The sequence below is a fragment of the Felis catus genome, unplaced genomic scaffold, assembly GCF_018350175.1.
Source record: "Felis catus isolate Fca126 unplaced genomic scaffold, F.catus_Fca126_mat1.0 Un_scaffold_52, whole genome shotgun sequence".
Classification (NCBI taxonomy): Eukaryota; Metazoa; Chordata; class Mammalia; order Carnivora; family Felidae; genus Felis; species Felis catus.
The window spans coordinates 7590-79678 of NW_025408539.1; the positions used below are offsets into that span (position 1 = coordinate 7590).

Genomic DNA, 72089 nt, shown 5'->3' on the forward strand with positions numbered 1-72089 from the left:
TGTTCCAGGTTCTATGCCAGGTGATCCTGCACCGCTTCAGGACCCCAGGCACGTGGGGTTGTCATACTTTGGTATTGGGTACCCATGGGGAGAGAGCCTTAGCTAGGGTTAGGGTTCGATCCAGGGACATTGCCAGTGTTGACGAGACCAGTCTCGTGACCTTCCTGGAGGGCTGAAGTGAGGGCCCATGTGACGGTGCGCTTCAAGTGTAGGGTTAGAGTTCGAGATAGGGTTTGGGTTCGCCTGAGGGTTCTGGTTAGAGTTTCTGTTAGGTTTAGGTGTCAGGAGCCTCCAGACACTGAACCCAAGGTAGTGCAGATGTTTCCCCAAAGGGCTGAGTGGAAGACACAAGGGAGGGTGCCGGTCATGATTAGCCTTTGGATTCTAGGCCACACATATATATGGGCCACCCTTCGGGTAGGCCTCAGTAAACCTCTCTTGCAGCTGCAGTCACCCTTAGAAAATGACATACTGATGTTCCACCTTCCATGCCGAGTATTTCTGCACCGATTCTTGAACCTTGAGCAGGCTGTTGTCAGACTTTGGAATTGGGTCCCCATGGTGAGAGATTCTTAGCTAGGGTTAGGATTCGGTCCAGGGAAATAGACCCAGCTCAAGCGACTCCAGTTTTGGGATCTCCCTCAAGGGCTGAAATGAGGGCACATGGGAGGGTGCGTGTCAAGTGTATGGTTAGTGTTAGAGAATGGGTTAAGTGTAGGGTGAGTGTTACGATTAGGGTTATGTTTAGGGTTAGTTTTAGGTCCCAGGAGGCTCCAGGCACTGACACCACAGCAGAGCCTTTGTCTCCCCAAGGGCTTAGTGGGGGACACAAGGGAGGGTGCTGGTCAGGATTAGTCTTTGGGTTTCAAGGCCAGATGAATGTATGAGCCATCCTTCGGGTAGGCCTCAGGAATCCTCTTGTGCAGATGCAGTCGCGCTTTGGAAACGACTTGGTGATGTTACACGCTCCATACCGAGTATTTCTGCACCGATTCTCGAACCTGTCTGCGTGGTATTGTCAGACTTTGGAATTGGGACCCCATGGGAAGAGAGGCTTAGCTAGGTTTAGGATTGGGTCCAGGGAAGTTGCCAGGGCTGAAGTGACACCAGTGTTGTTAATTCCATGGAAGATGAAGTGAGGGAAAATGTGTGGCTGTGAGTCCGCTATAGAGTTAGTGTGCTAGATAGGGTTAGGTGTAGGGTGAGGGTTATGGTTTGGGTCATGGATAGGGTTTGGGTTAGGTCACAGGAGACTCCAGGCACTGAACACACAGTAGACCAGTTGTCTCCCTGAAGGGTTGAGCACACTACACAAAGGAGGGTGCCGGTCAGCATTAGGCTTTGGGTTCCAAGGCCAGAAAAATGTTTTGGCCACCCTACACGTAGGTCTCAGGAATCCTCTCATGCAGCTGCAGTCGCGCTTTGCAAATGACATGGTGAATTTCCATGTTCCATGCCGAGTATTTTTGCACTGATTGTCGATATCATGTGTGTGCTCTTGTCAGACTTGAAATTTATTCCACATGGGGAGAGAGCCTTAGCTAGGGTTAGGGTTCGGTCCTGGGAAGTCACCAGGGCTGAAGCGACTCCAGTTTCATGATCTTCCTAGAGGGCTGATTGAGGGCCCATGCGAAGTTTCAGGTGAAGTACAGGGTTAGGGTTAGAGATAGGGTTAAGTGTAGATTGAGGGATATGGTTTGGGTTACGGTTTCGGTTAGGGTTAGGTCCCAGGAGGCTCCAAGCACTGATTCCACAAGAGTGCCGTTGTCTCCCTGAGGGGCCAAGTGGTGTCCCCAGGGAGGGTGTCAGTCAGGATAAGTCTTTGGGTTCCAATTCCAGACAAATGTATGGGAGACACTTCCAATATGCCTCAGGAATCCTCTCGTGCAGCTGCAGTCGTGCTTTGGAAATGACGTAGTGATGTTCTACATTCCGTGCAGAGTATTTCTACACTGATCTCGAAACCGTGTGTTTGCTGTTGTCAGTCTTTGGAATTGGTTACCCAGGGGGTTAGCGCCTTAACCACGATTAGGGTTAGGTCCAGGGAAGTCGGCAGGGCCGAAGCGACTCCAGGTTCGTGATCTCCCTCACGGGCTGAATTGAGGGCCCAGCATTGATGCGGGTCAAGTGTAGGGTTAGAATTCAAGATAGGATTAGGTTTCAGTTGAAGGTTCTGGTTAGGATTACGTTTAGGGTTAGGGTTAGAATTAGGTCCCAGGAGGCTCCAGGCACTGAAAGCACAGCAGTGCAGTTGTCTCCCCGTTGGGCTGAGTGTACAAGGGAGGGTGCTAGTCAGCATTAGTCTTTTGGTTCCAAGGCCTGACAACTCTATGGGTCACTGGTGTAGTAGGCCTCAGGAATCCTATCAAACAGCTGCAGCCAGGCCTTAGAAATCACATGGGGACCTTCCAGGTTCTATCCCGAGTTATCCTGCACTGCTTCTGGAGCCCAGGCATGTGGTGTTGTCAGACTTTGGTATTGGTTCCACATGGGGAGAGAGCCTTAGCTAGGGTTAAGTTTCTGTCCCTGGACGTCGCCAGGTCCGAAGCGACTCCAGTCTCATGATGTCCCTCCAGGGATGAAGTGAGAGCCCATGCGATGGTGATGGTCAAGTGGAGGCTTAGTGGTTGAGATAGGATTAGGTTTCACTTGAAGGTTCTGGTTAGGCTTAGGTTTAGGGTAGTGTTAGGACCCAGGATGCTCCAGGCGCTGAACCCACAGCAGTGCACTTGTCTTCCCAAAGGAATAAGGTGAGGGCACATGGTAGGGTGCTGGTCAGGATTATCTTGGGCTTCCAATACCACACAACTCTTTGGGCCACTGGTCAGTGAGGTCTCTGGAAACCTCTCGGGATGCCGCAGCCAGGTCTTTTAAAGGGCATGGTGTTGTTCCAGGTTCTATGCCGAGTGATCCTGCACCGCTTCTGGACCCCAGGTGCGTGGTGTTGTCACACTTGGTTTTGGGTCCCCATGGGGAGAGAGCCTTAGCTAGGGTTACCTAGGGTTAGGGTTCGGTCCAGGGACATTGCCATGGCTGAAGCGACTCCAGTCTCGTGATCTCCCTTGAGGGCTGAAGTGAGGGCCCATGCGACGGTGCGGGTCAAGTGTAGGGTTAGGGTTACAGATAGGGTTAGGTGAAGGGTGACGGTTATGTTTAAGGTTATGTTTAGGGTTAGGGTTAGGTCCCAGGAGTCTCTAGACACCCCACAGAAGAGCAATGTCTCCCCAAAGGTCTGAGTGGAGTACACAAGGGAAGGTGCCGGTCAGGATTAGTTTTTGGGTTCCAAGGCCAGACAAATATATGGGCCACCCTTCGGTTAGGCCTAAGAAGTCCTCTAGTGCAGCTGCCATAGCTCTTTGGAAATGACGCTGTGATGTTACATGTTCCATGGCGGGTATTTCTCCACCGATTCTTGAATCCATGTGCATGCTGTTGTCAGACTTTGGAATTGGGTCCCCATGGGAAGAAAGCCTTACTTAGGGTTAGGGTTCAGTCCAGGGACATTGCCAGGGCCAAAGTGACACCAGTGTTGTGAATCCATGGAGGGTGACGTGAGGGCACATTCTTGGCTCTGGGTCTGTTTTAGAGTTATTGTGATAGATAGGGTCAGGTGTAGGGTGAGGGTTAGGGTTAGGGTTATGTCCCAGGAGGCTCCAGGTACTGAACCCACAGCAGAGGAGTTGTCTCCCTGAAGGTTTCAGTGGAGTACACAAGGGAGGGTGTCGGTCAGGATTAGTCTTTTGGTTCCATGGCCAGTCAAATGTGTGGGCCACCCTTCTGGTGGGGCTCAGGAATCCCCTCGTACAGCTGTCTCCCCGAAGTTGTCTCCCCAAACGGCTGAGTGGAATACACAAGGGAGGTTTCCAGTAAGGATTTGTCTTTGGGTACAAAGTCCAGACAAGTGTATGGAATGCTCTTTGTGTAGTACTCATAAATCCTCTGTTGTAGCTGCAGTCGTGCTTTGGATATGACATGATGATGTTCCATGTTGTGTTGAGTATTTCTGCACCGATTCTGGAACCCATGTATGTGCTGTTATCAGACTTTGGAATTGGGTCTCCATGGGGAGAGAGCCTTAGCTAGGGTTAGGGTTCGGTACAGGGACATCGCCAGGGCTGAAGCGATACCATTCTCGTGAATTCCATGGAGGGCTGAAATGTGGGCACATGGGCGGGTGTGGGTCTGGTTTAGCGTTAGTGTGAGAGTTCGTGTTAGGTTTAGGTGTAGCGTTAGGGTTACGTTTCTGTTTATGGTTGAGATTAGTTCCCAGGAGGTTCTAGACCCTGAACCTACAGCAGTGCAGTTGTCTCCCCGAAGGGCTGACTGGAGTGCAGAAGGAAGGGTACCGGTCAGCATTAGTCTTTGCGTTCCACGGCCCCACATCTATATCCCCACTCTTTGATAGGCCTCAGGAATCCTCCTGTGCATCTGAAGCCCTGTTTTGGAAATGACATGGTGATGTTCCACGCTTCACACACAATTATCCTGCACCGCTTCTCAACCAATTGTGCCTGCTCTTGTCAGACTGTGGAAATTCGGTCTCCATATGCAGAAAGCCTTAGCTACAGTTAGGGTTTTGGCCAGGGAAATCTCCAGGGCTGAAGTGACACCGGTCCTGTGATCTCCCTGAATCGATGATATGAGGGCACATGCATGGTGTGAGTCAGGTGTAGGGTGAGTGTTAAAGATGAGGTGAGGTTTAGGTTCACGTGTATACTGTGGGTCACTGTTAAGATTAGGGCTTGGTCACAGGAGGCTCCTGGCACTATACCCCCAGTAGGGCCATTGTCACCCTACAAGGCTGAGTGGAGGGGTCTAAGGAGGGTCCCAGTCAGGCTGAGTTTTGGGTGCCAGTGCCACTCCTCGGTTAGACCTCAAGAAGTCCCCTGTGGAACTCCTTCTGGTCTTTGGAAATGACATGATGATGTTCCAGGTTCCATGCCACGTAATCTTCCTCCGCTTCTGGGCCCCATGTCCGTCATGTCCTCAGACTTAGGAATTGGGTCCCCATTAGGAGAAAGCTTTTGCCAAGGTTAAGGTTCGTTCCATGGATGTTGCCAGGGCCAAAGCGACACCAGTGCCATGATCACCCTGAGGGCTGAATGAGGGTCCATGCGCGGGTGTGGGTCATGTGTAGGGTTAGGTTTAGAGTTGGGGTGAGGTTTAGTTTGAGCGGTATGTGAGTGTCACAGTTAAGGTTAGGGTTAGGTCCCAGGAAGCTCCAAGCGCTGAACCTCCGCAGTGTAGTGGTCTCCCCAGAGGATTGTGTGTGGGCCTCATCAGAACGGGCTGTTCAGGCTTAGTCTTTGTGTTCCAGGACCAGCCTCATGTGTGTGCCATCTTCAGTTGGTCCTCATCAACCCCCTTGTGCTGCTCCATGCGGGCATTGGAAACGTCATGATGATGCTCAATGTTCCATGTCAAGTATTTCTGTACCGGTTTGGGCCATTTGTTTGTGGTGTTCTCAGAGATAGGAATTGGGTCCCCATCTAGAAACATCCTTAACTAGGGTTAATGTTCTGACCAGGGACTTCACCAGTGTGGATGTGACACCATTCCTTTGTGTCGTGTGCGTTGGGTTAGGGTTTGGGATTGGGTTTGGTGTTAGGGGTTAGGGTTATGGTTAGGGTTGGTGTTAGGGGTTAGTGTTAGGGGTTAGCGTTAGGTTTATGCATTAGGATTATGTTTAGGGTTATGGTTAGTGTTTAATGTTATGGTTAAGGGTTAGGGTTTGGAGTTAGAGTTAGGTTTGGCATTAGGTTTGGGCTTGGGTTAGGCTTAGGTTTAGGGTTATGGTTTGGGTTTGAGAGTTAGGGTAATGGTTAGATGGTGGGGTTAGGGTAAGTTGATAGCATTAGTGTTAGGGTTTGCGTTAGGTTTAGGGATAAGGTGAGGTCTAGGTCTAGGGCTTGGGTTCGGGTTATGGGTGTGGATATTTGATTAGTGGTTAGCGTTAGGGTTAGTGTTAGAGTTTTATGGTTAGGGTTAGGGTTAGTTTTAGGTTTTATAGTTTTAGGGTTATCGGGTAAAGTTAGAGTATTAGGGTTAGGGTTTTAGGGTTAGAGTTATAGGGTTAGGGTTAGAGGTTTAGGCACAAGGTTACAGTAAGTTTAGGGTTTGTTAACTTTCTCAGTTCGGTAGGGTTAGGTTTGGGTTTAGGCGTAGGGGTAGCGACAGGGTTTAGTGTCAGGGTTATGTTTAGGGTGAGCTGTTATGTTTAGGTGTTGGGATTTGGGATAATGTTAGGGTTAGGTCTAGGGCAAGAAGTAAGCAATGTTTGCACTCCCACTTGGAGCGGGGAGATGTTTATGTGTGGACACCGTCCTGCATCTTGGAGGGAGTGTGTTCATTTTTTTCGCCCCTGTCTCTCTGCACTGGAGTTTGTTTTTGCCTTGCCCCATTCTTGCTTGTCTCTGGAATTTTTCACACCGCAACCCTGCCTCTCTCGGTATGATAGGATTTCATTTATTGCCTCAACCGTTTTTGATGCATTGGGTGCGTAGTTTAATCTCTATATCATTTTTTTAAATTTTAATTATTTTCTTCATTCTGTCCTTTGTGAGTTTTGTTTGTTGTCTTTTTTCTATTTTTTATTTTATAAAATTATTGAGTTTACTTCAGTGCTCTTTTTTTTTTTTTTTTCCTGAGGCAGACTTGTATTGTTATAAACTTCCCTGTTAGAACCAGTTTTCCTGCTTTACAGAAGTTTGGATTGTTGTGTTTTCATTTTCATTTGTTTCCATGTTTTTTTGGATTTTCTCTTTGATTTGTTGGTTGAGCCATTGATTGTTTAGTCGCATGTTATTTAACTTCCATTGTTTTGTGCCTTTTCCAGATCTTTTTTCTTGTTGTAGACTTCTAGTTTCATAGCATTGTGGTCTGAAAAGACACATGGTATGGTGTCGATCGGTTTGATTTTGTTTTGGCTTATTTTATGACCTAATATTTTATCGAGTGTGGGGAATTTTCTATGTGCACGTGAAACGAATGTGTATTGTGCTGTTTTAGGATGGAATGTCTAAAATATATCGGCTAAGTCCATCTGGTCTCCCCTATCATTCAAAGTCTCTACTTCCCTGTGGATTTTCTGATGGAAATATCTCTCCATTGATGTCATTGGGGTGTTAAAGTGCCCTACTATTATTGGATGACTATGAATTCTTTAGTTTTGATCTGCTTTGTGTATTTGGGTGCTCTTAGGTTGAGCGCATATATGTTTACAATTGTTCTATCTTTTTGTTGCATTGTATCTTTTATTATTATAGTGTCCTTCTTTGTCTCTTGTTACAGTTTTATTTTTAAATCTATTTTGTCTGATAAAGGTACTGCTACTGCAGATTTCTTTTGAAACCTTAGTACTCTAATTTCTCTCTTGTAGGTAGAAGATAGATGGGTCCTATATATTTACTCATTCTATCACCCAGTGCCTTTTATTATGAATACAGAGAGCACAGGCATGGGAGGGCGGGGTGGGGGGAATGAGGGAAGAGAGAGATAGAGAGAGAGAGGGAGAGAGAGAATGAGAATGAGAATGAATCCTCACCAAGTTCCATGCTCAGTGCAGAGCCCAGTTGGGACTCAATCCCATGACCCTGCGATCATAGCCTGAACCGAAATCAAGAGTCGAAATCTCAAGCGATTGAGCCATCCAGTTGCCCCTATCTGTCACCCAGTGCCTTTGATTTGAGCATTTATTCTGTTTCTATTCAAAGTAATTGATAGACATGTACTTGTCCTATTATTACTTGATATTGGTTATTTCTGATTTTTTCTGATCCTTTGTTCTCTTTCTCTTTTTTTGATTTGCTGGGTTTCTTCACAGTTTCACAGTTGAAATTGTTTGTCTTTATACTCTGCATATGTACTAGTAGTGTTTGATTTGTGGGTATTATTAGGTTTGCACCTAACCACTTCTGCACATAGGAGTCTATATTAAGTTGATAGTTGTTTAAGTTTGAACCAGTTGTTTACTCCTCTCCTCCCCGTGTTGTAGCTATGTAGTGTTCCTATTTCGAAACCATTCATATTGTGAATACCTTGACTGATGTTTTACAGATATACTCATTTTCATTGCTTTTGCGTTTCACACTTTAATATTGTCACTTTAGGTGTTTCTTTCCCACTTAAAGAGTCCCCTTTAACATTTCTTGCAGGGGTGGTTTGTTGATTGTGAACTCGCTTAGTATTTATTTGGGAACCTCTTGATCTTCCTTCCATCTGAATGATAGTTTGCTAGATAGACTCTCTTTGGCTGCAGATGTTTTCCATTCGGCACCTTTACCAAACTGTGCTGCTCACTTAAGGTTTCAAAGTTTCTTCTGAAATACATCCAGTGATAACTTTATGGGGTTTCCCTTGTAGGTAACTGTCAACTTTTGTTTTCTTGCTGTGAAAAGTTTTCTTTATCACGACATTTTGGGTTTTAATTACTATACGACTTGCTTCTGTTGAATATAATGGGGGTTCTTTGTGCCTCCTGCTCTGGATCTGTTTCCTTCCGCACATTAGCGAAGTTTTCATTTATTGTGTCTTCAAATAAATTTTCTGGTTCTATTTCTCAGAATTCTCAGAATGAGAAATAGGACAGGAAAGACCTATTGAAGCTTCTCTGATGAGTCACTGGATTTGCATGCGTGGAGGATAGATTTGAGACTCAAATGAACAACCTACCTTTAACTTCTAAGAACTAGAAGAAAAAAACAATCTATGCCCAATGTTCTCAAAAGGGAGAAATTAATCCATATGAGAGTGGGAACCAATGAAACAGACCATGAAATCAATAGAAAACATGAAGAAGACCAAGAGTGGGTTTTCAGAAGAGTGAAACAAAATTGTCAGCGCTATACATAGACTATGCTAAGACATAAAGAGGACCAAATTCAAAAGAATTATAAATAAAAGAGAAGATACTATGCCTTATACCAAAGAAACATAAAGCAGACAAAGTGGCAACTATGGCCAAATTAGAGTACAGAAAACTACCTACCTAGAAGAAATGGATAGGTTCTTAGAAACACACAACCTACCAAGATTGTATCAGGAAGATATAGAAGGTTTGCACAGACCCATTAAAGGAAGACTGTATCAATACAAAAAGATAACCAATGTAAGTAAATTGAATCAGTAATCGAAGTTCTGCCAAGGAAGAAAACCCCAGGACCAGGTGGATTCATTGGTGAATTTAACCAAACGTTTGTAGAAGAACTAACAGCAGTCCTCTCACTGATTCAAAAGGAATGAACACCACCAAACTCATTTCATGAGACTGGAATTACCCTGGTAAGAAGCCAGAAAGGATACTACCTGAACAGAAATCTATAGGCCAGTATCCTCGTGATGAATATAGATGAATAATTCCCAGTAACATGCAGGCAAACCAAATTCAGGATCACATGAAAAGAATCATTGACCGTGATGAAGGGTTTTTTTCCTGTAAAGGCAGGATGTTTCAGAAATGCAAATCAATAAATGTGATCCCTCACAAAATTGAATGAAATAAAAATCAACCAGAAACCAGACTCTTAACTATAAATAGCAAATGGAGGGTTACTATAAGTGAGGTGGGCAGGGGCATGGGTTAAATGGGTGATGGGCTATGGAGGGCGCTAGCAGTGAGGATCACTGGGTGTTGTATGTAAGTGATGGATGACTACATTCTATACCTGAAATTAACATACACTGTATGTTAACCAATTGGAATTTAAATAAAAACTTGAAAAAATAAATACTAAAGAAATGCATACATAAATTTAAACTAAACTAAATAATTTTATTTTTTTTCAATATATGAAGATTATTGTCAAATTGGTTTCCATACAACATCCAGTGCTCATCCCAAAATGTGCCCTCCTCAATACCCATCACCCACCCTCCCCTCCCTCCCACCCCCCATCAAACCTCAGTTTGTTCTCAGTTTTTAAGAGTCTCTTATGCTTTGGCTCTCTTCCAGTCTAACCTCTTTTTTTTTTCCTTCCCCTCCCCCATGGGTTTCTGTTAAGTTTCTCAGGATCTACATAAGTGTGAAACCATATGGTATCTGTCTTTCTCTGTATGGCTTATTTCACTTAGCATCACACTCTCCAGTTCCATCCCTGTTGCTACAAAGGGCCATATTTCATTCTTTCTCATTGCCACGTAGTACTCCATTGTGTATATAAACCACAATTTCTTTATCCATTCATCAGTTGATGGACATTTAGGTTCTTTCCATAATTTGGCTATTGTTGAGAGTGCTGCTAAACATTGGGGTACAAGTGACCCTATGCATCAGTACTCCTATATCCCTTGGGTAAATTCCTAGAAGTGCTATTGCTGGGTCATAGGGTAGGTCTATTTTTAATTTTTTGAGGAGCCTCCACACTGTTTTCCAGAGTGCTTGCACCAATTTGCATTCCCACCAGCAGTCCAAGAGGGTTCCCGTTTCTCCACATTCTCACCAGCATCTATAGTCTCCTGATTTGTTCATTTTGGCCACTCTGACTGGCGTGAGGTGATATCTGAATGTGGTTTTGATTTGTATTTCCCTGATGAGGAGCGACGTTGAGCATCTTTTCATGTGCCTGTTGGCCATCTGGATGTATTCTTTAGAGAAGTGTCTATTCATGGTTTCTGACCATTTCTTCACTGGATTACTTGTTTTTCGGGTGTGGAGTTTGGAGAGCTCTTTATAGATTTTGGATACTAGCCCTTTGTCCGATATGTCATTTGCAAATATCTTTTCCCGTTCCGTTGGTTGCCTTTTAGTTTTGTTGGTTGTTTCCTTTGCTGTGCAGAAGCTTTTTATCTTCATAAGGTCCCAGTAGTTCATTTTTGCTTTTAATTCCCTTGCCTTTGGGGAAGTGTCAAGTAAGAAATTGCTACGGCTGAGGTCAGAGAGGTCTTTTCCTGCTTTCTCCTCTAGGGTTTGGATGGTTTCCTGTCTCACATTCAGATCCTTTATCCATTTTGAGTTTATTTTTGTGAATGGTGTGAGAAAGTGGTCTAATTTCAATCTTCTGCATGTTGCTGTCCAGTTCTCCCAGCATCATTTGTTAAAGAGACTGTCTTTTTTCCATTGGATAATCTTTCCTGCTTTGTTAAAGATTAGTTTGCCATATGTTTACAATAGCATCAAAAACAATAAAATTTATTGGAATAAATTTAGCCAAGGAGGTGAAAGATCTCTACAGAAAACTACAAAACCTGTGTGCAGAAATGGAAGAAATTCAATTTGCATGGAAGAAACAGAACACACAAGTCAGTGAAAAGCCACCCCATGTCCATCTGAAGGAGGAATTAATACAGATACAATGTCCATACTACTCAAAGCCCTCTAGAGATTCAGTGCTATCTCTATCAAGACTCTGATGCAATTTTTATGCAATTAGAAACACATACCCTCAAATGTATTTGGAACCACAAAAAGACCCAAAGTAGCCAATGCAAGAAAGGACAAAATAGGAGGCATCACACTTCTTGATTTCAAGTTTCATTCTAAGACAAAGAAGTCACTGTTATGTCACTGGCATAAGCACACACACACAAGAAAATGGAACGGAAACTGAGAGCCCAATCTAAACCCATGCATGCACAGTCAACTCGTATTTGCCAAGGGAGTCAAAAATACACAGTGGAGAAGAATAGTCTCTTGAATAACTGGTGCTGGGAAAATTGGATATTCACATGTATAAGAATAAAGGTTAGCACCGTATGTTACACCACTCCCTAAAGACTGAAAGGAAGAAACATAGAGAGATGTGGTTATAGAGAAACAGTGACAAAGAGGAAGTACAAAGAGGAAGGTAGACACCTGCTCGAGGTATGTGGATGGTGTTAGATGCGTCAGGGGAGAGGGGATGTATGAGGTGGCTCTGAGTGCTGGGGCAGAAAGGGCTTGTATCATGGGCACCAGAGTTCCATGACCCCAAGACTCCAACATCCCTGGTCCAAGCTCTGCAGAAGCCATTGGAATTGGACAGATGGGTATCCCTCATTTCTTCTGGAATTGTGAGGCTCAGCCTCATGTTCTGTCATGGAGAGGGATGTCTTGAGGGAGATTGTGCTGCTCTTTGGCAGGTATACTCCAAGTCTGCCCTGTGGGGAGGTGTCCTGGGGCCATCTCTCTCACTGCCCCAGGCCCTGTTGGATTTCCCCCCTCCCCCACCAGCTGGTCTTCCTCAAGTTCTGAACCCAGGCATCAGGCATCATGTTGTCCCCAGGTCCTTATGTCTGTACCTGGCAGAGGTGGACTGCTGATATTGATTTAAAAAACTTGACAATAAGGTCCATATCCTCCCTCTGGGACTAGCGGTGTGCATCCCAATCGTGGGTTGCTATCCTCCTGTCCACAACTAATCTGAGGATTCCAGAAGGTAGGTGAACACTCTAAAACACTCTAGTCTTCTCTTACATCAAATTCAAAGACATTTTCTTGTCCCAACTTTCTTTCAATGCTGAAGAGATGGCAATTAGTAATTGAAGGCATAATGGTCCTATAGGATATTTACCTATATGACTGGTGGACATTATGTCATCCATCCTTGTCCCTAAAGAACATTTCATTGGAAATATTAGCCAAGGATACATACTGTAAATTCACAACTGATGTGTAGCTCCCTGTAAGTTGCATTCTGACCTTGTCACATATGTGTCATCAAAGATATTATTAGTGACTTTTCAGATAAGCTCTCCACATCAAGATGGTGATGTTAGAGAATCTGGTATAAATGGAATTTCACATATTCCAAATTAGGAATTATTTTTCATTTTTAATGGTTCTTTTTTCTTTTTTTTTTTTGAGAGAGCCCGAGCTGGGGAGGGGGGAGAGAGTGGGAGATACCGAATCTGAGGCAGGCTCGAGGCTCTGAGCTCTCAGGACAGAGCCTGACGCGGGGCTCAAACTCATGGACTCCAAGATCACAACTTGCATCAAAGTCCGACACTTAACCGACTAAGCCCCCCAAGGGCCCCAGGAATGATAGTTTATTGGCAAAGAAGGAGAAATTAAAAATAGTGTAAAGGATGTCTATTTTTAATTGAAATATTGTTCACACATTTGTTGTATGAGTTTTAGGCATACATTGTAGTCATTCCATATGTCTATGAATTATATTGTACTTAAGCACAAGTGTAGCTATCCTGTGAAAGCATGCAACAGTATTATTACAGGATTGACTCCATTCCATTGGCTGTCCCTTGTATCCCTAGGACTGATTCATTCCATAGCTGTCGCCGGTATCTCTCTCAAAGGTGTTCATTCTTTATCTAACCAAAGTATTTTGGTGGTAAACACAATTATCACTTGCTCAGCAAGTGTAAATTGGCGGTCTATTTTTCTGTGAACATTGCTTAAACCATTACAAATGATGTCATTACGTTAATAAAGTCGGTTTCATTCTTCACTCACAAGAAAGGAGAAGGAAAAGATTTCTTTGTGTCCCAGGCCCTGTCATTAAAACCTTTCCCACTGTGGAGAACAGGTTTAGTTGCCCAGGCACCTTCAGTGTCTCAGCTGAGCGACCAGGGCCTTCCACATTGCAAAAATTCCCATGATGGCCAACAGAGAGAGCTCGAGCACCACAGACCCGGAGAGGAGAGTTCCTCTGCCCAGGCAGTGATGGCCAGCAGAAGGCGCACCATCGGCTTTTCTGACCCAGGGCACCTGAGAGCAGGGAGGGCTTTGATTGCTCCCAGAGTACTCAGGGCCTCTGCCGCTGCCTCAGTACAGAGAGCAGAGCTGCATTTCCAGCAGGTTGTGCCGCCCGCCCCAGGGGAGATCTTGGGAGCTTTGTAGCAACTTGGCATCTCCTGAGTCGCCAGAGAGAATTTGTCTTATTGTACTGAGTGCTGAGGAGTGGGCGCTGGGTGGCTTCCCTGGGCAAGGTGGTTGCTGAGATGCACAGGCCCTTGCATTTTCTGGGCTGTTCCCGTGTTTCATTCCTCCCCTTCCTGGACAGTATTTGAACAAGACATATTTTACTAAAGGTCTTGTGGATTGCGGAGTCCCACGACATCACCTCATCGATGCAGTCGATGGTTTCTTCCAGATTCAGGCTTGTTTCCGGGAAGAAACCCTGACAGAAATTCAGAAGAACAGGAGCTGCATTCCATTAGGACATGAATACATGAAATACTCGTCTTGGGAACTCCTAGAAGAATGAGCTGGGACCCACTTTCGAGTCCTGCTAGAACCAGTGACCGAGGTAAGGGCACAAACTGTCCCCCACATCGTACATGCCTTTTAAAAAGTTTCATGGTTATTTTTCCAACCTAATTAAGTGATTGCAAACTACAGAAAACCTGGTAGATACCTGTCATTAACGTACATTATCTTTAATTTAAATTGCAGTGAGTAAAGATACAGTGTAGTATTAGTTTCAGGTGTAAAATATAGAGCAACCCTTCCACACGTCATCCGGTGCTTATCCCAGGTGCACTTCTTAATCCCCAGCAGCTGTTTCACCCATTCCCCACCTTGCTCTGGAAGCCCTCAGTTTGTTTCCCAGTTAGAGTCTGTTTGTCACTGTCTTCCCCCCCCCCCGCTTTGTTTTGTTTTATTTCCATGTGTTAGTGAAATCATCTGGTATTTGTCTTTGTCTGAAGGGTTATTTCACCCAGGATAACATTCTCTCGCTCCATCAAGCTCATGGCAAATGACAAGATTTCATGTTTTTACGGCCTAATAATATTACATTCCATAGACCACATCTCAATTTATTCATCAGTTGATGGATGCTTGGATAGTTTCTATAATTTGGCTGTTTTAGAAAATGCTGCTGTAAACATCATGGTGCATGTATCCCTGTTAAGATTTTGTATTCTTTGTAGAAATGCCTTGTAGTGAAATTGCTGGATCGTAAGTTACTTCCATTTCCAATTTTTTTTTTTGAGAAATCTCCATAATGTTTTCCAGACTGGCTGCACCAGTTTGCATTCCTACCCACAGTGCAAGAGGGTTATTCTTTCCCCACATCCTTGGCAACACCTGCTGTTTCATCCTTCATTGATTTTGGTCATTGTGACAGATGTGATGTGTTATCTCATTGTACTTTTGAATTGTATTTCCCTGAAGATCAGTATTGTTGAGTATTTTTTCATGTGTCTCTTGGCCAGGTATATGTCTTCCTTCGGGAAATGTCCATTTGTGTCTTCTGCCCATTTTTAATCAGATTTCTCATTGTTTGGGTGCTGTATAACTATATATTTTGGGCACTAACCCTTTATCTGATGTCGTTTGCAAATATCATTCTGTAGGTGTTTTAGTTTTGTTGATTATTTCCTAGGTGACGGAAGGTTTTAATTTTTATGAAGTCTCATTATTTTTGCTTGTGTTTCCCTTACCTCTAGAGATATATCTACAAAGACATTTGCACAGGCAATGTCAAGTAAGATACTACTCGTGTTATCCTCTGGGATTTTTATGGTTTCAGGTTTCACATATAGGTCTTTATCCGTGTTGGATTTATTTTTGTGTATGTTGTAAGAAAGTGGTCCATTGTAGTTTTTGTTTTGTTTTGCAGGATGCTGTCCAGTTTTTCCAAAACCATATGTTGAGCCTTTTTTTTTAAGTTTATTTACTTGTTTTTGAGAGAGAGCATGCAGAAGAGGGGCAGAGAGAAATGGAGACAGAGAATCCCACGCATGCTCTGCACTGCCCTGAGATCATAACCTGAGCTGAATTAACAATCACATGCTTTGTTGACTGAGCCACCCCTGTGTCCCAAGACTATCTTTTTTTCCATTGGATGTTCTTTCCTGCTTTGTTGAGAATTAATTGACCATATAGGTGTGAGTTCATTTCTGCGTTTCTCTTCTATTGATCTATGCCTCTGTGTTTTGTTGTTGTTGTTTTGTCAGTACCATACTGTTCTGATCAGTACAGCTTTGTATTATAACCTAAAGTCTGGAATTGTGATGTCTCCAGCTTTGCTTTTCTTCTACAAGTTTGTTTTGGCTGTTTGGGGACTTTTGTTATTCCATACAAATTTTGAGATCATTTGTTCTTGTTCTGTCACAAATGTTTTTGTTAGTGTGATAGGGATTTCATTATATGTGTAGATTCTTTTGAGGCGTGTAGACATTTTAACAGTATTTTGTGCTTCCCATCCATGAACATGAAATGTATTCCATTTCTTTGTGTCCTCTTCCATTTCTTTCATCAGTGTTTCATAGACTTTAGAGTACAGGTCTTTCAATTCTTTGGTTAGGTTTATTCCTGGTTTCTTGTGGTATTTGTGAGCCTGTCAATGGGATTGATCCCTTACTTTCTCTCTGTGTTAATTCATGATTTGTGTTAGAAATTCAATACATCTATGTTCCTTGATTTCTGTATATTATGACTCGTGGAATTCATATATCAATTCTAGCAATTTTTAAGGGAATCTTTCATACTTTTTATAGAACACATCATGTCAGTTCCAAATAGCAAAAGTGCTACTTCTTCCTTACCGATTTGGATGCCTCTTATTTCTTTTTGTTGTCTGAGTGCTGTGGTTAGGGTTTCCCGTACTATGTGGAATAACAGTGGTGAGAGGGGTCATCCCTGTTTTGTCCCTGACCTTGGAGGAAAATTTTTCAATTTTTCCCCATTGAGGATGAGATGAGCTGTGGGTTTTTCCTAGATGACCTTTATTACGTGCAGCAAGGTTGACTCTCAATGTGCTTTGCTGAGGGGTTTTATCATGAATGGATGTGACATTTTGTCAAATAGTTTTCCTGCATCTGTTGAAAGCATCGTATTGTTCTTATCCTTTCTCTTATTACTGTGGCACATCATGTTGATTGATCTGTGAATGTGGAACCACCCTTGCAGCCCAGAAATATATCCCACTTGATTATGGCAAATGATTCTATTAATGTATTGTTGACTTTAATTTGAAGGTATTTTAATAAGAATTTCTGCATACATAGTCATCAGGCTATTTGGCTGCAGTTTTATTTAAAAATTTTTTAACATTTTTTAAATGTTTATTTCTTTCCTTTGAGTACATAAAAGTGAGGGAGGGGCTCAGAGATAGGGAGAGAGAGAATCCTGGCCATGCCCCACACTGTCATGGCAGGATCCAACATGGGACTCGAACCCACGTACCTCAAGATAATGTCCTAATCCGAAATTAAGAGTTGGACAGTAAACAGCCCGAGCCACACAGGCGCCCCGCCAGTTTTCGGTTTTAGTGGAGGCTTTATCTGGTTTTGGTATCAGGGTAATGATGGCCTCATAAGATGAATTTATAAGTTTTCCTTCTTTTTTATTTTTCGTAATAATTTGAGGAGAATACATATTACCTCTTTCTTAAATGGATGGTAGAATTCATTAGTTAAACCATCTGGCCCAGAACTCTTGTGTTGGGGGGAGATTTTTTTTATTACTGATTTGATTTCTTTCTGTTTTCAGATTTTAGGTATCTTCCTGTTTCAGTTTGGTAGTTTGTGTGTTTCTAGGAATTTGTCCATTTTTCTCAGAGTGTCCAATTTGTTGCATATAGTTGTTCATAATATTAACTTCTAACTGTATTTTTGTGGTGTGGACTGTTATTTCTCCTTTCTTATTTGTGATTTTATTTATTGGAGTCCTTTCTCTCTTCTTACTGAAAAGTCTGCCTAGAAGATTTCATGTTGATTACTGTTTTCAAAGAACCAGCCCCTGGTTTCATTGATTTTGTCTAGTGTCTTTTTGGTTTGAATATCCCTTATTTCTGTCTGAATCTCTATTACTTCCTTTCTTCTGCTGTTCTTCTTCTGATATGTGACCTAGAATATGATCAATTCTGGAGAATGTCCCATGTGCACTTGAAAAGAATATGTACTCTGCCATTTTAGTATGGAGTGTTCTAAATATATCTGTTAAACCCGTCTGGTCCAGTGTGTCATTCAAAGCCATTGTTTCCTTGTTGATTTTCTGTTTACAGCTTCTGTCCATTGATGTGAGTGATGTGTTAAAGTCCTCTACTATCGTTATATTATAAAAAATGAGTTCCTTTATGGTTGTTGTTAAATATTTTATATACTTGGTGATCGCATGTTGGGTGCATCAAAATTTACAATCATTGGATCTTCTTGTTTCATTGTCCCCTTTAGTATGAGATAGCGTCCATCTTCATCTCTTGTTTTAGCTTTATTTATTTATTTATTTATTTATTTATTTATGTATGTATTTATTTATTTATTTATTTATTTATTTATTTATTTATTTATTTTAATTTAAGTCATAGTTGACATACAGTGCATTCTTGGATTTGGGAGTAGAATTTGGTGATTCATCCCTTACATACAATACCCAGTGCTCATCACAACAAGTGCTCTCCTTAATACTCATCCCACATCTAGCCCAGCGCTGACCCATTTCCCTCCATCAACCTTCGTTTTTTTTTCTCTAACATTAAGAGAGTCATGTGGTTTGTTACCACTCTTCTCGTTTCCTGCCCCCTTCCCATGTTTTCATCTGTTTTGTTTCTTCAATTCCACATGAGTGAAATCCTATATTTGTCTTTCTCTGATTGGCGTATTTCACTTAGCATAATACATTCTAGCTCCATCCACATCATTGCAAATGGCAAGATTTCATTCTTCTTGAAGTTGAGTTATATTTCTTTGTATATACATATGTTTGTATATATGAACGTACACATATGTACATATGTATATATGCGTATACATACATACACACCACAACTTCTTTATACCTTCATCAGTTGATGGATACTTGGGCTTTCTCTATAATTTGGCTACTGTTGATAATGCTGCTATAAATACTGGGTTCATGAAATGTCACTATTAGGTATTTACCCAAAGGGTACCAAAATAGTCTCGGTTTTAAAGGTTATTTTGCCTGATATAAGTATTGCTACTGGCTTTCTTTTGACATTATTGGCATAATAAATGTTTCTTCATTCCCTCACTTTAAATCTGAAGGTGACTTAAGTCCAAATAAAGCTTTGTAGGCAGCATCTAGATAGGTGTTGTTTTTGTTTGTTTGTTTGTTTGTTTGTTTTGTCCATTCTGACGCCCTATCCAATGTCTTATGATTGGAGCATTTAGTCCATGTACATTTAGAGTGATTATTAATAGGTATATATTTAGTGCCATTCTACTAGTTGTTTTGCCATTCTTTCTTGATGTTTTCTCTGATCCTTTCTTATCTGTAACACTTTTAGTCCTAGATTTCCTCTCAAAGAGCCCAATTTAAATATTCTTTTCTTTTGACTGGTAGTACATTTCTTTACTTCTTTTTAATATTTCTTTTTTTTAAATTTAAGCCCAAGTTAGTTACTTTATAGTGGAATACAGTTTCAGCAGTAGAATTTAGTGATCCATCAAGTACAAAATATACCCAATACTCATCCCAAGTGCGCCCGTAATGCCCATCACCCATTTAGCCCATACCCCTATTCAGTAACCCTCCTGGAACCCTGAGTTTCTTCTCAGTATTTCAGAGTCTCTTATCGTTCGACTCCCTCTCTGTTTGTATCTTATTTTTGCTTTCCTTTCACTACGTTCATCAGTTGTATTAAATTCGACAGATGAGAGAAATCATATGATGTGTGTCTTTCTCTGACATATTTTGCTTAGCATAATCAAGTCTGGTTCCATCCATGTTGTTTCAAATAGCAAGATTTCATTCTTTTTGACCGCGGAGTAATATTCCATTGTATGAATATACCACATCTTCTTTATCCATTCATCTGTCAATGGTCATTTGGGCTCTTTGCATAATTTAGTTATTGTTGATCATGTTGCTATAAACATTGCAGTGCATGTGCCACTTCGACTCAGTGTTAGTGTATCCTTTGGATAAATACGTAGTAGTGCAATTGCTGGGTCCTAGTGTAGTTCTATTTTTAGTTTTTCTGACAAATCTCCATACTATTTCCAGAGTGTCTACACCACTTTGCATGCCCACCAGCATTTCAAAAGCGTTCCCTTTCTCTGCATCCTTGCCAACATCTGTCTTTTTCGGAGATGTTAATTTTAGCCATTCTGACAGGTGTGAGGGGATATCTCATTGTGGTTTCGATTTGTATTTCAGTGATGACAAGTGAGATTGAGCATCTTTTCATGTGTGACCAATCTGGATGTCATCTTTCTTAAAGTGTCTGTTCACGTCTTTTGCCCATTTCTTCACCGGATTATTTGGTTTTTGGGTGTTGAGTGTGATAATTGTTTATAGATTTTGGATACTAAGCCTTTATCTGATATGTCACCTGCAAATATCTTCTCCCATTTCGTTCAGTGGCCTTTCAGTTTTGCTGATTGTGTCCTCTGCTGTGCAGAAGCTTTTTATCTTGAGGTCCCAATAGTTCTTTTTGGTTTTTATTGCCCTTGCTTTGGGGACATGGCAAGCAAGAAGTTGTTGTGGCCAGGATCAAGGAGGTAGATTGCTTGTTTTCTCCTCTAGGATTTTGATGGTCCCTTTCTTACATTTATATCTTTCATCCATTTTGAGGTGTGTGTGTGTGTATGTGTGTGTGGTTTAAGAACACAGTCCAGGTCCAAACTTCTCACTGTCCAGTTTTCCCGGTACCATTTGCTGAAGAGACTTTTGTTTTTCCATTGGGTATTCTTTCCAGTGTTATCAAAGATTACTCGGCCATATGTTTGAGGGTCCATTTATGGGTTCCCCATTCCGTTCCATTGATGTCTGTGTCCGTTTTTGTGCCCGTACCATACTGTCTTGATGATTGCGGTTTTCTAATACACCATAAAGTCCAGATTTTAATGTCTCCAGCTTTGTTTTCTTTTTCAACATGACTTTGGCGATTTGGGGTCTTTTCTGGCTCCCTACAAATTTGAGGGTTGTTTGTTCTAGTTCTGTGAGGAATGCTGGTGTGATTTTGATAGGGATTGCATTGAATGTGTCGATTGCTTTGGGTAGTATTGACATTTTAATAATATTTGTTCTTCTCATCCATGAGCATGGAATGTTTTTCCGTTTCTTTGTGTTTCTTCCATTTCTTTCATAGATGTTGTATGGTTTGTTCCTTTATTTTTTTTATCTTTGTTTACTTTTGAGAGAGAGAGGGAGAGAAAGAGAGAGCACATGAGCAGGGGAGGGGTAGAAAGAGAAAGAGAGGGAGACACAGACTCTGAAACAGGCTCCAGGCTCCGAGCTGTCAGCACAGTGCCCATCACGGGACTCAGACCCACAAATGCGGGATCATGTCCTGAACTGAAGTCGGCACTTAACTGACTGAGCCACCCAGGTGCCCCTCTATTGTTTTAAGTGTAATGATCTTTTACCTCTTTGGTTATGTTTATCCCTGGGTATTTGATGGTTTTCAGTGCAGTTGTAAAGTACATCAATCCTTGATTTCTCTCTGCTGACTCATTATTGGTGTATAGAAATGCAGTCAACTTCTGTATATTGATTTTATATCCTGAGACTTTCCTGAATTCCAGTATCAGTCCTAACAGTTTTTCCATGGAGTCTTTTGGATTTCCTTGGAAAGCATCATGTCTGCGAAGAGGGAAAGTTTGACCCTCCTTGCCAATTTGGACGCCTTGTATTTCTTTTTGTTGTCTGCTTGCTGAGGTTAGGACTTCCAACAGTTTGTGCAATAACAGTGGTGAAAGTGGACATCCCAGTCGTGTTCCTGACCTTAGGGGGAAAGCTCTCAGTTTTTCCTCATTGAAGAAGGTATTAGTTGTGGGACTTTCGTATCTGGACATACTGATATTCAGACAAGATCTTTCTATCCTTCCTTTCATGTGTGCTTTTTTTTCATCAAGAAAGGATGCTGCATTGTGTCAAATGCTCTTTCTGCATCTATTGAGAGGATCATATGGTTGTTATCCTTTCTTTTCTCAATGTGATGTATCACATCAGTTGATTTGCAGATATTGAATTGGTGGTGCATCCCAGAAATAAATCCAATTCATTGTGGTGAATAATTATTTGTATGTATTGTTGGATCCGGTTCGCTACTTTGTGTTGAGAATTTTTGCATCCAGGTTCATCAGGGAAATTGGTCTGTAGTTTCCTTTCTGGTGGGGTCTTTGTCCAGTTTGGACTCAAGGCCAAGCTGGCCTCATAGAATGAGTTTGGAAGTGTTCCTTCCATGTCTCTAGCCATGACCTTATCTTGTTCTTTCATTTGGGATGCATTCTTCTTGTCTTGGCATTTTGGCTGAGTATTTGCCTTCTCTGTGTTACAAAAGCTCATTATGTTAGCTGCCTGTGAGATGAATGGCTTTATGAAATGGAGGTCATCTAGTGTCCAGGGCCTGACACATCAGGGAGTGTCTGTGGTGTGTGTTGCGTACATTGTTTTGTGTTCTGGCTGCACTTTCCTTCAGGCCAGTTGTATGGACAATGTATGGTCTTTGGCCAGAATGTGCTGAGTTTTATCTAGGTCAGCTCCGATCTGCTTCTTAAATGAGACTTGAAATGACTGCCACTCGAAGTGAAGCTCTGCAGAACTGTCTGGTCAAGAGAGGTGGTGTGGTCATGAGCTTCCGCTGGTCTTCTGGGGAAGGGGACACCTCCATTGGGACTTAGGCAAGCCTGATTGACCTAGAAGTCCAGTCTCACCAGAGCACAGGAATGTGGGGTTGGTGTAAGCATCTTAGGTAGCCAGTGTGGGGATGACATTGTTTCCAGCAGATGGCTCTGTGTTTATGCTGTGGGGAAGAGGAGGAAAATGGTCCCACACACCTCCTCTGTCCTACCTCCTTTGTCCCCTTGTTGTGAACACTGCCTCTCAGGGATGCTCTCCATGATGAGTGTATAATTGCCCCACTGTTTGCACCAGGCGATGTACAGGTCACTGTTTCCATACCATCTGCCTGTAAGTAGTTTGCTGCCTTCTCTCAAGGATTAGACCAGTGCCCTCAGGGCTGTATCCCAGCCAAGCCTGCTAACCTTTGAAACTCCACATTCTCGGGGTCTGGATCGCTTGGTTAAGTGTCCAAGTCTTGATCCTGGCTCAGATCATGACCTCGTGGTCATGGGCTTCTCTCTCTCCCTCTATTCCTGCCCCTCCCTTGCATGTGCTCTCTTTCTCTCTCCCTCTCTCAAAATAAATAAACTTAAAACAAATTTAGTGGCATGGAATACCTTATTTAGGCGAGATTTCCTCCTTGAGGGAATGGCAGGGGTCTATCAGGTAAATTTCCAGCAATGACTAGGAATTTCATTGCTGACTGGTTAAAGGTTACATTCCTACAGGAATGAATTTAGGGTTAGTGACATGAGGCCTTAATGTAAGTAACTCCATGATGGTCCTGTGAGTTTTCTTTACATTCCAAACCCATATTTTTGCACATCTTTTTTTTTTATTAAAAATATAACCCTAAGTATGCTGGCCCGATGATCATATCCTGTAAATCTGTGACCATCTCCTAATCATAGATGGAGATCAACTCTGTGGCTCTAAGATTTTTGTGACTCTAAATTATATTGATGTATGTTACTAAGGTCTTTGTGAGTCTAGGTTACTGCTGGCCCCCTGAAATCTTTGACCGAGGGACACCCAGCCAGGTTTCTGAGCCATCACTTAGGCACAGAAGCACCCTTTCCAAGTCACCTCTTCCTAAAGCGTGTCTTTCCCTCTGGTACTTCTGGGTCTTACCCTTTTGCAGATCACATGCTGTGATGGACATCCCCTCATGAAAACCTGTCAAGGTGGACGAGAGAAACCTGCTTGCCTGTGACTGCCACTTTATGGTCACATCTTTTCCTTCTGAAACCCCTTGAACACCCTATCATTCTTCCAGCCTTTGAACATCTCTTCGATTTGAAAATATTTCATTCTCTTGTATTCATGCTAAAAAATATGTGTGAAAATATTAAAGCAAGGGTTCTTTACAATAAGTGAGCCAGTCACAATGATCCATCTGGCCGTGTGTACGTATGTTTTCTTTTTTGGACACTGTTCAGGCATGATGTGAAGTACATCCTGTAAAATCTGAGTATCATTCATTATCTAGGATAACCGCCTTTATGGAAAGCCATTTAATGACATGTTCATTCCAGATCCGAAAAACACTTAATTTACATACCACATAATACAGTGGTGTCTACATATGTTATTACCTTAAAATATGGAAAGTGGATGTTTCTATGAAGTGTATATCATACATTGAGTTTTCTGTACCATGAATGCTATTATTTAAATTACACAATAGTAAGAACAAAAAGAATAGGTACATGGCCATCACTAGTAACTAAGACTAGAACTAGTCATATAATATTAGGTGTTGAAAACATAAAACCATGATTACTAATAATCTTTTCAATCGTGGTGGGTTTCTAGTTACCAGAAAAATTGGGAAGATATTATTGAGTCTCCACATACATCAGAGTGTTTTCTGACTATTGATGTCCTCTAAGTTGATACATGATCACAATCAATATCCCAAAGAGATATGGTACTATTAACTAACTTTGTATTTGTATTCAGAATGCTTCGGTTTTAAACTCTTCTGTCCCAGACTCATCCCAGCTGGCACATGACAGTCATCCTGTCTCCTTCGGCTTCACTTGGCCATGGCGATTTTTAGATTTTTCCATATTTTTCATAATCTGCAAAGTTTTGAGGGTACGTTTGTAGAATGTATTTTGTAGAATGATCCTTGGTTGGGATATGTCTAACGTTTGTTCAAATGCTTAGGCTGACTACTGTGTTTTGGAGCAGAAGATCCAGAGGCATAGTTCCATCCATAATTATCACTTCACATAAAGTTTGTTTACTCTGAAGATTTGGGTCTTTTGTGGTTCTGTACAAATTTTAGGACCGTTCTAGTTCTATGAAAAATGTTGTTGCTATTTTGATGGCGATGGCATTAGTTGTGTCAGTTGCTGTGGGAAGTATAGACATTTCCATGAAATTTGTACGTCCGATCCATGAGTATGGAATATCCTTCCATTTTTTTGTGTCATCTTGTATTTCTTTCATCACTGTTTTATAATTTTCAGAGTATAGGTCGCTCACCAGCTTGGATAGATTTATTCATAGATACCTTATTATTTGGTGTACAACTGTAAATGGGACTGTTTTCTTAATTTCTCTCTCTACTGCTTCGTTATTGTCTAGAAATGCAACAGATTTCTGTACAATGATTTTGTATCCGGTGACATTGCTGTATTCATTTATCACTTCTAGCAGTTATTGGGTGGACTCTTTAGGGTTTTCCATATATATAGTGTCATGTAATCTGCAAAGTGTGAAAGATTCACTTCTTCCAGATTTGGATTAGTTTTTCTTTTCTTTTCTTTTCTTTTCTTTTCTTTTCTTTTCTTTTCTTTTCTTTTCTTTTCTCTTTTCTTTTTTTCTTTTCTTTTCTTTTACTTTAATTTACTTTATGTTGTTTTGTTTCGTTTTGTTTTGTTTGATTTATCTGCTGGCTATACCTTGGACTTCCAATGCTATGTTTATTAAAAGTGGTAAGAGTAAACATCCTTGTGTTTTCCCTGACCTTATAGGAAAAGCTCTCAGATTTTCTCCATTAAGGTTGATTATAGCTGCAGGGTTTTCATAGAAAACATTTATTGCATTGATGTATGTTCCCTGTAAACCTACTTTAGGGGGTTATAATCATGAATGGATGTTGTAGTATGTCAAATGCTTTTTCTTCATGTATTGAAATGACCGTATGGTTCTTTTCTTTTAAAGTTTATTAATTTTGAGAGAGACAGAGTGTGAGCAGGGAAGGGGCAGAAAGAGAGTGGGAGACACAGAGTTCGATGGAGGCTCTTGGCTCTGAGCTTTCAGCACAGAGTCCGATGTGGGACTTGAACTCACGAAGCATGGGGTCATGACCTGAGCTGATGTCGGACTGCTAAAGGATTGAGCCACCCAGGTGCCCCGATCATATGGTTCTTGTCCTTTCTCCTGTTGATATATTGTATCACATTGATTGATTTGCAAATACTGAACCACCCTTGCAACTTGGGAATAAATCCCACTTAATTGTGGGATATATTTATAGTTGTTATATCTCCTTTTGGACTGTACCCTTTACTGTTATATAACGTCCTCCTCTGTCTCTTGTTATGTACTTTAAGCGTATTTTTTCTGATACAAGTATTGTTACTCTAGTTTTTTTTTTTTCATCTGTTCTTACACCCTATGTCTCTAGATTGGAGCGTTCATTCCATTTACCTTCAAAGAAATGATTGCTATGTATGTATGTATGTATGTATGTATGTATGTATGTATGTATTGCCATTATATTACCTGTTTTCTTGTGGTTTCTAATGATTTTCTCCGATCCTTTCTTGTCTGTCTTTCATGTTTTGCTTATTTTCTTTAGTGAAGTATTTTAATTTATTTATCTTTATTCTTAGCATATTTGTGACTGGTTTCTGATATATGGTTACTGCTGGGTTATGTATATAACCTCTTCTGCGTTTAGCAGTTTGTATTAAGCTGATGGTCATTTACCTTGGAACCCATTATTTTCTCCTCCCTAGGTTTTTGGTAGATGTTATTATATTTCAAATCCATATCTCTGAGTTCCTTAACTATTTTTTACAAAAATATTCATGTTTTACTTGATTTGTGTCTTCTACCTCCATACTGTCACTGTTGGTCTCCCCTTTCCACTCAAAGAGTCCCTCTTCATATTTCTTGCAGGACTGGTTTAGTGGTACAAACACCTTTAGTTTTTGTTTGGGAAAGTCTGTGTCTCCTTCCATTCTGAATGATAGACTTGTTGGATAGAGTATTCTTGGCTGCTAATTTTTCCATTCAGCACTTTGAATATGTGATGTCACTTGCTTCTCGCTTGCCAAGTATCTGTTCAGAAATCTGGTAGCTAGCCTTATGGGTCTTCCCTTCTAAGTGAAGGTCTCTTTGTGTTGCTGCATTTAAGAGTTTTTCTTTATTGTCACTGTAATTTGCAAGTTTGCTTACAATATGTCTGGATGTTGGCCTGATTTTCTTCATTTCGATGTGAATTCTCTAGCCTCCCGGATGTGGACGTTTGTTTCCTCCCCCAATTAGGGCATTTTTCAGCTATTGTTTCCACAAATAAATTTTCTGCCCCCTTTTCTCTTTCTTCTGCGACTCCTACAATATCAATATTGTTATCTTTGCTGTAGTCACTGAGTTCCCTTAGTCTCATCTCACGTTGCAGAATTCTGTTCTCTCTCTTTGGTTCAATGTGATTCATTTCCATTACTCAGTCTTCGAGGTCGCTGGTTTGCTCCTCTGCTTCTTCCATCCCTTTGTTAGTTCCAGCAAGCGTGTCTCTCCTTTATTGTGTCCTCAATGTCTACTGTACTATTTCTTATCTCTAGTCAGGGGTCTCACTCTTCTACTCATTTCACAACTCTAATGAGTATCCTTACGATCATTGCTTTCAAATCTGTATCAGGTATGTTACCTACATCTCTTTGGCTTAGATCTCTGGCTGTGACTTTCACTAGGTCTTTCATTGTGGAAAAACATCTCTGTGTGTCCATTTTGTCTGTCTCTCTGTCTCTGTTTCTCTGTGTTAAAAAAGTCAGCTGTACCTTCTGCTCTTGAAACTAATAACGTTATGAAGAAGAGGTCCTGGAGAACTCAGCAGTGCACGTCTCCGTTTATAGGACCTGGACCTTCAGGAGGCTATCGTATGGGTACTGTTCACAGCCTGCTGTTGTGTCTGGGTTACTTTTCCTTTTAGTGCAGGTGTCTGCACTGATTGCATGCTGTTGTGGGCTGTGCTTCGTCTCATTGGTTTTAGTGGGACCCAGGCAGGCCAGCTGTGGGGTGGTATGCCCGCTGGATAACTTGGGCACAGGGCAGGAGTGTTAGCAAAATTTCACAGGGCTACAAGTCCTATGCCAGATTTCCCGATGTCCTTTGTTGGCTGGGGGCTGTGGACCAGCGGTGGAAGCTAGGGGCTTGAGGATATGCACAGAGCATGTCTGTGCCTGGGGACATGTGGCTTAGTGAGACAGATGAGGGTGCCTGGATATGTACAGCTGGGTGAGGTGCAGATGTGCACAGCATGTTGTGGCAGCTATGCATGCAGCTTGTCAGACAGGGTGCCCTTGTGGTTTGAAAAATGTTTGGCCTGAGACCAGCAGGCTTGGTTTGGTGAGTCCCCTAGTGAACCCTTGGGACTGGCACACTGCTAATGGGTTAGTTAGCAAGTGTCTGTGCAGCCTCACCCTCTTGTGGGTGCTTCTATGCTTATTCTGGGAGGCTGGGGGAGAAGAATGGTGCCTGTGAGCTCCCTCGTTGTTGGAGAAGTCCTCCAACACACTCCGGAATCAGCATGAATACATCTGTCTCCTGTTCCCTCAGCATTGTGCAACATGCCATGTTTACATTGCCTCTCTACACACGCAGGGATCTGGCTATCACTAATCCTCCTGGATCTCCCAGTGCTGGGTCATTTGACCTCCAAAGCTCCTGTATATGAACACAAAGGCATTCAGCCCCTCTAAGTTCTAATGCCCAATGTTATGGAGATTAGTCTTCCCTGTATGACCTCCCTGGTGTGGGGCTCACTTTTTCTGCCCCTTCTGCAGGCAGACAGCCTCCACCTTTCTGACATTCCTAACCTTTCTGATGCAGCTTCTCTCTACTTCGGTGTGGAGTTTGTTCTGCCAGTCTTTGGATTGCTCTTTGGTTCATGGACTTGGATGTGGATGTTATGCAGTTGAAAACATGGGACAGGGTGAGCTCAGGGTCCTCTTACTTTGCTATTATTAATTTTTTAAATGTCTTATTAGTTTGGATTTTTGAGACATGGGAAGACAGACTCATATCACACATGTACTTCAGGATTGGAAAGGAACTTTCCCACATTTGCTTCTATTATTTTATGTTTTGAAACTCTCTTTAATGAGGTATAATTACATATAACAAACCTCAAGTTAAAGGGTATACTTTGATGAGATTGAGGGTACAGGACCATGGGTACAGCACCATGAAATCATATGGTTTCTCCCTAAACCTTCCATCATGATCCCTTTGTGTCTAATGCTAATGTTGCTTTTGAAGTAAGGACTACTTTTTTTTTCCCCACGTTTTCACATATTGCGCAAGTGTCTGAAAACTGGCATTGAGGTATCTCCTTTTCCGATAGTCTATATTCCCATAAGTTTTGCAATCGGTTTACCTTTGGACTTTTGCTTCTATTGTATCTCTCTGTATGTTCACATACTCTCGTTGCAATACTTTAATGATGAGGTCTTCATCATCGCTTTAATTTTCACTAAATGGTATGAGCTGCAGTTCCACTTATGACAGAATGCACAGGCTTCCTATGATATGTATTCAAGAGCAAGGCAGATATCCTGAGCACTTGAGCTGAGAATGTCACCCTGTCTTTTTGCCGGCCCTCTTCCCTTCCCTGCGAGACAAGAATCTCCTTTTGTTCACACAGAAATGTGGGTGAAGTCAGTAGAAAACATTGCCTTCTCTCCTCTTCCCTTTATCTCTCAAAATCCTTGCCACTATCTTCTGCCTTTCCCTTTCTCTGGCTCAATCTCCCAGGCCCACGGTTCCACTCCAGCCATGATCAGGGTGTCCTCCAGCTGCTGGCCTCTGCCCTGTCCATCCCTCAGTGAGAAATCTGGAGTAGGATTATGCATTTCACAGGACTGATCAAGAAATATGTGATCCTCAGAGACCTCCTGCACAAGGTTGCTGTCCGTGGAGACATGGCATCCTGAGGGAGGATCTGACTCCATGTGTGGCCTCCTCACTCATCTCCCACAGTCACTGCTGGTCCCTGATCCTTACCCACCATTAGAAATCAGCCATATGCTAGGGTCAGGTACCTGTCTATCTGACCCCAAGCACCAGGAGTCAGTGAATGTTTCTAAAATAAATGAGCAGAAGCACCCCATGCATCTAGATATAGGAAGTTACCATCACCCCAGAAAACTCTCTCGGGCTCCTCTGCAAAAAGGGCGATCTTGCTACTATCCTACATCACTGCAATTTCTGCTAGTTTGTTACCTGTGTGTATAGGAACCACACTGTGTATAGTCGATGGGGGGTGAGAGTAGGTCCTCCTAGAAGCAAACACTGAAACAGAGACAGAACAGTGAAAGTACTATTAAGGGATACTAAGAAAAACAAAGTGGAGAGCGCAGGGTTAGCAGAGAAAGCATGCAGGCAGATCTGACACATTTTTAAGATATATAATCACCATACTCTGTCACCTCACACAGTCCTCTTCAAATTTCAAAATAGTTGTCGTATAAGGCAGTGAGATTTACGAGATTTGGGGTTATTTCCCTATGGTCTTATGTTTTCCTACATGCATTCCCTCTTCGGTACTTAATCTGTGGCCTCAGATGAACACTTTAGTGTGGATGCATCTGCGAGTCTATATGTAATGGAATATGATTGTCTTCAGATCTCAGATGTAGAACTCTGATATACACATTCTCGTAATTATCTTTTTCTTTCTTTGTCTGGCAGGGCCTGAATCTTAATACAATAAGTGTGCCGTTGTCTTCTTTAAAGTGGCGATCCCCAATCCCTGGGCTGAGGCGTTAACCGTCTTAGTTTAATGAACTTCTGTGACCATCTTTTTTTGATGATCATTTGTTGGAGATATCTTAATTGAAACTGGGAGAAGGGTGAGTGGATATTTCCCAGACATTGTGCAGATGCATTCTGTATTCAATGTCTTCTTTTCATTATGTCCTTAGAAACAAATATTACCCCTCTTGCACAGATAACCCATCTCGGGCTCTGTGTAGGTCCCACTGAGAATTGGTATTCTGGCTGAGATAGCAGGAACACAGGGAAACCCTTGGGATATTGTGAGAGAAGTTTAAGGAGATAGATGCAAAGTCGTAGTCAGGTTATGTCAGAGATCCAGCAGGGGTGGCATCTGGGCATCCCTGAATTGTAGGTTTACCCAGGCTAAAGGCCAATGCAGGCACTCAGCTGATCTAGATCCTGTCTTCACTTTTAGTCTCACTGAAGGATATGAACTTATGCAGACAAGCATTTCCTTAAGACCAAGTTAAATTTTCTATATATCCAGGGCATTTTTTTCACCCATAAATATCCAGAACCTTCAGACAACGCAGGGAGACAACAACCTTTTTAGATGATCACCTGGGTGCACTTTGACAAATATGACATTTTGGAGAGGAACCTTGCATTGTGCACTGAGAGTGATCCCACATAGTAGCTCCGTGTGGAACTCATGCTCCCTGCTCAGGCTGTGGTCAGGAATTGGCTGCAACTGCATCTCACTGAACCCAGTCCCCTCCCCTCTGCACTTCCTCAAACTCTGCTTACTGTCCTCTAATTTCTCAAATTTCTATTCCTGTGTGATTCAAGTTTCCCCCACTCCTCCACTGGTGCTTTCAACATGGTGACCACAAGGTCTATGTCATTTAATGCATGTGCCCCATTTCACACAGGACACCTAAGTCACCTACACTTAGGGGTGCATCTCATCCTTCACAGAACTCAAAACATTGTGTCTGTAAAATATGCACCAGTACGCCCGATACATCTGTCTTTGTGTAAAAATCTTCTTTCCTGTTGACAGGAGAAACCTAAAGCTGACCTCATTACGGGGAAATGATACAGTCCGTTGAACATATGTCCTGAGAAACTTGAGATATGTTACAAAGTCCTCAGGCAGTTTTGCAGTTGAATTGCCAAGCCCTAACATCCCTCTCTACATTTTTCCCACAAAGTGTTTCACGAAGTAGATGAATATGCTTTAGAAATCCCTAACCACTTCAGTTTATCTACCCAAATAGAGGAGGTGGAGGATGGGGGGGGTGGTTCATAGCCCATGACTGGTGATGAAGGACTGTCCATGGGGTTAGGGTTAGGGGTTAGGGTTAGCGGTTCGGGGTTAGGGTTAGGGTTAGATTAGATGGTTAGATTTAAAGGGTTAGGATTATGGTGAAGGTTAGATTTAGGGTTTAGGGGCTAGGGTTGGGGTGTAGCTTAGGGTTAGGGTAGGGCTTAGGTGTTAGTGTTAGTATCAGCATTAGCTTCAGGGTTAGGGTCACGGTCAGGGTAGTGTCAGGGTCAGGGGATAGGGATTAGGATTTAGGTTTTATTGTTTAGAGTTTAGGTTTTAGGTTTTGGGGTAGGGGTTAGGTTTTCGTGGTTACATGCTAGTGGTTAGGTTTTAGGGTTATGGTCAGGGTCAGTGTTTGGTTAGGGTTAGTGTTTAGTATTTATGGTTTGGGGATTAGGGTTAGAGGTTAGTGTTCAGGTCTAGAGTTTAAGTTTATGGTTACAGTTAGGATTTGGTTTCAGATTTGGGGTTTAGGGTTCAGCGTTTCGGTTTAGTGTTTGTATTGTTGCGGATGGTGTTAATGTATATTAGTGCCATGGTTTGGGTTAGGGATAGGATTTAGGGCTAGGATTAAGGTTTGGGTTTGGGTTAGGGGTAGGGTTAGTAGTTAGGATTAGGCCCTAGGACATTGCAGGGGCTGAACCCACGGCATTGCAATTGTCTCCCCAAAGGGCTGAGGTGAGATTCCAAGGTCGGTTGCCTGTCACGATTAGTCTTTTGGTTCCAATCTAGACAACTGTATGGGAGAGTGGTCTGGTAGGCCTCAGGAATATTCTCGGGCAGCTGCAGCCACGTTTTGGAAATGACATGGGTATGTTCCAGGTTCTAAGCCGAGTGATCCTGCACCACTTCTGGACCCCAGGGCGTGGTGTTGTCAGACTTTGTTATTGGGTCCGCATGGGTAGAGAGCCTTAAGTAGGGTTATGGTTTGTTACAGGGACGTCGCCAGGGCATAAGCGACTCTAGTTTCATGATCTCCCTCTAGGACTGAATTGAGGACCCATGCGATGGTGCTTTTCAACTGTAGGTTTAGGGTTGAGATAGTGTTAGGATTCGGTTGAGGGTTCTGTTTAGGTTTAGGCATAGGTTTAGGGTTACGTTCCAGGAGACACTAGGCGCTGAAACAGAGCAGTGCAGTTGTTTCCCCGAAAGTCTAATTTGAAGGAACAATGGATGGTGCCGATTAGGATTAGTCTTTGAGTTCCAAGGCTAGACAACTGTATGGGCCACTAGTCGGGTAGGCCTCTGGAAATCTCTCTGGATCTTCAACCGGTCCTTCAAAAGAACATAGTATATTACATGTCCTATGCGGAGTTATGCTGCACCGCTTTTGTTCCCCAGGCATGTGGTGTTGTCATACGTTGTTATTGGGTCTAATATCGAGAGAGCCTTATCTAAGGTTAGGGTTCTGTCCAGTGACATTTCCAGCTCCAAGCGAAACCAGTCTCGTCATCTCCCTCGAGGTCTGAAGTGAGGGCCAATATGACGATACGGAGCAATTGTAGGGTTTGGGTTCGAGTTAGGCTCGGTTTCAGTTGAGGTTTCTGATGAGGGTTAGAAGTAGGGTTCGGATTTTGTTCCCAGGAGGTTCAAGGCGCTAAACACATAGCAGTGCACTTGTCTCCCCGAAGGGCTGAGTTGAGGGCACAAGGGAGGGTGCCGGTCAGGGTTTGTCTTTGGGTTCCAAGGCCAGACAACTCTATGGGCCACTGGTCGGTTAGGCCTCAGGAATACTTTTGAGTACCTGAAGCCCAACCTTGGAAATGACATGGTGATGTTCCAGGTTCTATGTGGAGTGATCCTGCACCGCTTCTGGACCCCAGGCGCATGGTGTTAGATTTTGGTATTCGGTCCCATGGGAAGAGAGCCTTAGCTAGGGTTAGGGTTTGGTCCAGGGACGTCACCAGAGCTGAAGCAACTCCCGTCTCGTGATCTTCCTCGAGGGCTGAAGTGAGGGCCTGGGTGATGGTACGGGTCAAGTGTATGGTTAGGGTTCGAGACTGGGTTAGGTTTTGGTTGGCGGTTCTGGTTGGGGTTAGGGTTACGGTTAGGTCCCAAGAGGCTCCAGGCACTGAACCTACAGCAGTGTGGTTGTCTACCCAACGGGCTGAGTTGAGGGCTCAAGTGAGGGTGCTGGTCAGGATTAGTCTTTGGGTTCCTATGCCAGATATCTCTATGGGCCACTGGTTGGGTAGGCGTCAGGATTCCTCTCAGATAGCTGCAGTCGGGTTTTGGAAACGACATGGTGATGATCCAGATTATTTGTTGAGTGATCCTGCACCATTTCTGCACCCCAGGCGCTTGGTGTTGCCAGACTTTGGTATGGGGTCCCCATTGGGAAAGAATCTTAGCTTGTGATAGGTTTCGGTCTGGCGACATCGCCAGGGCCAAAGCAACTCCAGTCTTGTGATCTCCCTCGAGGGCTGAAGTGAGGGCCCATGTGACGGTGCAGCTCCACTGTAGGGTTAGTTTTCGAGATAGGATTAGGTTTTGGTTGAGAGTTCTGGTTAGCGTTAGGTCCCAACAGGCTCCAGGAGCTGAAGCCACAGCAGTGCAGTTGACTCCCCAAAGGGCTGAATTGAGGGCACAAGGGAGGGTGCCCTTAGGATGAGTCTTTGGATTCCAAGGCCAGACAACGTCTGTGGGACAGTGTTCGGATATTCCTCAGGAATACTCTTGAACAGCTGCCACCGGGCCTTGGAAATGACATGGTGATGTTCCAGATTCTATGCTGAGTGATCCTGCACCGCTTCTGGACCATAGGCACGTGGTGTTGTCACTTTGGTATTGGGTCCTTATGGGGAGAGAGCCTTATCTAGGGATAAGGTTCGGTCCAGAGACAACACCAGGGCCGAAGCAACTCCAGTCTCGTGATCTCCCTCGAGGGCTGAATTGAGGGTCCTTGCAATGGTGTGAGTCATGGGTTTGGGTTCGAGATACCGTTAGGTTTCTCTTGAGGGTTCTGGTTAGGGTTAGGGTTAGGTCCCAGGATTCTCCCTGCGCTGAACCCACAGCAGTGCAGATGTCTCCCTGCAAGGCTGAGTTGAGGGCACAAGGGAGGGTGCCGCTCAGGATTAGTCTTTGGGTCCCAGGCCATACAATTCTATGGATCACTCGTCAGTTAGGACTCAGGAATTCTCTTGTGCACCTGTACTCAGGCCTTGGAAATGACTTGGTGATGTTCCAGTTTCTATGCTGAATGATCCTACATCGCTTCTGGACCCCAAGCACGTGGTGTTGCGAGACTTTGGTGGGTCCCAATGGGGAGAGAGCCCTAGCTAGGGTTAGGGTTTGGTCCAGGGATGTCCCCAGATGCAAAGTGACTCAAGTCTCGTGATCTCCCTCGAGGGCGGAAGTGAGGGCCCATGTGACGGTGCGGGTCAAGTGTAGCATTAGGTTTCGGTTGAGGGTTCTGGTTAGGGGTAGGGTTAGGTCCCAGGATGCTCCTGGCTCTGAGTCCACAGCAGTGCAGTTGTCTCCCTGAAGGGCTGAGTTGAGGGCACATGGGAGGATGCCGGTCATTTTTAGTATTTCCGTTCCATTTCCAGACAACTGTATGGGCCATTGGTTGTGTAGGCCTCAGCAATCATTTCAGAAAGCTGCAGCCGGGCCTGAGAAACGACATGCTGAGGTTCCAGGTTCTATCTGGAATGATCCTGCACTGCTTCTGGACCCCAGGTGTGTGGTGTTGTCAGACTTTGGTTTTGGGTGCCCATGGGTAAGAGCCTTAGCTAGAGTATGGTTCCATCCAGGGTTGTCGCCAGGCTGAAACAACACCACTGTTGTGAATTCAATGGAGGGCTGATGTGTGGCTGTGAGTCTGCTATAGGGTTAGTGTGCTAGATACGGTTAGGCTTAGGGTGAGGGTTATGTTTCGGTTCACCGTTAGTGTTAGGTCCGAGGTGAGTGAAGGCAGTGACTCTACAGCAAAGCAGTTGTCTTCCTGAAGGCCTGAGTGCAGTACAGAAGGGAGGGTTTTCGTTCGCATTAATCTTTGGGTACCAAAGCCAGACAAACATATGGCCCACCCTTTGGGTAGGCCTCAGGATTCTTCTCGTGCAGCTGCTGTCGTGCTTTGCATATGACATGGTGATGTTCCACGTTTCATGCCTAGTATTTATGCACCGATTCTTGATCCCATGTATGTGCTGATGTCAGACTTTGTAAATGAGTCCCCCTGGGGATAGACACTTAGCTAGGGTCAGGGTTCAGTATAGGGAAGTCGCCAAGTCCGAAGCGACACCAGTGTTTTGAATTCCATGGAGCGCTGAATTGAGGGCACATGCGCGGCTGTGAATCTGGTTTAGAGTTAGTGTACTAGATAGGGTTAGGTGTAGGGTGAAGGTTATGGTTAGGGTTATGATTAGGGTTAGGGTCAGGTCTCAGGAGGCTCTAGGCACTGAACCCACAACAGTGGTGTTATCTCAACAAAGGGGTGAGTGGTGTCCCCAAGGGAGGGTGTCAATCAGGACTAGTCTTTGGGTTCCAAGGCCAGACAAATGTAAGGGTCACCCTTTGGGTAGGCCTCAGGATTCGTCTCATGCAGCTGCAGTCGCGCTTTTGAAATGAGATGGTGATATTCCACATTCCATGTCGAGTATTTCTGTACAGATTCTCGAAACCGTGTGCATGCTGTTGTCAGACTTGGAATTGGGTCCCGACGGGGAGAGAGCCTTACCTAGGGTTTGTGTTAGGTCCAGGGAAGTCAGCAGGAGCGAATCGACTCCAGTTTCGTGATCTCCCTCGAGGACTGAATTGAGGGCCCATGCGACAGTTCGGGTCAAGTGTAGGATTTGGGTTAATGTTAGGGTTAGGTGTAGGGTGAGGGTTATGTTTAGGGTTATGTTAGGGCTAGGGTTAGGTCCCAGGAGTCTCTAGGCACTGACCCCACCGCAGAGCAGTTGTCTCCCCGATGGGCTGAGTGGAGAACACAAAGGAAGGTGCCAGTCAGGATTAGTGTTTGGTTTCCATTGCCAAACAAATATTGGGCAAGCTTCATATAGGTCTCAGGAATCCTCTCGTTCCGCTGCAGTTCCTCTTTGAAAATGACATAGTGATGTTCCACGTTCCCCGTCGAGTATTTCTGCACCGATACTCGAACCCATGTGCGTGCTCTTGTCAGACTTTGCAATTGGGTCCCCATGGGGACAGAGCCTCAGTTAGGGTTAGGTTTCGGTCCAGGGGAGTCACCATGGCAGAAGCCATAGCAGTGTTGTGAATTCCATGGGGGGCTGAAGTGGGGGTATGTGCGTGGCTATGGGTCTGGTGTAGCTTATCGAGGTTGATAGGGTTAGGTGTAGGGTAAGAATTATGTTTAGGATTAGGGTTAGGTTTAGGTCCCAGAAGACTCCAGACACTGATCCCACAGCAGAGCTGGTGTTAACCGGAGGGGCTGAGTGGAGTACCCAAGAGAGGGTGTCGGTCAGGATTAGCCTTTGACTTCCAAGGCCAGAGAAATGTATGTGTCACCCTTCGTGTAGGACTCAGGAAGCCTCTCGTGCAGCTGCAGTCGCGTTTTGGAAATGACATGGTGATGTTCCACGTTCCATGCCAAGTATTTCTTCACTGATTCTCGAGCCCGCGTGCGTACTGTTGTCAGACTTTGGAATTGGGTCCCCGAGCCTTAGCTAGTGTTAGGGTTTGGTCCAGGGAAGTCGCCAGGCCCGAAGCAACTCTGGTTTTGTGATCTCCCTCGAGGGCTGAATTGAGGGCACATGCGAGGGTGTGGTTCAATGTAGGGTAGGGTTAGATATAGGGGTAGGTGTAGGGTGAGGGTAATTGTTAGGGGTACAGTTAGGGTTATGGTTTGGAAATAACATGGTGATGATATATATTCCATGCCAAGTATTTCTACACCTGTTTTCGAACCCTTGTGTGTGCTATTGTCAGATTTTGGACTTGGTTCCCCATGGGAGAGACACTTAGATAGGTTTAGGGTTTGGTCCAGGAATGTCACCAGGGCCAAAGCAACTCCAGTGTTGTGAATTCCATGGAGCTCTGAAGTCAGGGCACATGCGCAGCTGTGGGTCTGGTGTAGACTTAATGAGATAGATAGGGTTCAGTGTAGGGTGATATTTATGGTTAGGGTTACTGTTAGGTTTAGGTCCCATGAGACTCCAGACACTGACCCCAAACAGAGCAGGTGTCAACCTGAAGAGCTGAGTGTAGTACACAAGGGAGGGTGCCCGTCAGTCTTCGTATTTGGGTTCCAAGACCAAACAAATGTATGGGCCACCCTTTGGGTAGGCCTCAGGATTCCTCCCCTGCAGCTGCAGTCACCCTTTGGAAGTGACATGGTGATGTTCCAAGTTCCATGCCAACTATTTCTGGACCAATTCTTAAACCAGTGTGAGAGCTGTTGTCAGACATTGGAATTGGGTCCCAATGCATACAGAGCCATAGCTAGGGTTAGAGTTCATTCCAGCGGTGTGGCTATGGCCGAAGAGACTCCAGTCTCGTGATCTCACTGCAGGGCTGAATTGAGTGCCCATGCAAGTGTGCGGGTCAAGTGTAGTGTTTGGGTTAGAGATAGGGTTAGGTGTAGGTTGAAGTTTACGATTAGGGTTATGATTAGGGTTAGGGTTAGGTCCTAACCCAGCAAGCTCCAGGCACTGAACGCACAACAGAACAATTGTCTCCCCGAAGGGCTGAGTGTAGGATACAAGGGAGGGTGCCTGTTAGGATTAGTCTTTGGGTTCCAAGGCCAGGAAAATGTATGGGCCACCCTTTGGTTAGGCCTCAGGAATCCTCTTGTGCAACTGCAGCCGTGCTTTTGAAATGACATGGTTATGTTCCACGTTCCATGCTGAGTATTTTCCACCGATTCTCGAACCCTTGTGGGTGCTGTTTTCAGATTTTAGAATTGGGTCCCCATGGGGAGAAAGCTTTAGGTAGGATTAGGGTTCAGTCCAAGGAAGTCGACAGGGCTGAAGCGACTCCAGTCTCATGATCTCCATCGAGGGCTGTGTTGAGGGCCCTAGAAAAGGTGGGGGTCAAGTATAGGGTTCAATGAGAGATAGGGTTAGTTGTAAGTTGAAGGTTATGTTTAGGGTTACAGTTAGGGTTAGTTTTAGGTCCCAGGAGGCTCCAGGCACTGAACCCACAACAGTGCAGTTGTCTCTCCGAACGGATGAATGGAGTACATAAAGGAGCGTGCCAGTGAGTATCACTTCATAGGTTCCAAGGCCAGAGAGATGTTTGGGCCTCCCTTGGAATAGGCCTCTAGAATCCTGTCGTGCAGCTGCAATCACACTTTGCAAAAGATATGGTGATGTTCCATGTTCCATGCCGAGTATTGTTGCACCGATTCTCGAACCCGTGTGTGTGCTGTTGTCAGACTTTTGAATTGGGTCCCCATGGGGATAGACACTTAGCTAGGGTAAGAGTTCTGTACAGGGAATTGCTAAGGCCGAAGCGACACCAATGTTGTTAATTCTATGGAGGGCTGAAGTGAGGGCACATGTGCGGCTGTGCATCTGGTTTACTTTTCATGTGCTAGATAGGGTAGGTTGAGGGTTATGTTTAGGGTTATGTTTATGGTTAGTGTTAGGTCCCAGGAGGCTCTCCATCCATGTAGTTTCAAATGGCAAGATTTTATACTTTTTGATGGCTAAGTAATATGCCATGGTGTGTGTATGTATGTAGTGTATACACACACACGCACACACATATACATACTATGTATGTATGTATGTATGTATGTATGTATGTATGTATATATACCACGTCTTTATCCATTCATCCATCGATGGACATTTGGGCTTTTTCCATACTTTAGCTATTGATAGTACTTCTATAAACTTTGGGGTTCACTTGTCCCTTCAAAGTAGCATATCTGTATCCCTTGCATAAATACCTACTAGTGCACCTGCTGGGTTGTTGAACAGTCTTCTTTTTCATTTTTTGAGGAACCTACATACTGTTTTCCAGAGTGGCTTCACCAGCAGTGCAAGCCCGTGCACCAGCAGTGCAAGAGTTCCTCTTTCTCCATTTCCTCGCCAACATCTGTTGTTGCCTGCGTTGTTAATGTTAGCCATTCTCACAGGGGTGATTGTGGTTTTAATTTGTATTTTCCTGATGATGAGTGATTTTGAGCATTTTTTCATGTGTCGGTTGGCCATCTGGATGTCTTCCTTGGAGGAGTGTTTGCTCGTGTCTTTGCCCATTTCTTCACTGGATTACTTGTTTTTTGGGTGTTGAGTTTGGTATGTTCTTTATAGATTTTGAATACTAATCCTTTATCTCATATGTCCTTTGCAAATATCTTCTCCCATTCTGTTGGTTGCCTTTTAGTTTTGCTGATTGTTTCCTTCTCTGTGCAGAAGCTTTTTATTTTGATGAGGTCCTAATACTTCAGTGTTGCTTTTGTTTTCCTTGCCTCTGGAGATGTGTTGGGTAAGAAGATGTGGACGCCAACATTAAGAGGTTTTTGCCTGCTTTCTCCTTGAGGATTTTGATGGCTGCCTATCTTACATTTAGGTCTTACATCCGTTTTGAGTCTCTTTTTGTGTGAGAAAGTGGTCCAGGCTCATTCGTCTGCATATCACTGTCCAGTTTTCCCAGCACACTTGCTGAGAAGACTGTCTTTATTCCATTGGATCTTCTTTCGTTTGGTCAAAAATTAGTTGGCCATACATCTGTGGGTCCAATTCTGTGTTCCTGTTCTGTTCCATTGATCTGAGTGTCTGTTCTTGTGCCAGGACCGTACTGTCTTGATGATTACAGCTTTGTAATACAGCTGGAAGTCCAGGGTTGTGATACCTCCTACTTAGGTTTTCTTTTTCAAGATTGCTTTGGCTATTCGGGGTCTTTTCTGGTTCCATACAAATTGAAGGATTGTTTGTTGTAACTCTGTGGAGAATGCTGGTGTTATTTCGATAGGCATTGCGTTGAATATGTAGATTGCTTTGGGTACTATTGACATTTTAACAATAGTTGTTCTTCCTATCCAGGTGCATGGAATGATTTTCGTTTTTGTGTGTTTGTCATCTGAAATTTCTTTCATAATCTTTCTATAGATTTCAGTGTATAGATTTTTCACCTCTTTGGTTAGATTTATTCCTAGGTATTTTATGGGTTTTGGTGCAATTGTCAACGGGATGGATTCTGTGATTTCTCTTTCTGTTGCTTCTTTGTTTGTGTATAAGAATGAAACTAATTTCTGTGCATTAATTTTATACCCTGCCACTTTGCTGAATTCATGGATCATTTAACAGTTTTTTGGTGGAACCCTTTTATCCAGAAAGGATGCTGTATTTTGTCAAATGCTTTCTCTGCATCTATTGAGTGCATCATGTGGTTCTTGTCCCTTCTTTTATTGATGTGATGAATTACATTGATTATTTTGTGGATATCCATCCAGCCTTGCATTCCAGGTTATTATAAGGGATTCCTTGCATCCCACTTGGTCGTGGTGAATAAAGTTTAAATGTATCATTGGATCTGGTTGGCTAATATCTTGTGGAAGATTTTTGCATCCATGTTCATCATGAAAATTGGTCTATACTTCTACTTTTTAGTGGGATCTTTGTCTAGTTTTGGAATCCAGGTAATGCCGACTCATAGGAAGAGTTTGGATGTTTCCTTCCATTTCTATTTTTGGGACAGCTTCAAGAGAATAGGTGTTAAATCTTCCTTAAATGTTTGGTAGAATTCCCCTGGAGAGCCATCTGGCCCTGGGCTCTTGTTTTTTTGGGAGATTTTTGATTACTAATTCAATTCTTTACTGGTTATGGGTCTGTTCAAATTTTCTACTTCTTCCTCTTTCAGTTTTCATAGTTTGTATATTTCTAGGAATTTGTCCATTTCTTCCAGATTGTCCATTTTATTGGTATATAATTGCTGATAATATTCTCTTATTCTTGTTTGTATTTCTCCTGTGTTGGTTGCGATCTCTCCTCTTTCATTCTTGATTTTATTTATTTGGGTCCTTTCCTTATTCTTTTTGATCCAACTGGCTGGTGGTTTATCAATTTTAAAATTATTTCAAAGAACTAGCTTCTGGTGTCATTGATCTCTTCTCCTGTTTGTGTGTGTGTTGGGGGTTGTTTTTGTTTTTGTTTTCAGTTTTGAAAGCATTGATTTTTGCTGTAATCTTTATCATTTCTTGTCTTCTGCTGGATTTGGATTTTATTTGATGATCTTTTTTCCATTACTTTAAGGTATATGCTTACGTTGTGTATCTGAGACTTTTCTTCCCTCTTTAGGAAGGCCTGGATTGCTAAACTTCCTCTTACGACTGCCTTTGCTGCATCCCAGAGGTTTGGACTGTGGTGTTATCAGTTTTATGGGCTTCCATGTACTTTTTAATTTTCCCTTTAACTTCTTGGTTCACCCATTCATTCTTTTTTTTTTAATTTTCATTTTTATTATTTACAATTTACATCCAAATTAGTTACCGTATAGTGCAACAGTTATTTCATGAGTAGATTCCTTAGTGCCCCTTACCCATTTAGTCCGTTCCCCCCCCACAACCCCTCCAGTAACCCCATTTTTGTTCTCCATATTTATGTGTGCTCTTCTTTTGTACACCTCCCTGTTTTTATTTTTGTTTTCCTTCCATTATATGTTCATCTGTCTTGTGTCTCAAAGACCTCCTATGAGTGAAGTCATATGATATTTGTCTTTCTCTGACTACTAATTTCACTTAGCAGAATACCCTCTAGTTCCAACCATGTAGTTATAAATGGCAAGATTTCATTCTTTTTGATTGCTGAGTAATACTCCATCGCGCGCACACACACACACACACCCACACACACACACACACACCCCACATCTTCTGTATCCATTCATTCATCAATGGACATTTGGGCTTTTTCCATACTTTGGCTATTGTTGATCGTGGTGCTATAATCATGGGGGTGCATGTGTCCCTTCAAAACAGCACGCCTGTATCCCTTAGATAAATGCCTTGTATTGCAATTGCTGTGTCGTAGGATAGTTCTCTTTTTAGCTTTTTGAGGAGCCTCCGTACTGTTTTCCAGAGTGGCTGCAGCAGCTTGCATTCCACTATTCATTGTTCCATAGGATGTTGTTCAGTCTACAAGTATTTGTTATCTTTCCAAATTTTTTCTTGTGGTTGATTTAGAGTTTCATAGCATTGGGGTCTGAAACTGTGCACGGTATGATCTCTATCTTTTTGTACTTGTTGAGTACAAGTAAACATAAAATTATTTATGTTTATTTATTTTAGAGAGAGAGAGACAGGGGCAGAGAGAGAGGGAGACACAGAATCCAAAGCAGGCCTCAGGCTCTGAGCTGTCAGCACACAGTCCGAAACAGGGCTCAAACTCACAAACCATGAGATGACGACCTGAGCTGAAGTCAGATGCTTAACTGAATGAGCCTCGCAGGCACCCACTTTAGTGAAATTTTAAATGACACCGTTCAAAGTGCACTTGCTACCTTGCAAACTCAGAGAGAGAGAAGAAAATGTGAAGAATCAGGAAGTGGTTAAGAGTTGGCTGCTGAGTTTTACCGTAATTTGGCTTTGGAGGGTTTTTGTTCATTGGGTGAAGTGAGCACAGCATATTTGCCTGCCATTTACCACAGTAGACAGTGGGCCTCTGGGAGCCAAAACTCGTTCTGACCAATGAGCTGGAATTTTACTAGGACTGCCCAGATGAGATTTGCTATTTCAAGGACTAGCAGTTATCTTTTATTTTCACAACTCGGTAATTATCACATCATTCAACTCTGCCCTCCAAGATATGTAGAAAATACCCAAATATAGTTGAGAGAGAAAGGGTGATAGCCAAAGTGTATAATCCTTTCCCTTTAAAAAATATGTTTAAATTATGCTTTATGATTTTTTTTTAATTTTAGTGAGGGGGCATGCAAGTGGGGGAGAGGGAAAGAGAGAGTACCTTAAGCAGGATTCACACTCAGTGTGGAGCCCAACACAGGTCTGGATCACATGATCCTACAATCATGACCTGACACAAAATCAAGAATCTAATGCTCAACTGACTGAGCCACCCAGGTGCTCAATAGTCTCTTTCTCTCTGAATGCTGAATAGTAAATTTTCAACGTGAATGGGGGATAAACAGGCATGCATACATACATACATACACCACTAAGAAAGCCATGAGTTGTTAGACATGAACTATTTTCCATCATCTTTGTCTTCTAGTTATATTCATGCCTCTAAAGTGTTTGTTGGTTGCAATGCACGATCTTGCTGTGTGAAGTACAAATTGTTGTGTGATCAGTTTTCCGTGAAAGTCTTTCCTCATATCTGTCTTAACCACAAGGTGCCAATGTTGAATTCGAGGATGTAGAGCTAAGAGCCTTGAGGTCCAATAACTGTCAACTGGAAGTTATATTTTCTGTTGGGGAGAAATCCCCATATGATGGCAATGACTTTGCATTGGTAAGGGAAAGAATACTTTCATGCCTTCATGGTTCTTGCGCTTTTTGTGTCTCACCAAAATCAAGACTCAGGTCATGTGCATGTTTATCAAGCAAACACCTTTTTTTTTTTTTCCAGAAAATAAAAACGCCCTGGAAGACAAGTGTAATGCATTGAGGTCTGTGAAAGCCACAAAGGAAGCAAAAGTCAAACAGCTGAAGGAGAAAGCACATAACCTAGAAGAATTCTATGATCAAAGAAAAGTGCCTACAAAAAAGTAAGATGGGGGCGCTTGGGTGGCTCAGTCGGTGGAACGTCCAAATTCGGCTCAGGTCATGATCTCACGGTCCATGAGTTCAAGCCCCATGTCGGGCTCTGTGTTGACAGTTCAGAGCCTGGAGCTTGTTTTGGATTCTATATCTTCCTCTGGCCCTACCCAACTCGCACTCTGTCTCTATCAAAAAATGAATAAACGTTAAAAAAATTTTAGAAAAGTAAGATGTTCATGTGAGAACTGTCACAAGGACCGTATTGTATGGGAGATCATGGCAGCCAGTAGAGATAATTGTATTTCTTTTGGAACTGGGTCCAGAGTATTTTTGCCCAATGCATTCAGTAGAATTGGACCTTCCCTTCCTACCTTGCTTTCTGTAATGTAACCTGCATTTTCCTTTCTCCTAAGTGCTTGCCACACATTGTGTCATGTTTTGGGGGCGGCAGAGGGAAGGTGCCATCATTAATAACGTTAATACCTGGATCCACTCTGGATCCACCTACACTGTCCTGTAGGTTTCAATCGCATCACACTGTTTTGTCACCCAGCAATTAGGTCATTGTTGTTCAGGACCAGACATGGGTCAAAAATGTGTGGGGAAAAAATTGAATTCTCTTGCTGCAGAAACAATGGAAGTTGCTTTCTGGAAAGTGGGTAGGGGTACCAGCAGTACTGGATCCCTGCATCCATTCTGCCAGTGAGATTGCTCACTGCAGGCCCAATCCCTAAGAAAGTCGTTTCCTGTCCCCTGATTTTTCAAGTGTAACTCTTCTGAGTCTTGGCCAAAGCCCGCAGCTTCACTAGGGCTCATCTTTGCTGGCCTCCCCTGAAGTACACTTCTTTACTTCTAAGTCTGTGCCCATAAAGTTGTTCAGCTTCTTTGCCATCCAAGTGTATGCACCCCACATCAATGACGAGTCTTAGGGAGTTTGGGTCCAACTGCCAGGCTGGCTTTGTCCTGGGCTTCCTTCTTCTCCATCTTGGTCTTGTGTGTCTTTGTGGGGTTGTCAGATACTTGGTGCATTCAGTCACATGTTTCCTCCTTTGTACAGTATTTCCTTTTGTTCTCAGGAGGAGATGGGGGCCTTTAGAGTCCCTCACTCGTGTTGGAAAGGGAAGTCTTCTCTTCCCTGGAGACTCACCTTTATGTTCGTCCTTCCCACAGCTGGGGTTAGGGCTTGCTCTGTCTCACTGGCATCTTGTTTTTGTTAACTCGTAAGCTCTTTCTGTGAGTGGGTACAGCACCCTGACCACCTCTCTATCTTCAACCCCTTACAACAGAGCCACTACATTACAACCACTCCAGCAAGCATTTGCCCAAGGACTGCCTGAGAGGCCAGAAGGAAATGCATGTGCCTTTCTCTGTCTAGTGCTTTTGTGTCATTTGCTAAGAGATTTTCAATTTTGCATGTGATTCTTTAGTACATCAAGTGTCAAGTTGAAACCATCTCAGTCAACACCACAAAGAAAATGGTCTGAGGGCAACACAGCAACCCAGCCTTGCCAAGCATTGCCTTCTGCTGCCTTCACTATCAATGGAATGAGTCTTGTTAAAGTAGATTTGGCTCCATGAAGTTGAGAGTTTTCCACCTGAAATCTCTTTCCTGGAAGTAAACCCAGACTGTGTGACAGTTCATATCAGGTTGTACGTCAGGAGATGAGGTTGTTCTAAGATTGGCCTTTTGAAGGTGGAGGCAGGGGTTGCAGTCCTGAACGCTAGCGATGTCTGGGAGTGAGCTGCAATGTTAGTGAAACCATATTCTGGAAGGTCGTCTTTCAGGTGATTGCCTGTGTCATGGTACAACTTTTGGACTGAGAATCAGGGCTCCCCATGGAGGTGTAAGACTAGTGATGATCCCTTGATTCATCCTAATGGGTACAGTTGGTCAGATACGGTTTTTCACTCACTGATGAAATGAGTCTTCGCCATATCAAACAAAAGACCAACTCTGGGAAGGCACAAAGTACAATGTTATTTGATGACTTTATGATAAAGGAGAGGAAACGAGAACTAGAAAGACAGTTCCAATAGTAGAGACGTGGCAGCAGACAGAAGTTGAATTTTCTTGAACTTAAATGGGGTGTTCACTTCATTTCTCTGATTGGGTTGTCAGTGTGTGCATTTATGGGAGAAGTGGGGGAAGGGATATTTGCATAGGCCTTCAAGAGTGCTGGGAGGTAAAAAGGGAGAACCTCTGGACCTTGGTCCTGACTGTGTATGTATCTTTCCCATCTTAGGAAGCTGAAAATGACACTGTGAACTGGCGGCAAAGAAGAATCAGCTAGCAGCTGCAGGTAAAATTTGAAAATAGCTACAGAAGGGGCGCCCGGGTGGCTCAGTCGTTTAAGCGTCCAACTTCAGCTCAGGTCATAATTTCACAGTCCGGGAGTTCGAGCCCCGTGTCAGGCTCTGTGCTGACAGGTCAGAGCCTGGAGCCTGTTTCAGATTCTGTTACATCTCTCTCTGTCCCTCCCCTGCTCATGCATGTGCTCTCTCTCTCTCTGTCTCAAAAATAAATAAACATTAGGGAAAAAAAAGAAAATAGCTACAGAAGAAATAAACAAGTACAAGTGAGTTCAGCTAGTAATTACCAGGAGCTCATGAGACCGCTGTTTTTTTTTGGTTTTTAATCTTTTTGAAAAGTTTAAAGTCAACATATGCATAGAGTATTAACAGATAAAAAAGGTAACTTTTAGAAAGAATAAAATAATTAAGTTTCTAAACATTTGCAGATCTCAAGTAATGACCAGACTGTGTGGAAACTTTGTCCATGCTAACATTCCTCGGGGGTGGTGTCAATTGTCGTCATCTGTAGGAAAGCAGTGTGTCGTACAATGAATCGTACCCATCAACGTGGTAGTGCCATTTCATGGCCCTCGTCTTTGCAACCCTGGGAAACATGGTGAGGATATAAGTTATAGAAGAATAGATCTTTATGATAAAAGACACTTGTCACATGATGAGTTAGAGAAAGATTGAAAATGGGAGGGAATTCTATGAACTCTGAACCCTACAGGCATGGGATAATGAGTAAGGAAAGGATGTGACAATAGCTTTGATCCTACTGTACATTGATAATCATGGGCAAAGTGTTTCATGTGTAAGAATAAATTGTATCAGGGGACAGATATGAGGTTGGTGGGAACGTGGGCAGCTTATTTAAAATCATACCCAATATTGGGCCTTATCTGACAAGAGCAATTGTAACTCACAGGCAACAAATTGAACAAACACGGGAACAGCTGCAGCAGGCAGAGCTCACCTTTAGATACCAGGTAACCTGAGTTCTGCCTGACATACTGAACCCTTAGCACCTCACGCGGGTGAGTGTAGTGGCCCTTGGAATCCCTAATCACGGGCTTTTCGTTGTTGGCTTTTTCCGCTTGCAGGTCACGAGAAGAATGCTCAGGACAACTAGGTAAGTGTTTTCTTGTTTCCTCCTCTTTCTTTGGTGCACAGTGTGGCACCACCTTCCGACTGAAGTTGGTTGTGTTTTTTCTCCCCCAGATCAAGACTCAGATCTGGGACAGGGAGATGGCGGAGCAGGGCAGGGAGGTCGCTTACTTGAAATACAGGTGTGGTCATTTGACTTGCGTTTTTATGGGTGTTTCCAGGGATGACGCCTGCACTCTTAGTTGTCTAGTAGACGACGTGGTGTTGCAACTCTTATAGAAGTCCATTATTTTTCTGTATCCAAGACTGGAAGGGATGGAACCATACAGGTTGCCTGAGGGATACACGAGGCAGAAACCAATCACTGCAAGAACCCTCCAAGGCAAGGTAAGGAGCACGTTGTGATGTGCTGCAGTCCAATTTCTGCTGTGCAGCCTGTTCCTGTGTGGTCTGGAAAGAATCACACGCACTAAGGACGGCAGGTGGTCTGAAGAGGTGACAGAAGGGTGTTCTCCTCTGGTGCCGCAGACAATGAGGCACTTGTCCCTGTGACTGGTGGAGCTCATGCCCCTCCTCTGACGGTGACCCTCCCACCTCCTCTAGCATCCCCCTGTCTGAAGAGCCTGGAAACTTTCTTCCCACCCGGACACAATGTGAAGACTTTAGTTTATTTGAGGAGAAGGTCATTTATTCACTAGTTTGAAAAGTCTTTCTTTTGGTTTGTTTTCGGAACTGTAGCCCTACATCCGTCCACTTAAGTTCCATAAAGCTTAGCTTAGGCCTCTGATGGTATCAGTGCAACTCTGCAGCTTCACTGCTAACTTCTGACAGTTTTCCTTTTCTCAATAGTGTCAAATCAGTCTTTCCTTATATACTAACTGCTCTCATGTGGAAGGCAGCTTGTAGATAAGCTGGGAGATTGAACAATTTTCCTGAAGTAATGCACCCTTCTTGAGGACTCATTGAGGCTATACACGAAACCAGTGTTCTCAATGTTATTCTTTTTTGTTAAGTTTATTTATTTTGAGAGACGCATAGACAGAATGCCAAGCAGGCGTCACACTGTCAGTGAGGAACCCAACGCTGATCTTGAATTCACAAGTTGTGAGATCGTGACCTGAGCCAAAATTAAGAGTCGGATGCTGAATCCAAGCATCCTCAGACTAATTCCTGATCTGTAATGAAATCGTGATTTCCCATGATGTATACTGAGAAAACTGTTTTACTGGTGAATTCTAAATTGCTATTTGCGCCTGACCTGTCCACAGTTATGTGATTAATTATGAAACAACATGAACTAGGGCACCGTGAGGTCTTTATCAAGGTGAGGGGATGGTTCTCCCCCTTAACCTTGGGGGTCACCTGAGGCATTTGGGATACCCTCTGCCTCTGGTGAGGGACCTGACTGTAGGGAAAAGTTTAAGATATTTGAGGAATGAGTTGAGGGATTGTTTTCATTATGCCCAGTCCTCTGAAAGCAGAATAAACCTCTGTCCCTTCTAAGGTCTTTAGTAGATCAAGAAACTGCTGAAACCTCTGTGAGTTACAGCGGCTCTGGCTGTACCAAGAATGCAGACAAGGGCAAGGTAAATGCCGGGGCCATGCTCACTTGTAACTCTTTTGGGAAACCCTCATCTTTATGTACAGTATGCTCTCCCGGCCTTGTCTCGTTTTGCGTGTTGTGTGATATGTCTGTTTGTTGCTTCTCAATTTTTAGTCTGTCAGCTTTCTGTGGTAAGTTTAGAAGCCAAAAGCGCTTAGAGACTGAGTACCGTAAGGTTTTTCCGTGAGTTTCAGGAAATAATGAGAGGAGGATGACTGCACACTCCAAACAGATGTCTCCCGGCCTGGGTGATCCTTTCCAGACCTCACCTCTGTGGGAACAGTGTGGCTGCTGTGTCTTCCTTTCTTGATTCTGGCTAGGAGATGAACCTGTTAGAAACGACATCATGACTCCAACTTTCTATTATGTGCCCTGTGCCATTTAGAGTGGTCACAGAGAAAGCCAATAGCATCACTCATCACCTTACCGTCTTTGTCGGTAAATGACTTGTCTGGAATCCTCCAGCTATACCTTAGGTAAAAACAATTTGAACACTGTGTCCTTCAATTGTGTTTCTATGAGCAGTTGCTGGTTGTGTCCCCAGTCACTGTTAGAGCTGATATAGTCTCATGACACATACCAGGTTTATACCAAAACACTTGCATGAAATCTGTTATGTGAAATTCTCCCTCTTTTTTTCCATTGCACATAATGATTCTGTGTCCTGTCGTATGCTTAAAGTCAGAATTCCCTATGAATTAAGATGAACACATCTGAGCTTTGTAGACATTCACCACAAGTAACTCGTTCTTCACAGAAGACTCTCCTTCCCCTGCAAGATTCCAGGCATCCTCCACTGCCCAGAGGTCTCTGAGGCCTTTGACAACACTTCAAGAGGGAAGACTCCTTTCTCAGGGAGAGGAGCAGAGGAGGCACAGTGAGCGTCCGGCTGCAGAATATTTTGCCAGGAGTGGCTGTGATTCCATGAGCAGAATATGAGCCATTTATTCCCACTCATTTTTTTGTGTTCTTAATATAGCAAAAGCAGAGCATCTGGAGTTGGCATAGAGGAGGGATGCAGGGTGAACCTGGACATCGATGGCTGCCTGTCTGGAGAATGCTACTTCATTAATCTGTAATTACTTCTGTTAACCCGTTAGGACAGGACCGTTGCCATTTTCTTCCACAGACGTGGGCAGTGATGTGTGGTGGCAGTAGGTTAACCTCTTGCATCTACTACCCCAAGCTGTAGGTGCTATCCAGTGGCAGGGACAGAGTTTTCAGGTACTGATGCTACTCTCTTGGATCCTGGTGGCAGAGAAGGTGGCAGGTGCTGACACACTCTTCTCTGGGTTACAGCTGCTTTTGGTATTGGTTCTCTTGTCTGGCACATGGATGTAGCTGTCACTTCTGTTCTGCAGGGCAGTCTAGATCCTGGGGACCTCCTCCGTTAACTGGACGATTCTGCATGCCCTACCCTGGAGACGCCCCACCCCATGGACTATTAGGCACGTCCACCTCCTGAACCTTAGTGGCCCTGAGGCCACCCGGAACCCCTCCACCTGCAACACTTGGTAAGATGATCTGAGCACTAGGAGTTGACTTGTAAAACACACTCACCTTATTTTGTTGCTGTTAGGTCCTGGGCCAAGGTGCAGAAGCGGTACCACAGACCATTGTGATGCAAGGGGAATGTGTCACCACAATCCTCAAGTTGCTCAGGATCTCATCTTCGTCTTTTCCCCCACCATGGGTTGGTACAGGTGTCTCTTATAGAGAAGGAATGGGGCCGTATGCAGAAAATCAGACATAGCGCTTCAGCAGAAATGCCCTGTACACACTCCACGTGCTGGGATCTGTGAGGCATGAGGCACAACGTAATGTATGTCCATTTAGTTGTGCCCCCAGCCATCCATAGTTGTTCGATGAGTGATGAATACATCTGAGTCAGGGCTTTTAGGAGTCTTCATTAAGTTATAAGGGATGGTTCTTCAAGTTCTTCTTGGGGATCACTGGAGGCATGTGGGACACCCTGTGCATGTAATTTGGGATCTCACTGGGGCAAAGAGTTTAAGTTGTCGGAAGTATCAGGGGAGGGTCTTTTGTTTTTGATCTCCAAACAGTGGACTCAAATCAGAATAAACCTCCATCCCTTCCAGGATTTTTTGCAGGTCCAGAAGTAGGTGTCACAACCAAGAGTGACATCGACACTGGCTCTGCCAAAACTGCCGAGAAACACAAAGTAAATGCTGTGGCCATTTTCAGTTCTAAGTCTTTACGGACCGCCTGTACAGGACACTCTCCTGCCATTGTCTCTGGTTTGTGTGTCGTATGGTCTGTCTGCTGTTTTTTTCCCCCCCCAAATGCAAAACATTTACTGCCGAGTCTACGGGCTTCCCTGTTTCCCAGCTGGCATCTGTTTGTGGTAACTTGAGCCGCTAAGCATGCCTAAAGGTGGGGGCCATAGGGCTTTTCTAATGTGTTCCTGGAATAAATCAAGGAGGATGACACCACACTCCACTTGGAAGTCTCCTACCTTGCCTCATTCTTTGTGGATCTCCTCAATGTGGAATCTTTGCTCTTGCTGTGTCTTCCTCTCCTGTTTCCTTCTATTGAGGATTTTAACGTGCTCAGAAAAATCTGTGGGTATCGTTACAATTTGAAAATGCGAACTGCCTTCACTCCAACTTATATTTTTGTATGTGTCCTTTAGAATGTAAATTTCATACCCATCAGCATTTTGGTAAACATGCTGTCCAGAGTCCCTTCAGGTGTGCCCTGGGCACAAATCTCTGAACTATAAGAGGTGGCATATCGGTCATGGAAAACATGCACTGGAACTTAAGTTGTGAAGAGAAAAAATCCAAAATTACCTGTGTGGCAAGTCCCCACGGTGTCCTTCACTTGTGTTCACATGAGCACATTCTCTCGTGTCCTGTGTCACAGGTACAGCTAAAACATGGAAACTTACACCAGACATCAAAGTGCATTTGTGTTAATTTTGTCTTTTAGAATTTCAGCTCATTTTTCCAGAGGACACAATTACCCTGCAAAGTGTACTGCACTTAAGCTGAGAAGTCCCTCCGAAGTAAAATAACTTAGCTGAACCCAACTAACAGGTATAGGTTACCTGTTTCTCTAAGAGCACACTTTCCCAGGTCCTCTGCAGGTCCTCAGGATCCCCATCTCCCCATGTGTCTCTGTGCCCATGGATAGCACTTCCAGAGAGGAGGAGACCCCATTGTCGGGACAGAAGTAGATTGGGCACAGGCAGGGGCTTAGAGGCAGAGCTTTGAGCCATGAGGGATATGATTCCATGTGTGGACACTGGTATTGTCATTCCTTCTCATTCTGTAGTTCTTCATATACACAATAAACAGCCCTTGTGGTGAGGGGGATGAAGGGGGGAGAGTGATCCTGGACACAGATGTCTTCCTAGCTGGAATATGCTACCTTTTTAATTTGGTATTCAGTCTATAAATCTTGGAGAAAAAGGGCCCTTGCTGTTTCTATGTTTCCAGACACGTGGGGACACTAGTTGATCCCAATCACATCCATTCCCGAACCCAAAGTGTGGGTAGAGATTTTGGCGCTGATGTTGCCCTCTTGGAGCCTGGTGGTGGGGAAGCTAGTAGGATATGCGCACTGCTGCTTTGGGTTTCTGCTTTTTGCTGGTGTTGGTGCTCTGTTCTGTCCTATGAACATACCTCTCATTTCTTTTCCACAGGCTATTTTGTATGCAAGAGTCCTGGTCCTTTCCCAGGATTGCCTTGCAGGCTGTGCCCCGTGGACCACCCTTCACCACCAGTCATGGGCTATAGGCCACATCCCCCTCCTCCACCTACTCTATTTGTTAAGATGACCTGAACTGGCTGAGTGTATATTCATCTTCCTCATGATTGACTTTGTGGCAATGATGTAGAGACGGTTGTGAGTCTTGGCAATCCAACTACAAACTGCCTGAGGACACTGTAGCATATCTCAAGTTTCTCAGGACATACATACAATGGGCAGTGTCATGTCCATGTAATACAGTGAGCTATACGTTTCTCTTGTCAAATGAAAGAGGATTTTTTACACAAAAGCAGACATAGCCGCAGTACTGGGGCGTATGTTGGAGACACAATGTGTTGGGTTCTCTAACTTTTAGAGCATCAAGTGTCCTGTGTGAAAGAGGGACATTCATTAAATGGTTCAGACCTTGTAATCACCAAAATGGAAACACCAGTGAAGGATCCAGGGCAAAAACGGGGGAACCTTGAATCATACAGGAATAGAAGGGAAGTTGAGCACAGTAAGCAGAGCTTGAGGAGGTGCAGAGGGGAGGGTGTTGGGGTCAGTGAGATGCAGTTGGAGGTCATTCCTGGCCACAGCCTGAGCAGGGAGTGTGAGGTCCATACGGAGCTGCTATGTGGGATCGCTCTCGGTGCACAATGCACCGTTCGTCTCCAAAATGTCAGTGTGTTGCCAAAGTGCACACAGGTAATCATCTAAAAAGATTGTTGTCTCCCTGGATTTTCCTGAAGCTTCTGGTATTTGTGGGGGGAAAAGAGCCCTGGAGATATGGGGAGTTTAACTTGGTCTAATGAAAATGCTGTATGCCCAAGTTCATATCCCTCAGTGAGACTAAAAGTGGATAGAGTCTAGATCAGCTGAGTCATCCTACAATTCAGGGCTGGCCAGATGCCACCACTACTGGACCCCTGTCATCACCCTGACTGCAGCCTTGCATCTCCTCAAACTTCTCTCACAATATTATGACGCTTTGCCTGTGTTCCTGCTGTCTCAGCCCTAATACCAGTTCTCAGTGGGACCTACACAGAGCCTCAGCTGTGGTATCTGTGAAAACAGGGATAACATTTGTTTCCAAGAACAAGAGAAAAAGAAGACATTCAGTGCAGAAAGCATCTGCAAAATCTCTGGGAAGTGTCCCCTCACACCTCTCACAGTTTCCATTAAGATATCTCCACACAATGATCCTCCAAAACAGATGGTCACGGGAGTTCATTAAACTAAGACTGTTAACAACTCAGCTCAGGGGAACCTGAGGGAGTTTTCCGGGGTGATGGGAACTACCTATATCTAGATGGATGGGGTGCTTATGCTCAATTATTTTAGAAATATTCCCTGACTCCATGGTGCCTTGGGGTCAGACAAGTATCTGTCCTTAGGAAATGGCTGAGAGCTAATGGTGGAGAAGACTGTAGAGAGGAGTGAGGGTCAGACCCACGCCCAGGATGCCAGGTCTCCACAAACAGCACCACGTGTAGGAGGACTCTAAGGAGCAGAGATTTCTTGATCAGACCCATGAACTACATAATCCTCCTGTAGTTTCCTCACTGAGTGATGGCAGAGCCGAGGCCAGCAGCTGGAGGACACCCTTATCTTGGCTGGAATGGACCAGTGGGCCTGGGGGATTGAGTCAGGGAAAGGGCCAGGCAGAAGGTAGTGACAGGGAGTTTGAGAGACAAACGGAAGAGAAGAGAAGGGACCCTTCTCTGCTGACTTCACCTACATTTCTCTGTGACCAAAACGAGACCCTTGTCTCCCACGGAAGGGAAGAGGGCTGGCAAAACACCGAGTGACATACTCAGCTCAAGTGCCCAGGGTATCTGCCTTGCTCTTGAGTACCTAACACAGGACACACGTGCTTTCTGTCACGATTGGAACTGCAGCTCGTACGATTTAGTGAAAATCAATCCAACTATGCATCCCTCAGCATTAAAGTACTCCAACAAAATTAAGTGAACAGACTGAAAGATACAAGGCAGGATAAAGTCCAAAGGTAGAGCGACGGCAATACTTACGGGAATACAGTCTATCCGAAAAGGAGGTAGGTACCCTAGTGCAGGCATTCAGACACCTGGCCCATATCTGAAAACGTTAAAAAAAAAAAAAAAAGTCCTTACTCCAAAAGCAACATTAGCTCTAGACACAAAGGGATCATGATTTAAGGTTTAGAGAGCAACCATAGGACTTCATGGTGCTGTATCCATGAGATCAAGTCTCATCAAATTATACCCTTTAAATTGAGGCTCTTTGTTATATGTAAATTATACCTCATTAAAGAGAGTTTCAAAGCACAAAATACTAGAAGCAAATGTGGGAACGTTCCTTTCTAATCCTGAACTGCACTGGTGATATGAGTCAGCCCGTGTCTCAAAAATCCAAAATAATAAGACATTTAAAAAATTAATAATAGCAGAGTAAGCAGACCCTGAGCTCACCCAGTCCCATGTTCTCAACTGCAGAACATCCAAGTCCATGAACCAGAGAGGGATCCAACGACTGGCAGAAGAAACTCCACACCTAAATAGAGAGAAGCTGCATCAGAAAGGTTAGAAAGGTGGAGGCTGTCTGCCTGCAGAAGGGGCAGAAAAAGTGAGCCCTCACACCAGGGAGCGACACAGGGAAGACTAATCTCCACAACCTTGGGCATTAAAACCCAGGGGGGCTGAATTCCCTTGAGTTTAGATCCTGGTATTTGGAGGTCAGCTGACCCAGCACTGGGTGATCCAGGAGGATGAGTGATAGCCAGGTCCCTGCTTGTGTAGAGAGGCAACGTAAACATGGCATTCGACACAATGCTTAGGCCACAGGAGACACATGTATTCCTGCTGATTCTTGACTCAGCTGGCCTGCCTGGGTCCCACTGACACCACTGAGAGCAAGCAGAGCCCACAATAGGCACACAATCAGTGCAGACCCCTGTACTGAAAGGAAAAGTAACCCAGACACAACAGCAGGGAGTGAGCAATACCCATACGATATCCTCCTGAAGGTGCAGGGCCTATAAACGGAGACGTGCACTGCTGAGGACTCCAGGACCCCCTTTTCATAACGGCATTAATTTCAAGATCAGAAGGCACAGCTGACTTTCTTAACACAGGGAAATAGAGCCAGAGAGCCAGACAAAATGGATACACAGAGATGTTTATCTACAGTGAAAGACCTAGTCAAAGCCACAGCCAGAGATCTAAGCCAAAGAGATATAAGTAACATACCTGATACAGAATTTAAAGCAATGATCATAAGGATACTCACTGGAGTTGTGGAATGAGTAGAAGAGTGAGACCCCTGACAGAGGTAAGATATAACATAGTTAGACACTGAGGACACAATCAAGGAGAAACATGCTTGCTGGAAACAACAGAGGGATGGAAGAAGCAGCCGAAGAAACTAGTGACCTCGAAGACTGAGTGATGGAAATTAGTCACACTGAACCAAAGAGAGAGAACAGAATTCTGCAACGTGAGATGAGACTAAGGGAACTCAGTGACTACAGGAAATATAATAATATTCATATTGTAGGTGTCCAGAAGGAAGAGAACACGGGGAAGAAAATTTATTTGAGGAAACAATAGCTGAAAACTTCCCTAATTGGGGGAGGGAAACAAACATCCACATCCAGGAGACTAGAGAACTCCCATCAAAATCAGGCCAACACACAAACCTATTGTAAGCAAACTTGCAAATTAGGGTGAGAATGAAGAAAAACTTGTAAAAGCAGCAAAACAGTCCTTAACTTAGAAGGGAAGACCCATAAGGCTTGCTACATATTTCTGAACAGAAACTTGGCAAGCCAGAAGTGAGTGACATCACATATTCAAAGTGCTGAATGGAAAAATCAGCAGCCAAGAATACTCTATTCAGCAAGGCTATCTTTCAGGATGAAGCAGACACAGACTTCCCCAAACAAAAACTAAAGGAGTTTGTACCACTAAACCAGTCCTGCAAGAAATATTAAGAGGGATTCTTTGAGTGGAAAGGGGAGACAAACAGTGACAGTATAGAAGTAGAAGACACAATTCAAGTAAAAAATGAACATTTCTGGAAAAAAACATCAGTTAAAGTACTCAGAGAAATGGATTTGAAATATAATAACATCTGCCAAAAACCTAGGGAGGAGAAAGTAATGGGTTCAAAGGTAAATGACCATCAACTTAATACAAACTGCTAAATGCAGAAGAGGTTCTATAAACACCTAACAGTAGCCATATCCTAAAACCAGTCATAAATACGCTAAGAATAGAGATAAAGAAATAAAAATATATCACTAAAGAAAATAAGCAATACATGAAAGAAAGGCAGGAAAGGATCAGAGAAAATCAATAGAAACCACAACAAAACAGGCAATAAAATGACAATACATATATACATATCAATCATTTTTGAGGGAAATGGAGTGAATGCTCCAATCTAGAGATGTAGGGAGTAAGAATGGATGAAAAAACAAAACAGATTCAGATGCCTACAAGTGACCCACTTTACACCTCAAGAATGATAGGATAAACATCATACAAATGAATGTCAAAAGAAAGCTGGAGTAACAACACTTGTATCAGAAAAAAATACACTTGAGAAAAGTACATAACACGAGACAGAGGAGGACAGTCTATAACAGTAAATGGTACAATCCAAAAAGAAGATATAACAACTGTAAATATATCCCACAATTAAGTGGGATTTATTCCCAAGCCACAAAGGTGGTTCAATATTCGCAAATCAATCAATGTGATACAATACATCAACAGGAGAAAGGATAAGAACCAGATGATCGGGGCATCTGGGTGGCTCATCCTTTAACAGTCTGAAATCAGCTCGGGTCATGACTTCATGATTCCTGAGTTCATGTCCCGCGTCAGACTCTGTGCTGAAAGCTCAGATCCAAGAGCCTCCTTCGAATTCTATGTCTCCCTCCCTCTCTGCCCCTCCCCTGCTCACGCTCTGCCTCTCTCAAAATTAATACACGTTAAAAGAAAAGAAGCATACAGTCATTTCAATACATGCGGAAAGGAACATTTGCCAAAGTACAAAATCCGTTCATGCATGTAACCCCCTAAAGTAGGTTTACAGGAAACATACATTAACGTCATAAAGGTTGTCTATGAAAACCCTGCAGTTATAATCAACCTTAATGGGGAAAATCTGAGAGCTTTTCCTGTAAGGTCATGAAGAAGACAAAGATGTTTACTCTTACCACTTCTAGTACACAAATTACTGGAAGTCCTAGCCACAGCCAGCAGACAAACGAAATGAAACGATTTGCAGATTACATGACACTGTATATAGAAAACCCTAAAGAGTCCACCCAATAACTGCTAGAAAAAGACACACATCATATTAAATTCCACAGAGGAGAGAATTCATAACACTGAAAAACGTAGTGAAAGGAAAGCAAAAATAAGATACAAACAGAGATGGAGTCAAACGATAAGATACCGTTAAATAGAGGGAAGAAGCTCAGGGTTCCTGGAGGGTTACTGAATAGGGGTATGGGCTAAATGGGTGATGGGCATTAGAGACAGCACTTGTGATGAGTACTGGATATATCTTGTAATTGACAGATCACTAAATTCTAATCCTGAAACTGTATTCCACTATAAGGTAACTAACTTGGGTTTAAATTTTAAAAATGAAAAAAATATTAAAAATAAGTAAAGAAATATACTACCAGTCAAAAGAAAAGAATATATAAATCGGGCTCTTTTAGTGGAAATGAAAGACCAAAATTGTTACAGACAAGAAAGGATCAGAGAAAACATCAAGATACAATGGTAAAACAACTAGTAGGGCACTAAATATATACCTATCAATGATTAATGTAAATCGACTAAATGCTCCAATCAAAAGACATTGGATGGGGGACAGAATGGACAAAAAAAAAAAAAAAAGAGAGAAAAATAAAACAAACAAACAAACAAAACAAGGCCTATCTAGGTGCTGCCTACAAAGCCTTATTTGGACTTAAGTCACCTGCAGATTTACATTGAGGGAATCGGGGCGCCCGGGTGGCGCAGTCGGTTAAGCGTCCGATTTCAGCCAGGTCACGATCTCGCAATCCGTGAGTTCGAGCCCCGCGTCAGGCTCTGGGCTGATGGCTCAGAGCCTGGAGCCTGTTTCTGATTCTGTGTCTCCCTCTCTCTCTGCCCCTCCCCTGTTCATGCTCTGTCTCTCTCTGTCCCAAAAATAAATAAACGTTGAAAAAAATTTTTAAATTGAGGGAATGAAAAAACATTTATCATGCCAATAATATCAAAAGAAACCCAGTACCAATACTTATATCGGGCAAAAAAACTTTAAAATCTAGACTGTAGTCTGGTACCCTTTAGGTCAATACCTAGTAGTAAAATTGCATGCACCCAATATTTATAGCAGCTTTATCAACAGTAGCTAAATTATGGAGAAAGCGCAAGTATCCATCAAGTGATGAAGGTATAAAGAAGTTGTGGGGTCTGTGTATGTGTGTGTCTGTGTATTCATGTATATGCGTGTATGTGTATATATTCATACATACATATGTATATACAATCAAATATGTCTCAGCTTCAAAAAGAATGAAATCCTGCCATTTGCAACGATGTGGATGGATCTAGAATGTGTTATGCTAAGTGAAATATGTCAATCAGAGAAAGACAAATATATGATTTCACTCATGTGGAATTGAAGAAACAAAACAGATGAAAACATGGGAAGGGGGCAGGAAAAGAGAAGAGTGGTAACAAACCACATGTGTCTCTTAATGATAGAGAAAAAAAGTGAAGGTTCATAGAGGGAGATGGGTCAGCTCTGGGCTAGATGGGGGACCTGTATTAAGAAGAGCACTTGTTGTGATGAGCACTGGGTGTTGTATGTAAGGGATGAATCACTGAATTCTACTCACGAATCCGAGGATACACTGTATGTCAACTAAGACTTAAATTTAAAAAATAAATAAAGCTGTAACAAGAGATGCAGACGAACACTATCTCATACTAAAGGGGACAACCAAACAAGAAGATCCAATGATTGTAAATTTTGATGCCCCCAACATGCAACCACCAAGTATATAAAACATTTAACAACAACCATAAAAGAACTCATTTATAATACCATAACGATATGGGAGGATTTTAACACATAACTCACATCGAAGGACAGAACCTGTAAACAGAAAATCAACAAGGAAACAATGGCTTTGAATGACACACTGGACCAGATGGGTTTAACAGATATATTCAGAACACTCCATACTAAAATGACAGAGTACACATTCTTTTCAAGTGCACATAGGGCATTCTCCATAACTGATCACATTCTGGGTCACAAAGCAGGCCTCAACAGGTACCCAAAGACAGAGATCAGATCAAGTATTTTTTCTGACCACAAAGCTAAGAAACTTAAGTTAACCACACGTGCACGTGCGCGCGCGCGCGCGCGCGCACACACACACACACACACACACACACTAAGGGGGAAAGGCCACAAATAAAGGGAGGTTAAATAACATGCTACCAAATGAATGGGTCAAACAGGAAATCAATGAGAAAATACACTGAAACTAATGAAAATGAGAATACACTGGTAAAAATATTTGGAATGAGGCAGAAGCAGTCTATGATGGAAGTATATAGCAGTACAAGCCTACCATAAAGAGCAAGAAAAATCCCAAACAATCCTAACTTATAACTAAAGGAATGAGAAGAACAGCCGAAGGAAGGAAATAATAGAGATTAAGGCAGAAATAAGGAATATAGAAACCAAAAAGACACTAGACCAAATCAATGAAACCAGGGGCTGGTTCCTTGAAAACAGTAATCAACATGAAAACCTCCTAGGCAGAGTTTTCACAAAGAAGAAGGAAAGGACTCAAGTAAATAAAATCACAAATAACACAGGAGAAATAACAGTCAACACCACAAAAATACAGTTAGAAGATAATATTATGAAAATCTATATGCAACAAATTGGACACTCTGAGAAAAATGGAACAATTCCTAGAAACACACAAACTACCAAAACTGAAACGGGAAGATACATAAACTCTGAAAACAAAAAGAAATCAAATCAGTAATAAAAAAATTTCCCCCCAACACAAGAGTTCAGGGCCAGATGGCTTCACTAATGAATTCTACCATCCATTTAAGGAAGAGATAATATGTATTCTTCTCGAATTATTACAAAAAAATTAAAAAAAGAAGGAAAACTTACAAATTCATCTTATGAGGCCATCATTACGCTGATACCAAAACCAGTTAAATCCTCCACTAAAAATGAAAACTGCCAGGGCTCCTGTGTGGCTCGGTGGGTTTAGTGTCCAAATCTTAATTTTGGATTAGGACATTATCTTGCAGCGCATGGGTTCGAGTCCCACGTTGGACCCTGTGCTGACAGTGTGGAGCATGGCCAGGATTCTCCCTCTCCCTGTCTCTCTGCCCCTCCCTCACTTTTATGGACTCTATGTCTCTAAGTAAATAAATGCTTTAAATATGTTAAAAACATTTTAAATAAAACTACAGACCAATATCCCGATGAATATGTATGCATAAATTCACATCAAAATGCCTTCAAATTAAGTCAATAATACATTAATAGAATCATTTGCTATAATCAAGTGGGATATATTCCCGGACTGCAAGGGTGGTTCCACATTCACAGATCAATCAACATGATGCACCACAGTATTAAAAGAAAGGATAAGAACAATATGATGCTCTCAAGACATGCCGGAAAACGATTTGACAAAATGTCACATCCATTCACGATAAAACCCCCTAGCAACTATATTGGTACTCAACCTACCTGCACATAATAAAGGTCATCTATGAAAAACCCACAGCTCATCTCATCCTCAATGGGGAAAAATTGAAAGTTTTTCTTCCAAGGTCGGGGACAAGACAGGGATGATCCCTCTCACCACTGTTATTTCCACATAGTACTGGAAGTTTTAGCCACAGCAATCAGACAACAAAAATAAATAGGCATCCAAATTGGCAAGGAAGAAATAGAACTTTATTTGGAAATGACATGATGCTCTCTATAGAAAACATGAAAGACTCCCCCCAAAATTGTTAGAATTGATATATGAATTCGACAAATCAAAATATACAGAAATCAATGTACATAAATCTATTGCATTTCTGTAGACAATGAATTAACAGAAAGAGAAAGTAAGGGATCAATCCCATTGACAGGTGCACCAAATACCCCAAGATACCTGGAATAAACCTAACCAAAGAGGTAAAAGATCTGTACTCTAAAGGCTGTGAAACACTGATGAAAGAAATGGAAGAGGACACAAAGAAAAGGAAACACATTTCATGTTCATGGATAGGAAGAACAAAATACTGTTAAAAGGTCTATACTCCACAAAACAATCTACACATGTAATGAAATCCCTATCACACAAACAAAACATTTGTCACAGAACTAGAACAAAGAGTCCCAAAATATGTATGGAGTGACAAAGACCCCAAACAGCCAAAAGAAATTGAAGACCAAAACTAAAGCTGGAGACATCACGCTTCTAGACTTTAGGTTATATTACAAAGCTGTACTGAACAGAACAGTATGGTACTGGCAACCAACAACAACAAAAACACAGACGCAGAGACCAATAGAATGGAAACCCAGGCATGAACTCATGCATATATGGTCAATTATTTCTCAACAAAGCAGGAAAGGATATCCAATGGGGAAAAAAAGATACTCTTGGGACACATGTGTGGCTCCACAGCGTGTGACTGTGGATTCAGCTCCAATCATTATCTCAGGGCAGTGCAGAGTATGCGTGGGATTCTCCCTCTCCATTTCTCTCTGCCCCTCTTCTGCATGTTCTCTCTCTCTCTCTGTCAAAAATAAATACATAAACTTAAAGTCTCCTCAACATGTGGTTTTGGAAAAACTAGACAGCAACCTGCAAAACAAAACAAAAACACAAACGGACCACTTTCTTAGAACATACACAAAAATAAATCCAACATGAATAAAGAACTATGTGTGAAACCTGAAACCATAAAAATCCCAGAGGATACCTAACACAGGCAGTATCTTATTTGACATTGGCTGTACAAACATCTTTGTAGATATATCTCCTGAGGTAAGGGAAACACAAGCAAAAATAATGGGACTTCCTAAAAATAAAAAGCTTCCGTCACAAAGGAAATAATCAACAAAACTAAAACACCTACAGGATAATATTTGTAAACGACATCAGATAAAGGGCTAGTGTCCAAAATATATAAAGTTATACAGCACCCAAAAAATGAGAAATCCAATGAAAAATGGGCAGATGACATGAATGGACATTTTCCCAAGGTGACATAAACATAGCCAAGAGACACATGAAAAGATGCTCAGCATTACTCATCTTCAGGGAAATACAATTCAAAAGTACAGTGAGATAACACGTCACATCTGTGAGAATGACTGAAATCAATGAATGATGAAACAGCAGGTGTTGGCAAGGATGTGGGGAAAGAGAAGCCCTCTTGCATTGTGGGAAGGAATGCAAACTGGTGCAGCCACTCTGGAAAACATCATGGAGATTCGTCAAAAAAAAAAAAAAAAAAAAAAGGAAATAGAACCATGTTACGATCCAGGAATTTCACTACGAGGTATTTACAGAAAGAATACAAAAATAATTCTTCAAAGGGATACATGCACCATGAGTTTACAGCAGCATTTTCTACAAAAGCCAAATTACGGAAACTGACCAAGGATCCATCAACTGATGAATAAACTGAGATGTAGTATATGGAATGTAATATTATTCAGCCATAAAAACATGAAATCTTGTCATTTTCCACGAGGTGGATGGAGTGAGAGAATGTTATGCTGGGTGAAATAAGCCTGTCAGAGAAGCACAAATACCAGATGATTTCACTAACACATGAAAATGAAACAAAACAAAGCGGGGGGGGGGGGGGGAGACCGTGACAAACACTCTTAACTAGAAAACAAACTGAGGGGTTCCACAGTGAGGTGGGGGAATGGATGAAACAGCTGCTGGGGATTAAGAAGTGCACCTGGGATGAGCACCAGGTGACACGTGGAAGTGTTGCTCTATATTGTACGCCTGAAACTAATATTACACTGTAGGTTTTCTAAGTGCAATTTAAAGTAATAGATAACATAAGGTTAAGACACCTACCTACCGAGGTTTCTGTAGTTTTCAATCACTTCATTAGGTTGGAAAAATAACCATAATTTTTTTTAAAAAAAGCATGTATGTTGTGGGGGACAGTTTGTGCCCTTACCTCGGTCACTGGTTCCAGCAGGACTCGGAAAGTGGGTCCCAGCTCATTCTTCTAGAAGGTCCTGAGACGAACATTTCGTGTATTCAAGTCCTAATGGAACGCAGCTCCCGTTCTTCTGAATTTCTGTCAGCGTTTCTTACCGGAAACAAGCCTGAATCTGGAACAAACCATTGACTGCATCTATGAGGTGAAGTCGTGGAACCCCACAATCCACGAGTCCTTTAGTAAAATACGACTTGTTCAAATACTGTCCAGGAAGTTGAGGAAGGAAACACGGGAACAACCCAGAAAATGCAAGGGCCTATGCTGTTTAGCAACCATCATGCCCAGGGAAGCCACCCAGGGCCCCCTCCTCAGTACTCAGTACAACAAGGCAGCTTCTGTCTGGCGACTCAGGAGATGCCAAGTTGCTGCAAAGCTCCCAAGGTCTCCCCTGGGGTGGGTGGCAGAACCCGCTGGAAAAGCAGCTCTGCTCTCTGTCCTGAGACAGCGGTAGAGGCCCTGTGTCCTCTGGGAGAAACAGCAGTCCTGCTCTGAGGTGCCCTGGGTCAGAAGAGCTGATGGTGCGCCCTCTGCTGGCCATCACTGCCTAGGCAGAGGAGCCCGCCCCTCCGGGTCTGTGGTGCTTGAGCTCTCTCTGCTGGCTACCCTGGGAATTCCTGCAATGTTGAAGGCACTGGTCGCTCAGCTGAGGGACTGAAGGTGCTCTGGGCAACTCCGCCTGTTCTCCACAACGGGAAGGGTCTTAGTGACAGGGCCTGGGACACAAAGAAATCTTTTCCTTCTCCTTTTTTTTTGAGTGGAGACTGAAACAGAATTTATTAACATAATGACATCATTTGTAATGCTTTAAGCAATGTCCACAGCAACATAGACCGCCAATTTACACATGCTGAGCAAGTAATTGTGTTTACCACCAGAGTACTTAGGTTAAAGAATTGACACCTTTGAGAGAGAGATAACTGCTTCCAGTTATGGAACGAATGAGTCCCAGGGATACAAGAGACAGCCAATGGAATGGAGTCAGTCCTGTAATAATATTGTTGCATGCTTTCACAGGATAGCTACACTTGTGCTGAAGTACAACATAATTTATAGACATATGGAATGACTACAATGTATGCCTAAAACTAATACAACAAATGTGTGAAGAATATTTCAATGAAAAGTTGACATCCTTTACGCTATCTTTAATTTATCTTTTTTTTTTTTTTTTTTTTTTTTTTTTTTTGCCAATGAACTATCATTCCTGGGGCTCTTGGGTGGCTTAGTGAGTTAAGCATCCGACTTCCCCTCAGGTCATGATCTTGCAGTCCATGGGATTGAGCCCTGCGTCAGGTTCTGTCCTGACAGCTCAGAGCCTGGAGCTTGCCCCAGATTCCATGTCTCCTGCTCTCTCCCCCCTCACTCCCTCCCTCCCTCCCTCCCTCCCTCCCTCAGGCTCTCTCCAAAAAAGAAAAACAGAAACATTGTAAATTTAAAAAAATCATTCCTAATTTAGAATCTGTGAAATTCCATTTATACTAGATTCTCTAACATCACCATCTTGATGTAGAGAGCTTATCTGAATAGTCACTAATAATATCTTTGATGACACATATGTGGCAGGGTCAGAATGCAACTTACAGGGAGCTACACATCTGTTATGAATTTACTGTATGTATCCTTGGCTAATATTTCCAATGAAATGTGCTTTAGGGATACAGATGTATGAAATAATGTCCATCAGTCATATAGGTCAAATTCGTATAGGAGCATTCATTATGCCTTCAATTACTAATTGCCATCTCTTCACAATTAAAAGAAAGCTGGGACAAGAAAATGTCTTTGAATTTGATGTAAGAGAAGACTATGGTGTTTTAAAAAGTTCACCTACCATCTGGCATCCTCAGTTTGGCAGTGGACAGGAGGATAAAAACCCACGATCTTGATGCACACCGCTAGCTCCAGAGGGAGAATATGGACCTTCTCGTCAAATACTTTTTATCAATATCAGCAGTTCAACTCTGCCAGGTCCAGACTGCCGGACCTGGGGGCAACACAATGCCTGATGCCTGGGTTCAGAACATGAGGAAGACCAGCTGGTAGGGAGCGGCGCGGAAATCCAACAGGGCCTGGGGCAGTGAAGGAGATGGGTCCGGGTTCCCTCCCCACAGGGCGGCTCTAGTGTTTACCTGCCAAAGAGCAGCACACTCTCCCTCAAGACATCCCTCTCCATGACAGAACATGAGGCTGTGCCCCCACAATTCCAGGAGAAATGAGGGATACCCATCTTTTCAAATGCAATAGCCTCTGCAAAGCTTGGCCCCAGGGATGTTGGAGTCTTGGAGTCACACAACACTGATGCCCATGATACCTGCCACTTCTGCCCCAGCACTCAGAGACACTTCATACATCCCCTCTCCCCTGGCCCATCTCACCCCATCCACATTCCTGGACCAGGTCTCTACTTTCTCCTTGTACTTCCTCTTTGTCTCTCTTTATCTCTAACCACATCTCTATTTCTTCCTTTCACTCTCTAGGACTTGCCCAATTCCCCTATCACAAATTCAATGTCTCTCTCCCTGCCTGTCTCTTTCTCCACCTCTCCCCAGGCTTCAGGATATCTGCTTTGTGCATGCAGCCCTGTCCAGGAGCACAGGGCACTCCTGTCTCTCCCTCTCTCATGTCTTGTTTTGTCCCAGGCCCTGATCACAATGGAGGAGAATCCCCTGTACAGCAGCTGCTCATGTTGACATTTGCTAGAGCAATGCTGGCAGCATGTGGACAGCCAGACATTTACCCTTGGTGGCTAATCCATGACCCAAAAGCTTCTGGAGGGCTGGCTGCTTCCCTAAGCCGGTAGGGAAAAGGGGCTCAGAGGTTTCGGGGTGCCTGGGGCAAAGTGGATAGGCTTGGCCGATGTAGAAGGAGCCATATGCTTACCCACAATTCTCCTGGGTGGTGTCCAAGGAACCTATCTCAGACCATGGAGCTCTGCCCTCCCGATTCCTCAATAAGGCAACAGGGGAAACTTTGTGGGACATCATGTGGGACTCACCACAAAAGCTGCGCCATTTGCCCCCTTGAGGCCACCTAGATTGGTGCTATTGGGGGAAGCTGGTAAGGTGCACAAGGGCACAAGAGCTGAGTTAATGCAGGGCCTCCTTACCGGTCTCCTGAATCCATTCCTCACCATCGGAAGAGACCCTTTCCTGGAGACAGATACCTGCCCTCCTCATCAGCACGAACCCCATCAACTAGCACGCACGCCATGTGCTCATGAGTACCTATCTACAGATATAACAACCACCACCAGATCTCCCTAAAGGATGTATCCAACTCCTCGGATGGAACTATAGGTCCCTTCCAGGCATTACAACCCCAAAGAATGATCTGTCTTCTTCCACCAATCCTGTACATACTATGTGTTGGCTGACTGCATATACAGGAACCCCAAAGTGTACGCTTGATGGGGAATGAGTGTTGATTTTCCTGGAAGCTGACGCTGACATGGAAACACAACTGTGACAAGTGTATTAGGGGACATTAGGAAGGACAAAGTGGAGTGGACAGGGTGGGCAGGGAAAGCATTCAGACCAAGGGGCAGATTAGACACCATCTCTAAATATATAATACCCATAGCTGGTTTGTAATGGTTCAGTGTCCTCTCCAAATTTCAAACGGATTGTCCTCTACGTCAAAGTGATTTTGACTTATTGCAAAGGGATCTTCTGTTCTCCTCTATGCATTTTGTCTTCTACAATACATCTGTGGCCTTGGATGAGCACATATTTGTGTGGCTGCATTTGAATGTCTACCTCAGATCTTAGATGTAGATGCCTGAATATACACATTCTCATACTTATCTTTTCCTTCTTTGTAAAGTAGGACCTGAATTTTAATAGAAAAAACACAGGGGTCTTTGTTGTATCTTTTGAAACAGGAATTGCCAATCTCCCAACCTCAGGCATTATACCCTTAGTTTCATGAAACTGAATGAACATGTGTTGATGATCTTCTGTGTGCAGATACATTCATTTCCACCCTGAGAAGGGTGAATGCGCACTCATCCCATACATTTTACAAATTCCTTATGTGCTTAACCACCTCTTCATCGCACTGACCTCAGAGACCAACATTGTTCCTGCTTCTCAGATTACAATGCTGAGGCTCTGAGATGGCCCCACTGAGAGCTGGCATTAGGGCTGAGACAGCAGGATCACAGGCAGTGCCTCTGGAAATTGTGAGGGAAGTTTCAGAGATGTGCACCTTCATGCAGGGTCATGACAGTAGGTTCAGGGGTGCGGTGACAAGATTCCAGCAGGGGCGTTTCCTGGTCAACCCTGATTTCCCTGCTAAGAGTCTGATTCAGGCTGAAGGCCAAGGAAGCCACACAGCTAATCTACAACCTTTCATCACATTTAGTCACAGAGAGGCACGCGAACTTAGGCAGACAAGCATCCCATAAGAACCAAGGAAAACTACAAATCTCCAGGGCATTCTTTCACAAGGATCCAGGACCTTCAGGAGAACCTCCAAGAGAAACAACAGTCTTTATTTAGGTAATGAACTAGGTGCACTTTGGCCACAATGGCATTTCAGAGATGATACCTGCATGAACTATCCTTGAACCCATACAGCAGCTCTGTGTGGATGCCACTCTGCGCTCACAATCCCTGCCCAGGTTGTGGGCCCTGCCACAAATGGCCTCCAACTCCATCTCACTGAGTCCAACACCCTCCTCTCTGTACCATCTCAGCTCTCCCTTCTCATGCACAGTCTCCAATTCATTTCCATGAGTTTCATGTCTCCATCTCTCGTACTTGAGGACCCATTACTGGAGCTGCCATTATTGTAGACCAGAAGCTCCATGTAATTTAACGCATGTGACTCTCTCCCCATTAGGACAGTTGAAGCCCCTGATGGTAAGGGTTTGCCTCATCTCTCACAGAGCCAGGGACATGGACTGTGTGCTGGGCACATCTGCAGAACTGATATGCCTGCTTTTCTATTAAAAGACTCTTTCCTTCTCCACAAAGGATATATGCAGCCCAGCTCAGTAATGGAAATGACACAGCCCAACATATGTATGTCCTGAGAAACTTGAGGAATCTTAACAGTGTCCTCATCCAGCAGCACCCTTGCATTACAAAGCGTGTGAGGCCATCTCTACGTCTTCTCAAAGACTCAACAACATAGAAGCTGAACATGTTGAACATGTCAACTAATACGGCACAGTTCATCTCACAAATAGTTGAGGTGGAGGTGGTGGGTCCTGTCCCACCATCAAGGAGCTGGAGGTAGCCCATAGAGCCCATGAACAGTGATAAATTGTATCTGTGCAGGGTGGACCTGGGAAAGAAGGAGGTCCTCTTGCATCCATAGGGACCTACAGAACAGAAGTGACAGGTGTGTTGGTGTGACAGACAGAAGCAGAACACCCACAGTAGCTGAAACACAATGAAGCAGGTGTCAGCACCTGGCCCCTTGCTCATTCATGGGTTCTAGTAGAACAGAGCATCAGTGTCAAAAACTCTACCCTTCCATGAGGTCCCACCTATAGCCTGAAAGTACCAGATGCCACAAGGAAAAACGACTGTCGCCACACGTCACTGCCCATGTTTAAAAATGCAGGAAGCCAACGAGTCCTGTTCTAGAAGATTGATGGCAGTAATGCCAGTCTAATAAAGGAACGTATTCCAGAGAGGCAGGCATCTGTGTCCAGGATCCCTCTGGTGTCCTCTTCCACCAGACCTGCAGACTTTTTCTTTGCACATTGAGAACAGACAGAACATGAAGGAATGAAAGAATAGACCAGAACCACACAGAGATCCAGGGCCACCCCAAGGTCAAAGCTCTACCTGCGATCCCATGCCTGTCCTCACTCTGCTTCCCTCCCTTACAAACACATCTTCTGTGCAAGGCCACAAAGACCTCTGAGGAGATGGGGATTCCTGGAGTCCAGCATTGGGGCCTGGATATGAGTTTTCTGAGGGAAACACATTACCTGTGCATATTCATTGGTCTCAAGTATCTTTATCTTAATTCACAGGTAATTCAGCTTTTAAATACATAGGAAAAAAATGAAAATAATCAGGATAATCCCGTGTAAAGAAGGTGTGGAAGGAGTCAGACGCTCCAGAAGACTTGAGGGTGCAGTGAAGTGTCATCCTCCTCAAGTTATTTCCACAAACACTAAGTGAGAGCCACGTGGTCCTCAGTCTCTATGCACTTGTGGCGTCCAGAGGCACTAGCTAACATGATGATGTTACATTGGAGAAGCCTGGAGGCTTGTGAGGACATAAATCAAACAGTAAAGACACCAGAAGACCAAAAACAACAACAACAACAACAACAACAACAACAACCAAAAAACAAAAAACAAGGCCAGATAAAAGTTTCCAGAACGTATTGCAACTGAAACTGGCAACAGAATTTACCTTGTCTTTTTCTGCATCCTTGGTAGAGACACAACTGATATTTCCCATTGGAGCTGCATCACGTCTTAGGTCTCATAAAGGATGGAGGCAGATGGAGGTTGATTCTGATGTGCATAGACTGTGTGGAAGAAAAACAAACCATCCTGAACATGTTTCATTATATTCAACTCGTTCACACTCTCGGGTCCCTTACCAGAGACAGAGCGTTTTCCACGTGCCTCGGGTGACCTTTGAGGACAAGAGGGAGATCTGATCCTGTCCCTTGAGGAAGGTTCACAGGGCCCTGGTTCAGGTGGTTTTGTAACTAAACAAGCAGTTGTGAACAGCTCAGGTCTCAACTCGCTAGAAAGTATGTTAGGGGTGTGTTTCATCCCTCAGAGAGCCCAGCACATGGTCTCTGTACAAGCTACATCCTAAGGAATGCTATGTCTCTCAGCACGTATAAGGCCTCTTTCCTTCTCTATCAGAGACACGTGTTGCCCAGCTCACTATGTGGAAATGACTGCCCATTTCATGCATGTCCTGAGAAACTTGAAGAACCTTACAACGTCCTCACTCAGGCTGACCTGAAAGCCCTGTGGTGCCATCAATGCATCTCCTCCAAACACATAACAAGTAAAAGACACAACGTGTTTTATAAGTCAACTCATACTAGTCATATCATCTTTCCACATGGTGGAGGAGGAAGGTGAGGTCCCAGAGGACCCCAGTTTGGAGAAGGTGGGGGTGGTCCAAAGCCCATGGGTGATGATAAATGTCAGCCCACGGGGTATGACATGGAGGGCACTTCTGGGAAAGGAGGAAATATCCTGGAAACCACGTGGACCTGCAGGACAGAAATTAAACTTTTGACATGTGTTAGGGTAAAAGGTGAAAAATTCAACACCAACACCAACACTAACATACCTGAACCCCAATGAAGCCGAATGGCACCTGTCTCCTTCCTCTCCACCTGGTGTCAACAGGGCAGCATCAGTGCTTCTAAACTCCACCCTTCCCACTGGGTCCCACCTATAATTTCTAAGAGTTGGGGGAGGCAAAGCAGTGCATTGCTGGCAGCATGGTACTAGCTGTGTCTGCAAATGTGGGGAAGGAAGTGGCTAGTCTTAAAGAATCAGAGGGATAATTCCAGACTACTAAAGAAAGTCTGTTCCACACACACAGTCTTCTATGTCCAGGACTACTCTCCACCCAGCCCTTCACCACCTCAACAGCTCCGTCTTGGCATAGTAAGAGCTGAAACGATGAGGAAGAATTTGGTTTCCGTACTATTCACTTACATCTTTAATCCATTTCAAGTTAATTCTTGGAGTGGTATAACATAAGGTGCTAAGCTTTATTCTCATGCACGTGTATATCCAATTTTCCCAGCCCCAGTTATTCAAGAGA

The 72089-nt window shown here is 43.4% G+C and overlaps 2 long non-coding RNA genes across 8 annotated transcripts; one reads left to right on the top strand and one right to left on the bottom strand.

Moving 5' to 3' along the window:
• The first annotated feature begins 13069 nt into the window (after positions 1 to 13069).
• LOC123383711 lies at positions 13070 to 57669 on the top strand. 7 transcript variants are annotated; one of them, XR_006593679.1, is made up of 12 exons: positions 13070 to 14180; positions 30341 to 30501; positions 35246 to 35375; positions 44189 to 44327; positions 46563 to 46619; positions 47058 to 47227; positions 47540 to 47600; positions 47715 to 47743; positions 47940 to 48105; positions 50683 to 50835; positions 51421 to 52380; positions 52989 to 57669. It is a non-coding gene; the product is annotated as an uncharacterized LOC123383711 (long non-coding RNA). The 7 variants fall into 7 exon arrangements; XR_006593676.1 differs by lacking the exon at positions 35246 to 35375; XR_006593681.1 differs by lacking the exons at positions 30341 to 30501; positions 35246 to 35375 and having other exon boundaries at positions 13070 to 13729; positions 14025 to 14180.
• An 11127-nt stretch (positions 57670 to 68796) lies between these two features.
• LOC123383713 lies at positions 68797 to 70808 on the bottom strand. The gene is made up of 2 exons (XR_006593683.1): positions 70701 to 70808; positions 68797 to 69649 (listed from the first exon to the last, which is right to left on the bottom strand). It is a non-coding gene; the product is annotated as an uncharacterized LOC123383713 (long non-coding RNA).
• Between the last annotated feature and the right edge of the window lie 1281 nt (positions 70809 to 72089).